The sequence below is a fragment of the Leucoraja erinacea genome, chromosome 37, assembly GCF_028641065.1.
Source record: "Leucoraja erinacea ecotype New England chromosome 37, Leri_hhj_1, whole genome shotgun sequence".
Taxonomy (NCBI): Eukaryota; Metazoa; Chordata; class Chondrichthyes; order Rajiformes; family Rajidae; genus Leucoraja; species Leucoraja erinaceus.
In genome coordinates this window covers 5,493,237-5,563,916 of record NC_073413.1, presented here as the reverse complement: position 1 = coordinate 5,563,916, position 70,680 = coordinate 5,493,237, and the positions used below count along the sequence as shown (strand labels likewise).

General features: G+C 48.3%; 5 protein-coding genes across 5 annotated transcripts; 1 reads left to right on the top strand and 4 right to left on the bottom strand.

Annotated features, from left to right (window-relative positions):
* The first annotated feature begins 16,984 nt into the window (after window positions 1–16,984).
* On the top strand, window positions 16,985–24,695 carry LOC129713823 (parvalbumin, thymic-like). Its single transcript, XM_055663142.1, has 5 exons — window positions 16,985–17,071; window positions 18,770–18,837; window positions 19,707–19,839; window positions 22,646–22,755; window positions 24,491–24,695. Exons 2-5 carry the CDS (start codon window positions 18,777–18,779, stop codon window positions 24,520–24,522), a joined length of 336 nt encoding a protein of 111 aa, XP_055519117.1. The 5' UTR covers window positions 16,985–17,071; window positions 18,770–18,776; the 3' UTR covers window positions 24,523–24,695.
* Window positions 24,696–24,838: 143 nt separating this feature from the next.
* Window positions 24,839–33,881, bottom strand: LOC129713822 (E3 ubiquitin-protein ligase TRIM56-like). Its single transcript, XM_055663141.1, has 2 exons — window positions 33,765–33,881; window positions 24,839–30,159 (listed from the first exon to the last, which is right to left on the bottom strand). The coding sequence occupies exon 2, from the start codon at window positions 30,143–30,145 to the stop codon at window positions 28,214–28,216; it is 1,932 nt and encodes a 643-aa protein (XP_055519116.1). The 5' UTR covers window positions 30,146–30,159; window positions 33,765–33,881; the 3' UTR covers window positions 24,839–28,213.
* Window positions 33,882–38,371: 4,490 nt separating this feature from the next.
* Window positions 38,372–45,347, bottom strand: LOC129713820 (E3 ubiquitin-protein ligase TRIM56-like). The gene is made up of 2 exons (XM_055663139.1): window positions 44,627–45,347; window positions 38,372–41,447 (listed from the first exon to the last, which is right to left on the bottom strand). Exon 2 carries the CDS (start codon window positions 41,431–41,433, stop codon window positions 39,460–39,462), a length of 1,974 nt encoding a protein of 657 aa, XP_055519114.1. The 5' UTR covers window positions 41,434–41,447; window positions 44,627–45,347; the 3' UTR covers window positions 38,372–39,459.
* A 121-nt stretch (window positions 45,348–45,468) lies between these two features.
* LOC129713819 (E3 ubiquitin-protein ligase TRIM56-like) lies at window positions 45,469–53,941 on the bottom strand. Its single transcript, XM_055663138.1, has 2 exons — window positions 53,185–53,941; window positions 45,469–50,118 (listed from the first exon to the last, which is right to left on the bottom strand). The coding sequence occupies exon 2, from the start codon at window positions 50,102–50,104 to the stop codon at window positions 48,128–48,130; it is 1,977 nt and encodes a 658-aa protein (XP_055519113.1). The 5' UTR covers window positions 50,105–50,118; window positions 53,185–53,941; the 3' UTR covers window positions 45,469–48,127.
* An 87-nt stretch (window positions 53,942–54,028) lies between these two features.
* Window positions 54,029–57,923, bottom strand: LOC129713821 (E3 ubiquitin-protein ligase TRIM56-like). The gene has a single exon (XM_055663140.1). The coding sequence runs from the start codon at window positions 57,525–57,527 to the stop codon at window positions 55,575–55,577; it is 1,953 nt and encodes a 650-aa protein (XP_055519115.1). The 5' UTR covers window positions 57,528–57,923; the 3' UTR covers window positions 54,029–55,574.
* Between the last annotated feature and the right edge of the window lie 12,757 nt (window positions 57,924–70,680).

Below are 70,680 nucleotides of genomic sequence, written 5' to 3'. Positions count from 1 at the left end.
AAATTCTGAAAATGAGGAGAAGATTTTTACCAAATAACTTTTATTTTTACGAGGATGTTTCTGTAACCGGCTTCCGTCTCCGCACTAGTATCTTTGCTCCGCTGCGGGATCTTTGGTGCGGAGACGGAAACCGGTTACTGAAATGGGGCCAAAAATTACCCATGAATCTGCCCATGACCCTACATGCAGAATAGTGAAAGGCTTGGATAGAGTGGATGTGGAGAGGATGTTTCCACTAAAGGGAGAGTACAGGACTCGAGGTCACAGCCTCAGATTTAAAGGAGGTTCTTTTAGGGAGGAAACAAGGAGAAATGTCTTTAGTCAGAGGGTGGTGAATCTGTGGGATTCTTTGCCACAGACGTCTGTCGAGGCCAAGTCAGTGGATATTTTTAAGGCAAAGATAGATAGATAGATTCTTGATTATGGGGAGAAGGGTAGTCAGAGGGTTGAATGGGGAGAGAGGGCCGAGGAAACATAGAAACATAGAAAATGGGGTTCGGAGGGAGAGCCTTCTCTCCATAGATCCCCTTAGCCACAAGGGCCACATCTGACTCCCTCTTAAATGGAACGGAGTAGACTCCAGATGGGAAAAAAGTTCTTCTCATCTCGAAAAGGTCTAATCCTTAAGCTGTGACCCCTTGGACTTCCCTACATCGGGAACATTCCTTTATGACCCCTTAAGAATTTTGTAAGTGACCCCTATTTTTTCTAGGGCAGTGAAGACAGTGTTCTCTACCAGATCGAGATGCAGAGGTGGGTCCAACATTGCATCCCTACACATGTTGCAACGCACGTCTAGAGACCAGAGTCAACAGTGTTTTATTGTCATAGGTTCAATGGAACAATGAAATTCTTACTTGCAGCAGCACAAAGGCTATGTACACATAGTGTGAAAAATGCACAAGAGTCAAGAGAGTTTATTTTTGTGTGTCCCAGATAGGATAATGAAATTCCTGCTTGCTGCAGCACAACAGATTATTGTCGGCCAAATACAGAACAGATCAGTGTGTCCATATACCATCAAATATATATACACACACATAAATATACAGATAAAGTGCAACAGGCTGTTATAGTTCAGAGTTTGTTTGAAGTTGTGTTTAATAGTCTGATGGCTGTGGGGAAGCAGCTATTCCTGAACCTGGATGTTGCAGAGTTCAGGCTCCTGTACCTTCTACCTGAAGGTAGCGGGGAGATGAGTGAGTGGCTAGGATGGCGTGGATCCTTGATGATGCTGGCAGTCTTTTTGAGGCAGCGACTGCGATAGATCCCCTCGATGGTAGGGAGGTCAGAGTCGATGATGGACTGGGCAGTGTTTACTACTTTTTGTAGTCTTTTCCTCTCCAGGGCGTTCAGGTTGCCGAACCAAGCCACGATGCAACCGGTCAGCATGCTCTCGACTGTGCACCTGTAGAAGTTGGAGAGAGTCCTCCTTGACATCCAGACTCTCCGTAATCTTCTCAGGAAGTAGAGGCGCTATGCTGGAGTAACAGAGGTGAGGTATAAATGGAATCAACGGAAGGGAGGTTGGTTTGTGTGATGGTCTGGGCTGCGTCCACAATTCTACACTGGGGTGTGTAAGAAGCAACTGCAAATGCTGGTTTAAACCGGATATAGACAGACACAAAAAGCTGGAGTAACTCAGCGGGACAGGCAGCATATCTGGAGAGAAGGAATGGGCGACGTTTTGGGTCGAGACCCTTCTTCACACAAGAAGGGTCCCGACCCAAAATGACACCCATCCTTCTCTCCAGAGATGCTGCCTGTCCCGCTGAGTTACTCCAGTTTTTTTGTGTCTATTCTACACTGGGGGATGGGTTATATATGGATCACCTTCTGCTTGCCCCATATACTCCGTGGGCACGAGGTTTGGCCATTGGCAGTTCCAACCAGGCGATTCCTTGCAACATCCATAGAAAAATAGTTTTAGGAGTAGGCCATTCGGCCCTTCGACCCAGCACCGCCATTCAATATGGTCATGGCTGATCATCGGAAATCAGTACCCCGTTCCTGCTTTTTCCGCATATCCCTTGATTCCTTCAGCCCTAGGAGCTAAATATAACTCTCTCTAGAGGTACAAGCTCCATGTCACTGGGACCGCTCATTGTTGCATTGTTCCTTTGCCCTACATATGACAATTGCACACTCATGACTCTTGACTCAACCCACTGGCTCCTCCACTTTACTATTTGTTTTACTCATTCACAGGATGTGGGTGCGGCTGGCTGGGCAAGAGGGTGGCACGGTGGCTCAGCGGTAGCGTTGCCTCCTTGTGACTTAAGACCCAGGTTCGATCCTGACTATGGGCGCTGTCTGTACGGAGCTTGTACCTTCTCCCAGTGACCCCTTGGGTTTTCTCCAGGTGCTCCGGTTTCCTCCCACACTCCAAAGACGTGCAGGTTTGTAGGTTAATTGGCTTTGGTAAAGTTATAAATTGTCCCTGGTGTGTAGGATAGCACCAGTATACGAGGTGATCGCTGGTCGGCGTGGACTCGACGGGCCGAAGGGCCTGTTTCCGAACTGTATCTATAAAGTCTAAAGTCTGAAGTACTTACAGTGTAATCTGCCCAGCCCCGATTTGAGGATAAGGGGAAAGTCTTTTAGGACCGAGATGAGAAAAACATTTTTCACACGTAGAGTGGTGAATCAGTGGAATTCTCTGCCATAGATGGTAATTGAGGCCAGTTCATTGGCTATATTTAAGAGGGAGTTAGATGTGGCCCTTGTGGCTAAAGTATGGGGAAAAGGCAGGGATGGGAGGTACAGGATACCGAGCTGATCATCCATGTACCTGTATGATCATATTGAATGGCGAATGGTGCAGGCTCGAAGGGCCGAATGGCCTACTCCTGCACCTATTTTCTATGTTTCTATGAACGTGGGAACAGAAGCTTCGGAAGAGCAGCACCCTGATAGTACTGTCCTCCCATTGACCCGGGTTCAATCCTGACCTGGGACGCTGTCTGCCTGGAGTCTGCACGTTCTCCCTGAAAGCACGAGGGTTTCCCCCTGGGTTCAACCAGTTTCCACTCTCATCAAAAAACCCCATGGAGGTGCAAGGAACCGCAGGTGCTGGAATCTAGAGGAAAACAGAAAGTGCTGGAGTAACTCAGCAGGTCAGGCAGTACCCTGTGGAACCTAAGGGGACACTTTTCCCACTCAGAGGGTGGTGGGCACATGGAATGAGCTGCCAGAGGAGGTAGTTGAGGCAGAAACTACAACAACATTTAAAAGACATTTGTCCACTAAGTACATGGATAGGAAAGGTTTAGAAGGATATGAGCCAAACGCGGGCAGGTGGGACTAGTGTAGATGGGGCATCTTGGTTGGCATGGACAAGCTGGGCCGAAGGGCCTGTTCTGTGCTGTATGACTCTATGATTCCATGACTATGATCTAATGCAGCCATTTTCCCGATGAGTCACTCTAGCACTTTTTCTGTAAACTAGCACCTGCAGTTCCTTGAGGCTGCAGCCATTTCTCTCATTAGTTCCTCATAGTACAAAACTAGAAAACCTTCAGTCAGGCGTTCCAAGAATTCCCTGTTCATTTTTCTTGCCACTAATTTGGCTTGTGCTGTCCGTGTGCAGATTGCAGTTGCCCATGGTTACGCTTGCAAAACCTCTAATTATCTATTCGAAGTCACACCCAACTGATTTGAAGCCTTTAAATAAACTCCTAACAATGTTGTCTATCCTCTTTCTTGGTTCCATCCAAAAAGATTATAAATTGTACATCAGTGAAATATTCTGTGGGACTTGGACCATTTCTCAAATTTTCCCTTCTCCCCAAGTGTGTAAATGCACCCCGGTCTTTCCCTCCTCTCCCCTCTCCCATCTGGCAAGAGGTATAGAAGTGTGAAAACGCACTCCTCCAGATTCAAGGACAGTTTCTTCCCAGCTGTTATCAGGCAACTGAACCATCCCACCACAAGCAGAGAGCAGCGCTGAACTACTAGTTCAAGATCAAGTTCAAGTGAGTTTATTGTCATGTGTCCCTGTATAGGACAATGAAATTCTTGCTTTGCTTCAGCACAACAGAACATAGTAGGTTTTTATTACAAAACAGATCAGTGTGTCCATATACTATAATATAAATATATACACACATGAATAAATAAAATGATAAAATGCAAATAACAGATAATGGGTTATTAATAATCAGTGTTTTGTCCGAGCCAAGGTTAATAGCCTGATGGCTGTGGGGAAGTAGATATTCCTGAACCTGGTTGTTGCAGTCTTCAGGCTCCTGTACCTTCTACCTGACGGTAGCAGGGAGATGAGTGTGTGGCCAGGATGGTGTGGGTCCTTGATGATAATGCCAGCCTTTGAGGCAGCGACTGCGATAAATCTCCTCGATGGAAGGAAGGTCAGAGCCGATGATGGACTGGGTAGTGTTTACTACTTTTTGTAGTCTTTTCCTTTCCAGGGCTATCAGGGCAGGGCGGGGGGGGGGGGGGGGGGGGGGGGGGGGGGGGGGGGGGGGGGGGGGGGGGGGGGGGGGGGGGGGGGGGGGGGGGGGGGGGTGGGGGGGGGGGGGGGGGGGGAGGGGGTCAGTCTACCCCACGACAGAAGGGGGAGGAGTTGTACAGTTTGATAGCCACAGGGAAGAAGGATCTCCTGTGGCATTCTGTGCAGCATCTTGGTGGAACCAGTCTGTTGCTGAAGGTGCCCCTCAGCGAGCAACAAAAGCTTTTCACTGTACCTCGGTACAAGTGACAATAAACTAAACTGAATTACTGAAGTACCTTCCTTCCAAAGTGTTAAATATCCCCAAATTTCCATCTATGTACACTCTATGGTTGCTATCCTGGAAATTAAACCAATCCCATTTATTTTTATTGATTTTGCTAAACCATCTAGTTACGAGCTTTTAGTTATAACCTGTTTAATTTTTTGCCTTTTTAACTTTTTTCCATACTTTTTTAGGCTGGCTTCTGTTTCTGCTGTTGTTTCGCTGGCCTTCCTTGAGTCAGGGATGCCTGATTTATGGACAGGAAGGTAGACACTGAAGATGGACCACGAAATGCTGGAGTAACTCAGCGGGATCAGGCAGCGTCTCTGGAGAGAAGGAACGGGCGATGTTTCGGGTCGAGACCCTTCTTCAAACGCCCCGGTACATGCGAGTGTGTGTTTGTCAGACGCGTGGGGTGGATGGGGATGGAGCAGTGGTCTTTATGCCATATAACCAAACAGCATGGAAACTGCGTAGGAAGGAACAGCAGATGCTGGTTTACACCGAAGATAGACACAAAATGCTGGAGTAACTCAGCGGGATCAGGCAGGGTCTCTGGAGGAATAGGTGGCATTTCGGGTCTGAAGAAGGGTCATGATTGAATGGCATAGATTAGATGGGCCGAATGGCCTAATTCTTCTCCTATCACTTATGGTGACATATCGAGCTTTATGTGTCGATCTATTTTTGGATTAAACCAGCATCTGCACTTCCTGTCGTAGTCTAAGGATGTCTCACCAATCTTACAATCTACCTCATTGCGTCACTCACACTTATTTTTTTTTATCTGCAGTTTCCTTATAACTGTAACATTACACTCTGTACTCTGTACTCTGTTTATTTTCTCTTTTGCACTGAAGCATGTTGTGATTCGCCTGATTAGCACGCAGACCCAAGCTTTTCACTGCAACGACACCAAAACCAATACCTAGCCTCCCCACCCTACACTATCTGCTGTAGTTCAGTTTAGAAAGACAGCACAGACACAGGCCCTTCAGCCCATCGAGTCTATGCCGACCACCGATCACCCGTTCACACTAGTTCTATGCTTTCCCACTTACTCATCCAATTTTGAAAAGACCCATTGACCAACAATTATGTGCAGTTTTGGTCTCCAAATTTATTGAGTGCAGTTTTGGTCTCCAAATTTGCAGAAGGACATTCTTGCTATTGAGGGAGTGCAGCGTAGGTTCACAAGGTTAATTCCCATGGTGGTGGGACTGTCATATGCTGAGAGAATGGAGCGGCTGGGCTTGTACACTCTAGAGTTTATATACTATTGTAAAAAATGTTTTTATGTCTGGCTGTGGCAGCTTTGACAGTCCGGAGTCGCCTTCCAGAGGGAAGTGATTCAAAGAGTTTGTGGCCAGGGTGAGAGGGGTCAGAGCTGATCTTGCCCGCTCGCTTCCTGGCCCTTGCAGTGTACAGTTCATCAATGGAGGGGAAGGTTGCAGCCAATAACCTTCTCAGCTGATCGGACGATTCACTGCAGCCTCTGGGTGTCGTGCTTGGTGGCTGAGCCAAACCAGACCATGATGGAGAAGGTGAGGACAGAATCTACAATGGCCGTATAGAATTGGACCATCATTACCTGTGGCAGATTGTGCTTCCTCAGCTGCCGTAGGAAGTACATCCTCTGTTGTGTCTTTTTGACTGTGGAGTCAATGGTAGCCCCCCACTTAAGGTCCTTGGAGATGATGGTTCCCAGGAACTTATAAGACTCCACAGATGTGACTGTGGTGTTGTTGATGGTGAGTGGGGTGAGGGGAGGGGGAGTTCTCCTAAAGTCTACAATCATTTCCACTGTCTCAAGAGCATTGAGCTCCAGGTTTGTGTCGTCCGCAAACTTGAGAAGCTTGACAGAGGAGTCAGTGGAGGTGCAGTCATTGGTGTAGAGAGAGAGTAAAGGAGAGGGGAGAGTACGCAGCCTTGCGGTGCTCCTATGCTGAGGTTTTGCGGGTCTGAGATGTGCTTTCCCAGCCTCACATGCTGCTTCCTGTCTGTCAGGAAGCTGGTGATCCACCGACAGAGGGGTTCAGGCACAGTCAACTCGGAAAGTTTGGAGTGTAGTAGCTCTGACACAATGGTGTTGAATGCAGAGCTAAAATCAACAAACAAAATCCTCGCATAGGTCCCCTGGCGGTCTAGGTGCTGGAGGATGAAGTGCAGGCCCAGGTTGACTGCGTCATCCACAGATCTATTGGCCCGATATGCAAACTGCGGAGGGTCCAGCAGAGGATCCGTATACACATCGAGGCTTGTGGTTGCTTCCTTGAACACATTCCAATCCGTGCAGTCAAAGCAGGATTGTAGGTTCTCAATCTTATTGAAACATATAAACTTATTAAGGGTTTGGACACGCTAGAGGCAGGAAACATGTTCCCAATGTTGGGGGAGTCCAGAACCAGGGGCCACAGTTTAAGAATATGGAGTAAGCCATTTAGAACTGAGATGAGGAAACACTTCAATTCAGATTCAATTCACAACACTTCAGATTCAATTATAATTGTCATTGTCAGTGTACAGTACAGAGACAACGAGAGCTAGAGACTTCAAGAGAGAGCTAGATAGGACAAAGATAGCGGAGTCAGGGGATATGGGGAGAAGGCAGGAACGGGGAACTGATTGGGGATGATCAGCCACAATCACATTGAATGGCGGTTCTGGCTTGAAGGGCCGAATGGCCTACTCCTGCACCTATTGTCTATCGTCTATTGACTATAAACCTACAAACCTCTCCACTTCCATCAGCCCTGTCCTATTTCTGTGCTTTTTTTACCACATGACATTGGGAGTAAACCTGAGAATTATTATTTGTGGCACAGTGGTGCAGAGCCAGACCCGGGTTCGATCCTGACTGTGATATTTTTCAGATTGACCAGCACAAGCCTTTCAAAGGTCTTCATGACTACAGAGGTCAGTGCGACAGGCCTGTAGTCATTAAGACCAGCAATCCTTGCCTTTTTGGGTACAGGGACAATAGTGGAGACTTTGAAGCAGGCAGGGACAGTACAGGTTTGCAGGGACTGGTTAAAAAATGTCTGTGTAGACCGGTGCCAGTTGCTCGGCACAGAGCTTGAGGGTAGAGGGGGAAACATTGGAGATTTCCAGCTTTTCTGTCTTCTGAAAAGCCTCTCCACCTCCTCTATTTTTATTGTTGATGATGGATAAGTGATGTTGTTCAGCACGGAGGGAGTGGGTAATTGGGTGTGAAGTGGTGATTGGAGAGGGGTGTAGGTGTAGAAGGGCCCAGTCTTTGCAGACTGAGGTCAGACTGTGAGTGGGTGTGAAGTGTTGGATGGGGTGGGAAAGGGTCCAGTCTTTTCCGACTGTAGTCTTGCTTTAAGTAGGTGTGAAGTGGTGAATGGGGAGGAGTGGGTGCAGAAGGGTCCATTCTTTGCAGACTGTGTTTGTTGGGGAGTGGGGGATGGAGGTACCAGGGTTACGTTTCTGCTTGTCAAACCTGCAGTAGAACTCATTCAGGTCGTTGGTCCAAATTGTCCATAGAGGGGGGGGGCTTTCGTCTTACAGCTGGTGATTTCTTGCAAGCCCATCCAAACTGAAGAGTCACTGGCTGAGAACTTGCTCCTCAACTTCTCCTTGGCAGCTCTGAATCCTCTTCTCAGCTTGTACTTGGCCTGCCTGTAGAAATCTGCATCCCCGCTCCTGTAGGCCTCCTCTTTAGACTGTCGGAGCTGTCTGAGTTCTGCAGTGAACCAGTGCTTATTGTTGTTTAAGAGGGAACTGCAGATGCTGGAGAATCGAAGGTTACACAAAAAAGCTGGAGAAACTCAGCGGGTGCTGCAGCATCTATGGAGCGAAGGAAATAGGCAACGTTTCGGGCCGAAACCCTTCTTCAGACTGATCGGGGGGGGGGGGGGGGGGGGGGGGATGGGCGGGGGACAAGAAAGACAAAAGGAGGAGGAGCCCGAAGGCTGGGGATGGAGGAGACAGCAGGGGGGGGGCTGAGGACTAACACAGCAAGGACTAACAAAATTGGGAGAATTCGATGTTCATGCCCCCGGGATGCAGACTCCCCCACACGGAACCTACAAACCTCACCTCCCATCCCCCAGCCTTCGGGCTCCTCCTCCTTTTCCCTTTCTTGTCCCCGCCCACCCCCCCCCCCCCCCCCCCCCCCCCCGATCAGTCTGAAAAAGGGTTTCAGCCTGAAACGTTGCCTATTTCCTTCGCTCCATAGATGCTGCTGCACCCGCTGAGTTTCTCCAGCTTTTTTGTGTAACCAGTGCTTATTGTTGTTGAACCAGGTCCGGTTCCTAGTTGGAATGCAACTAACAAAAGCTGACATATGATAATACAGTGTCCGTATACACATCGAGGCTTGTGGTTGCTTCCTTGAACACATTCCAATCCGTGCAGTCAAAGCAGGATTGTAGGTTCTCAATCTTATTGAAACATATAAACTTATTAAGGGTTTGGACACGCTAGAGGCAGGAAACATGTTCCCAATGTTGGGGGAGTCCAGAACCAGGGGCCACAGTTTAAGAATATGGAGTAAGCCATTTAGAACGGAGATGAGGAAACACTTTTTCACACAGAGAGTGGTGAGTCTGTGGAATTCTCTGCCTCAGAGGGCAGTTCTCTGGATACTTTCAGATTCAGATTCAGATTCAATTTTAATTGTCATTGTCAGTGTACAGTACAGAGACAACGAGAGCTAGAGACTTCAAGAGAGAGCTAGATAGGACAAAGATAGCGGAGTCAGGAGATATGGGGAGAAGGCAGGAACGGGGTACTGATTGGGGATGATCAGCCACGATCACATTGAATGGCGGTTCTGGTTGAAGGGCCGAATGGCCTACTCCTGCACCTATTGTCTATCGTCTATTGACTATAAATCTACAAACCTCTCCACTTTCATCAGCCCTGTCCTATTTCTGTGCTTTTTTTTTACCACATGACATTGGGAGTAAACCTGAGAATTATTATTTGTGGCACAGTGGTGCAGAGCCAGACCCGGGTTCGATCCTGACTGTGTGGAGTTTGCATGTATGTTTTTATAGGTTTTCAGGTCGAGACCCTTCTTCAGACTGTCTGACGAAAGGGTCTCGACCCCGAAACGTCACCCATTGCTTCTATCCAGAGATGCTGCCTGTCCCGCTGAGTTACTCCAGCATTTTGTGTCCACTGCCCATAATCAGCTCCCTTGTGCCCACCGGTGGTAAATGGTGGAATAGCATCTGTGCAAGGTGACTGGGATAAGCTTGGATCATAGTTTGCGTGTAGTTTAGAGATACAGCGTGGAAACAGGCCCTTCAGCCCACCGGGTCCGCATCGACCAGCCATCCCTGCACACTAACACTATTCTACACACACTAGGGATATTTTTTACATTCATACCAACCTACAAACCTGTAGGTCATCGGATATGTGGGAGAAAACCAAAGATCTCGGAGAAAACCCACGCGATACAAACACCGTACAGACAGCGCCCGTAGTCGGGATCGAACCCGGGCCTCTGCCGCTGTGAGGCAGCAACTCTACCGCTGCACCACCTGTAATCCGAGACTCGTGTCTAACGCCGACTATAATCAGCTCCATTGTCCCTTGTGGTGCCCACTGCTGGTGAATCTGTTCAGAATAACTGCATGCTGTTCCAGATGGCTGGAAAAAATAGACAAACTCAGCGGGTGCAGCACATCTATGGTGCGAGGAAATAGGCGGCCATTCGGCCCTTCGAGACCCAGCTGCACCCGCCAGTTTCAGCAATTTTGTGTACCTTGATCAGATGGCTGAAACATAGACCAGACTCGGCAGGAGTAGGCCATCCCTGCCTGCACCGCCATTCTCTCCCTGCCTTCTCTCCATGATCCCTTTTAGCCACAAGGGACACATCTAACTCCCTCTTAAATATAGCCAATGAACTGTGGCCTCAACTACCTTCTGTGGCAGAGAATTCCACAGATTCACCACTCTCTGTGTAAAAAATGATTTTCTCATCTCGGTCCTAAAAGATTTCCCTCTTATCCTTAAATTGTGACCCCTAGTTCTGGACTTCCCCAACATCGGGAACAATCTTCCTGCATCTAGCCTGTCCAACCCCTTTAAGAATTTTGTAAGTTTCTATAAGATCACCCCTCAATCTTCTAAATTCTAGCGTGTACAAGCCAAGTCTATCCAGTTGGAAAAAGGTTGGATCTGATGACTTAGAGCCCAAATGTATTTGACCTCATTTGGAAGGGGGGGGGGGGGGGGATTAGGAGGCACTCGGAAATTGCCTGTGCCCACCTGACAGAAGGTGCCTGCAGCAGGTCTCGGTGGAGCAGCGGGGGAACGGCTGTGAGGGAGGGGTGGGGGGAGGAAGAACTTTGGTCAGGACATAATGCAAGCGTTGCCTGAGAGTTTGGGCACATATTGGAAGATTCATGATCTGTTAGCCAGCAGAGATATCTGTATGAAGGAACTGCAGACGCTGGTTTAAACCAAAGACAGACACAAAATGCTGGAGTAACTCAGTGGGACAGGCAGCTTTTCTGGAGAGGAGGAATGGGTGACATTTCGGGTTGAGACCCTTCTTCACTGATTCCATCTCATTACTCCGTGCCGTAATGCTACCCATAGGTAACACAATCAACAAAGTAAAATTCAATAAATAACGAATATTTGTGCAAAACTGACTCTTGGTGCAATCAAGAGAGTGCAAAGGTTGTAGTTTAGTTGGTGTTTGTAGTGTTCAAGATCCTGATGGTTGTTGTGAAGAAGCTTTAGTTTAGTTTGGTTTGGTTTAGAGATACAGCGCAGAAACAGGCCCTTCGGCCCACCTAATGCGCGCCTACCAGCAATCCCTGTACATTAGCACTATCCTACACACTCTGGGGATAATTTACAGTTTAACCGGGCTAATTAACCTTCAAACCTGTACGTCTTTGGAGTGTGGGAGGAAACCAGAGCTCCCGGAGAAAACCCATGTTATCACGGGGATAACGTACAAACTCCGTACAGACAGCACCCGTAGACGGCATTAACTCCTGGTCTATGGCGCTGTGAGGCAGCAACTCTACCGCTGTGCCGCCCTCTGGCAGCACGTTGCACCATCCTTTATTCTTTCATTCTTTCTGTGATTTATTCTGGGAGTACCTTTGGCCCGCCTTGGTTTACCTTGCTGTAACTGACTAGAGATTCCCTTGCGCTCTCCTTACCTCCATCCCCTTCCTTATCTGTGTGTTCTACAGCTCACACACATGATCTGAACCTGACCACAGTGGGTACGGGGTGATTATAGGCGGTGCTCGTATGCTGTAGTGAATGATATCTCTGTTCCTACAAATACTCTCCAGTTACATCATCACTCAGGGGGCCTCCCTCTCCCTCCCCTGGTTTCTGTGAGATGACTAACCCAGTATCAGTCTGTCTCACCCCCACTCTTCAGCTCTGACTCCGCTCTGCATTCCAGTGGCCATAAAGATTGCATCAATTGCCAAGCTGGCCATCCGCGAGTCACGGTGCCCGAGCCGGCTGCCTGCCCCTCCCCTGGGGTTATGACTGCTCCCGGGTGGTACTGGAGATGGACTATGACCGCTCTGCCCTGGGGGGATTTCCCGGACCACTGGGCACCGCCGCTGGAGGGGGGGGGGGGGGGGGGGGGTTGGGTTGGAATGCATCCTAGCCCAAGATTATAATAAAGCTATTTAATATTTAGTTTAAGGATAATTGGTATTTTTTCATATTTGGTGGTGGGAGTGTTGGTATTGTAAAATATGATTATCGTTAATAATCGAATAACTTAATTTTATAATAGTGAAGGACCTAGGGTGGTGAGGAGAGGATGATAGATCTCTGGACGAAGTTGATCAAGGCGATGGCTGCATTAAGTCTTTATCCCCTGCTGCTGTTGGGACTGTGAAAATGATGATGGGTCTAGCATGTCCAATCCCTTAACAATCTTGTTCAAGAAGGAACTGCAGATGCTGGAAAATCGAAGGTACACAAAAATGCTGGAGAATCTCAGCGGGTGCAGCAGCATCTATGGAGCGAAGGAAATAGGTAACGTTTCGGGCCAAAACCATTCTTCATACTGATGGTCAGTGTGAAGAAGGGTTTCGGCCCGAAACGTTACCTATTTCCTTCGCTCCATAGATGCTGCTGCACCCGCTGAGATTCTCCAGCATTTTTGTGTACCCTTAACAATCTGATATGTTTCAATGAGATTCCCTCTCATCCTTCTAAACTCCAGAGTGTACAAACCCAGCCGCTCCATTCTCTCAGCTAAGAGGTCCTTCTGCAGTTGTACAGGGCCCAAGTGAGACCACATCTGGAGTATTGTGTGCAGCTTTGGTCCCCTAATTTAAGGAAGGACATTCTTGTTATTGAGGGAGTGCAGCGTAGGTTTACAAGGTTATATTGTCACTTGTACCTAGTTCGGTGCAGTGAAATTCTTAGTTTTTGCGTACCATGTACACAAAAGAGTTGCCACAAACATACCGACAAAAAAAGTGCTCACCCCTTTTTTCTTCCCCCCCCCCCCACCCCCCTTAGTCTAGAGTTTAGAGATACAGCGCGGAAATGAATGAATAAGTTTATTGGCCAAGTATTCCCATACAAGGAATTTGCTTTGGTGCTCTGCCCGCAAGTGGCAACATGACATACACTGACAGTTAGGAAAGACACATAAAACATAAAACATGCTCTTCGGACCACCGAGTCCGCGGCAACTAGCGATCCCCGCACACTGGCACTGCCCTACACACACTAGGGGCCAATTTACAATTTTTTACAGAAGCCAATTAACCTACAAACCTGCACTTCTTTGGAGTGTGGGAGGAAACCGCAGCTCCCGGAGAAAACCCTCGCAGGTCACGGGGAAGAATGTACAAACTCCGTACAGCCAGCGCCCGTGATCGGGATTAAGTCTCAAATTAAGCCTAAATTAAAAATAAAAACAGACAAGTGAACAAACAGGAATAGTGCAATGCCTAGACAATGCCCCCAAGTCTATGTAGCTCACAGAGGTTGTTGGGTAGAAGCTGTTCCTCAAGCTGGATGTCACAGTTTTCAGGCTCGTACACCTTCTTCCCGATAGCAGGAGTGAAATGGGAGCTTGGCCAGGGTGGAGATGGTCTCTGATGATGAATAGCCTACTGCCCAATAGGCTGGCTGCCCATTTTAGATGCAGCGACTCCTGTAGATGGCTGCGATGGGGGGTGGCCTGTGCGAGTCTCAATGGGCCAGTCAGTCTGCTGAGGGGCGCCTGTAGTGACCTTGCCCCAGGTGATACACAACAGGATCCCACCAGGTGTGATTATACGAATGACACACCTGTGTGGTCATATAACTCATTCATCTCCAGTCACGCAGCCAGTGAGCCAGGCAGCTGCACCTGCAATGTCACCCTACCCTTCACCACAGTGACCTTCATCACGCGATAAACCGTCTCCCCTCTCCGACAAACTCTCCAACTCCCTCACCATCCATTTCCTTCCCACTAACAGGCAGCACGGTGGCGCAGAGGTCGACCTACTGCCCTGCAGTGCCAGGGACCCGGGTTCGATCCTGACCACGGGTGCTTGTCTGCATGGAGTTTGTACGTTCTCCCTGTGACCCCGTGGGTTTTCTCCGGGTGCTCTGGTTTCCTCCCACACTTCAAAGACGTGCAGGTTTGTAGGTTAATAGGCTTGGGTTAGATTGTAAATTGTCCCTAGTGTGTGTAGGATAGTATTAGTGTGCGGGGATCGCTGGTCGGTGCGGACTCGGTGGGCCGAAGGCTCTGTTTCATTGCTGTATCTCTAAACCAAACCAAACTAAAATGTCCCCAATAAGGCACAGCGGAACACAGGGAACCATGTTCGATCCTGACCTCAGTGATACTTAGTATCTAGTTTTAGAGATACAACGTGGAAACAGGCCCTTCGGCCCACCAACTATCACCCTGTACACTGGTACTATCCTACACACTCGGGGCAATTTGCAGAAGCCAATTAACCTGTAAACCTGCGCGTCTTTGGAGTGTGGGAGGAAACCGGAGCACCCAGAGAAAACCCACGCGGGTCACGGAGAGAACATACAAACTCAGTACAGACAACAGCTGTAGTCAGGATCAAACCCAGGTCTCTGGCGTTTTTGGACATCAACTCTACCACTGCGCCACCCTGTGCTGTCCACGTCGAGTTACCAGGTTCTCCCCGTGACCACTTGCGCTTCTCCCGGGCAATACTGGGCAGTCATTGTACAACAGGAAGCTCGAAGGGCTGAATGGCCTCCTATTTTTCTATGTTTCTAGGAGGAACCTTCATGTAATGCAGGTCTTTCCTCTCGTCCCGGATATACTGAAGGATGGATCCCACTGTAATAAAAACAGTATATGAAATCACGAGAGGAATAGATCGGGCAGAGTCTGTTGCCCAGAGTAGGGGAATCGAGGACCAGACGACATGGGTTTAAGGTAAAGGGGAAAAGATTTAATAGGAATCCGCGGGATTCCTATTAAATCTTTTCACACCAAGGGTGGTGGGTGTATGGAACAAGTGCCAGCGGAGGTAGTCGAGGCTGGGACTATCACAATATTTAAGAAACAGTTAAACAGGGAAGGATAGGTTTGGAGGGATATGGACCAAATGTGGGCAAGTGTGACTAGCGTACCTGAGACATTTTGGGCGTTGTCGGCAAGTTGGGCCGAAGGGCAGATTGCTCAGTTTGGCCGGGCGGCCAGCTCTATGAAGAGTCCTGGTGGTTCCAAAGTTCTTCCATTTAAGAATGACGGAGGCCACTGTGCTCTTCGGGACCTGCAATGCTGCAGAAATTGTTTTATACCCTTCCCCAGATCTGCGTTTCGACACAATCCTGTCTCGGAGATCTTCGAACAATGTCCTCGTCTTCATGGCTTGGTTTTTGCTCTGACATGCACTGTCAACTGTGGGACCTTATATAGACAGGTGTGTGCCTTTCCAAATCATGTCCAATTAATTTAATTTATCACTGGTGGACTCCAATCAAGTTGTGGAAACATCTCAAGGATAATCAATGGAAACAGGATGAGCCTAAATTAAATTTTGAGTGTCATAGCAAAGGGTCCGAATTTTTATGTAAATATGATATTTCAGTTATTTTTACAAAAATCTTCTTTTACAAAAATATCTAAACCTGTTTTCGCTTCTTCATTCTGAGGTATTGTGTGTAGATTGATGATAACAAAAATGAATATAATCCATTTTAAAATTAGGCTGTAAGGTAACAAAATGTGGAAAAAGTGAAGGGGTTTGTATACTTTCTGAATGCACTGTAGATGGGAGGTCAGGACCGCTCTCTAGTTGGTGAGAGGACGGTTCATTTGCCTGATAACGACATATCTATTTTTGTTACAGGCTTTATGAACATAAAACATAGAACACTACAGCGCAGTAACAAGTCCTTCGACCCATAATTTCTGTGCCGAACATGATACATATACTAACCTCATCCCTCTGCACACGATCCATATCCCTGAATATACACGTGCAGTCACTTAAAGTACCGAGTCCACACTGACCATCGATGTTGAAAATTTTGGCGACCTATCAGGTGTGCCGGAAATCGCCTGAAAAGGTTGCGTAAGTGGGACAGGCCCTTAAGCTCGCTTGTGGTGGGTTACGGTCCCGCGCAAACGACTTCCTGCCGGGTAGTTGACAAAATGTGTGGGAAGGAACTGCAAATGCTGGTTTAAACCGTAGGTACGAACACAAAAAGCTGGAGTAACTCAGTGGGACGGGCAGCATCTCTGGAGAGAAGGGATGTCTGAAGAAGGGTCTCGACCCGAAACGCCACCCATTTCTTGATGCTGCCTCTCCCGCTGAGTTAAGGGCCTGTCCCACTTACGCGACCTTTACAGACAACTGCCGACACCTTTGATAGGTCGCCGAAATTTTCAGCATGTTGAAAATTCAGCGGCGACCAGAAATACGGTACGAATCTTTGGAGACCTTTCACGACCATAGGAGACCTCTCACAACCATAGGGGACCTCTCACAACCATAGGGGACCTCTCACGCCCTATCACGGGTGCCGGCAGTCGCCTGTAAAGGTCACGTAAGTGGGACAGGCCCTTCACTCCAGCTTTTCTGTGCCTATCTCCTGCTTGGTAGTATAATCCATAAAGCTGTCGGTGGAAGCAGGGAACTCCCTCCCATTCAAGTTCCCTCAAAACTCAATCCCGTTCAGCTTTGTCTTCAGTGTAAACAGAGTGGTCTAATCTCGGTCTCAATTGTTGACATGGTTCTGGACTCCTCCTGCTTATAATTGCCATTAAAAACAGTGGCAGCCCCTTCGAGATATAAAAGGCAACGGAGTGAACAGAGGAGACACAAGTCCCGGCCAACTAACCTCAGTCACACAGTTCTAGCGGGAGAGTGAGTACTATTCAAACTGCTTTTTGTTTCACCGGCTGAAAAATGTACCATTTCGCTGTTTGCTGTTGATGGTCTGAATGAACGAACGGGATTACTGTGGGGTTATTAACAATGGAAGGCAGTGTGAGTTTTGTGTGGGGGAAAAACACATTGTTTGTTTGAAGGTAGACAAAAATGCTGGAGGAACGCAGCGGGTGAGGCAGCATCTATGGAGCAAAGGAATGGGTGTTCCATTCGAAGAATGAAGAAGGGTCAGTCTAAGTCTGAAGAAGGGTCTCGACCTGAATGGAGTACCTATTTCCTTCGCTCCACAGATACTGCCTCACCCCCTGAGTTTCTCCAGCATTTTTGTCTACCTTCAACTGTTCCAGCATCTGCAGTTCCTTCTTAAACACTTGTATGTTTGAAGATTTACTTTGTCTTCAGGTTCATTTGCTGATTTTTCAAAGAAAGACAAGGTCGCTCAAAGTTTCCACCGTCATCCTTACAGGCGAGAGAGGTTTTTTTTTTTTACAAATGGTGAACTCTGACGGGGAAAACATCAGAGAGGGAGAGTTAAACCGGTCGTCGATCCAAAAGCTTAGCCCTTTCTCTTTCCATGGATGCTGCCCGACCTGCTGAGTATTTCTCAGCATTTTCAGATCTTGTTTCAAGATTACCCAGCGTCTGATTTTCAATGAACCAGGGGATGTTCGTTGGGGAGTAGCGGAGAGATCTTGATGTGGGAGTCAGTAACTGATTCGAGTCATTGAGTCACACAGTGTCTGGTATCAGGCCCTTTGGCACATCTCGACATGCCCCATCTACGCTAGTCCCTCTTGCCCACGTTTGACCCAAATGCCTCTAAACCTTTCCAATCCATGTCCAACCGTTTATATGCTGTTCTAGTATCTGCCTCTATAACCTCCTCTGGCAGCTCGTTCCATACACCCACCCTCTGAGGGATTGTCAGGAGTTTAGAGAAATGTATTCAATGGATATGCTGGGAATGAGGAGGGGTCTCATTGAAACTTACCGAATAGTGAAAGGCTTGGATATAGTCGATGTGGAGAAGATGTTTCCAATGGTGGGAGAGTCTAGGACCAGAGGCACAGCCTCAAAATTAAAGGACATTCCTTTAGGAAGGAGACGAGGAGGAATTTCTTTAGTCAGAGGGTGGTGAACCTGTGGATCTGCAGAAGGCTATGGAGGCCAAGTCAACGGATATTTTTAAGGCAGAGATAGATTCTTGATTAGTATGGGGAGAAGGCAGGAGAATGGGGTTAGGAGGGAGAGATAGATCAGCCATGATTGAATGGCGGAGTAGACTTGACGGGCCGAATGGTCTAATTCTGCTCCTATCACTTATGAACTTACGAATGGAGGGATATGGATCAGGTGTGGGCAGTGGAGGTTAGTTGAACTTGGCATCATGCTCGGCAGGATATTGTGGGCTAAAGGACCTGACCCCATGCTGTGCTATCCTGCCACCTTTGTTTTCAAGAGAGAGTTAGATTTAGCTCTTAGGGCTAACGGAATCAAAGGACATGGGGAGAAAGCAGGAACGGGCTGATTCTGGATGATCAGCCATGATCACATTGATCGAAGGGCCGAATGGCCTATTTTCTATGTTTTGTAAATGATATATATATATTAAATAAATTAAATGTTGCGGAGTTCATTCCAGACACACTGAGCCTGATCACTGCTTTTCAACAGGTTTACGATGAAGATCACGGACTTCCTCGTCGCAGGAGATGTGGCTGCTGCCCTCGCCGAGTGCAACGGTAATCTCACTCTCCACACAATCCTCCCTCCTCCGCTCTCGTTCCTGCCCTTGGTTTCACGGAGTCCTGGTGCCATCTGTGCGTAACCCCAAGTCACTGATCCTCGTTAGGCATTGCTTCCACAAGTCCCCTTATCCGCACGGTGGCGGCGCAGCGGTAGAGTTGCTGCCTCGTTGCGCCAGATACCCGGGTTCGATCCTGACCTCGGGCGCTGTCCGTACGGAGTTTGTACGTTCTTCCCGTGACCGCGTGTGGGAATGTCAGTTAATTGGCTTGTTGTGCAGCAAATGCAAATTGTCCCTAGTGTGTGTGTGTGTGTGTGTGTAGGATAGTGTTAATGTGCGGGTGATCGCTGGTTGGCACCCGGCCCAATCCTCGCGTCCGTCATATATATAACCATATAACAATTACAGCACGGAAACAGGGCATCTCGGCCCTTCTAGTCCGTGCCGAACACTTATTCTCACCTAGTCCCATCTACCTGCACTCAGACCATAACCTTCCATTCCTTTCCCGTCCATATACCTATCCAATTGATTTTTAAATGATAAAATCGAACCTGCCTCCACCACTTCCACTGGGAGCTCATTCCACACAGCTACCACTCTCTGAGTAAAGACGTCCCCCCTCATATTACCCCTAAACTTCTGTCCCTTACCTAAACTCTGTCATCACCAGCGACTCCCTCCCTTGATCTTCAGGGCCAAGCGCGGCGGCTTCCCAGCTCCCCACCACCACTTCTTCGTTCTGTTCCACGGTGCATCCTTGGAGCACTAAGCTCTGCGCCACCATTACTAAACTCCGAGCCCCCCTCCCCTCGCCCACATTTGGCCAATATTTCTTCCGCTGACAACTCTTCCCTGTTCCAGCTCCAGGGTCCTTCCACCTCAAGAAATTTTCCCAGACCTCTGGTCTCGCCAAGAAATCTTCGGAAGAGATGGGGAAAATTTTCGGCATTATCGACGAGGACGGGAGTGGCTTCATTGAGAAGAGTGAGCTCAAGTAAGCAACTCCTCATTGCTCTCTAAACCTCCGCGGGCGTTATCTCTGGAGCTTGAGTTTGAGTTTAAAGTGAATATTCAGATTCAGATTCAATTTAATTGTCATTGTCAGTGTACAGTACAGAGACAACGAAATGCATTTAGCATCTCCCTGGAAGAGCGACATAGCAAACGATTTGAATAAAAAATAATAAATAAGTGTCCGGAGGGGGGGAGGTGATTGGCAGTCACCGAGGTACGTTGTTGAGTAGAGTGACAGCCACCGGAAAGAAGCTGTTCCTCGACCTGCTGGTTCGGCAACGGAGAGACCTGTAGCGCCTCCCGGATGGTAGGAGGGTAAACAGTCCATGGTTGGGGTGAGAGCAGTCCTTGGCGATGCTGAGCGCCCTCCGCAGACAGCGCTTGCTTTGGACAGACTCAATGGAGGGGAGCGTGGAACCGGTGATGCGTTGGGCAATTTTCACCAGCCTCTGCAATGCCTTCTGGTCGGAGACAGAGCAGTTGCCATACCATACTGTGATGCAGTTGGTAAGGATGCTCTCGATGGTGCAGCGGTAGAAGTTCACCCGGATCTGAGGAGACAGATGGACCTCTTCAGTCTCCTCAGGAAGAAGAGACGCTGATGAGCCTTCTTGATCAGAGTAGAGGTATTGTGGGTCCAAGAGAGGTCATCGGAGATGTTGACTCCCAGGAACCTGAAGCTAGAAACACGTTCCACCTCCGTCCCGTTAATGTGGATGGGGGTGTGCGTGCCGCCTCTGGACTTCCTGAAGTCTACAATGAGCTCCTTGGTCTTCTTGGAGTTAAGGGCCAGGTTGTTGTCAGCGCACCATGCTGCTAAGTGCTGGACCTCCTCCCTGTAGGCCAGCTCATCGTTGTTGCTGATGAGGCCAATCACCGTTGTATCATCTGCATACTTGATGATGGTGTTAGTACCATGTACAGGTGTGCAGTCATAGGTGAAGAGGGAGTAGAGGAGGGGGCTCAGCACACAGCCCTGAGGAACGCCGGTGTTCAGGGTGAGGGTTGAAGAGGTGTGCTTGTCTAACCTCACAGACTGGGGTCTGTTGGTTAGAAAGTCCAGTATCCAGTTGCAGAGGGAGGGGTCGATGCCCAGGTTACCGAGTTTGGTGATCAGTTTTGATGGAATAATGGTGTTGAATGCTGAGCTGTAATCGATGAACAGCATTCTTACATAAGTGTCTCTGTTGTCGAGGTGGGAGAGGGTGCAGTGAAGTGCCGTTGAGATGGCATCCTCCGTACTCCTGTTCTTGCGGTAGGCAAACTGATAGGGATCCAGTGTGGGGGGTAGGCAGCTTTTGAGGTGTGCCAGGACCAGCCTCTCGAAGCACTTGGTGATGATGGGGGTAAGTGCAACTGGGCGGAAGTCGTTGAGGCTTGCCGCAGTGTAGTGTTTTGGCACTGGCACGATGGAGGTGGCTTTAAGGCAAGTGGGGACAACTGCTTGGGCAAGTGACAGGTTGAAGATGTCAGTCCAGACGTCTGTCAGCTGCGCAGCACAGGCCCTGAGCACGCGCCCGGGGATGCGTCAGGGCCAGAAGGAGGCGTCGCTGGATGTGGGGGTGATGTTGGAGGGTCTGTAGTCCGTGATGGCCTGGATGCCTTGCCACATGCGTCGGGGGTCGGAGTTGTTGTTGAAGTGCTCCTCAATCCTGAGCTTATGGCAGTGCTTGGCCTTCCTGATGCCCCTCTTCAGGTTAGCCCTGGATGAACTGTAGGCTCGAGCATCGCCTGACCTGAAAGCGGTGTCCCATGCTTTCAGCAGAATATATATATATTGAATGGTATATGGACACACTGATCTGTTCTGTATTTATGCCTACAATGTTCTGTTGTGCTGAAGCAAAGCAAGAATTTCATTGTCCTATCTGGGACACATGACAATAAACTATCTTGAATCTTGAATCTTGAGAGAGAGAAAGTTTAAAGAAGATTTGCAAGGCAAATATTTGTCGCAGAGAGAGGTTGGTACCTGGAATACGCTGCCAGGTTAGTTGGTAGAAGCAGACAAGATATCAATGTTAGGAGGACAGATGTCTGAACAGGCTGAACCAGTAGAGGGATAAGGACCATCCAACTCTTGATTAGTACAAGTGTCAGAGGGAGAGATAGATCAGCCATGATTGTATGGCAGAGTACACTTGATGGGCCGAATGGTCTAATTCTACTCCTATTTCTTATGACCTTATGCAGGCAGATGGGATTAGTAAGATTTACATCATGGTCAGTGCATATATGATGGGCCGATGGGCCTATTTCTGTATTGCGTGTTCTGTTACGATAAGATTAGCAGCTTGAAAACTTTACGGCGCGGGAACAGGCCCTTCGGCCCACACAGCCTGCGCCGACCATTGACCCCCACACATTAATACTATCCTTCACACACTAGAAACAATTTACAATTATACCAAGCCAGTTAGCCTTCACACCTGCACGTCCTTGTAGTGTGGGAGGAAACCGGAGGTCTCGGAGAAAACTCACACAGGTCACGGGGAGAAAGTACAAACTCCGTACAGACAGCACCCGTAGTCGGGATCGAACCCGGGTCTCTGGCGCTGTAAAGCAGCAACTCTACCGCTGCACTATTGTGCCGCCCTGTGCAGGGAAAAGGTTACAGAGAACATTCACCTGCATTACCCAGTAACTGTACACTGTGGACAGCTTGGTTGTAATCATGTACAGTCCTTTCTCTGACTGGATAGCACACAACGAAAGAGCAGTTCACTGCACCTTGGTACACGTGGCAATAGACGGAACTAAAGTTTAGACTCCTCTTTACTTTAAAGGCTGTTCCTACGGTACTTCTGTCCAGAAGCCCGAGAGTTGAGTGACACTGAGATGGACAGTTTCGTCTCCGCTGGAGATGTAGATGGAGACGGCAGGATTGATTGCGGTGGTAAGTTTACACACATTTAAAAATGCCTCACTGTATTTGGGCAGCACAGTGGCGCATCGGTAGAGCTGCTGCCTCCCAGCGCCAGAGACCCAAGTTTAAACCTGACTATGGGTGTTTGTCTGTTTGTACGTTCTCCCCATGACCTGTGCGGGTTTTCTCCGAGATCTTCGGTTTCCTCCCAAAGTCGTGCAGGTTTGTAGGTTAATTGGCTTGATATAAATGTAAATTGTGCCTTGTGTGTGATGGATAGTGTTAGTGTGTGGGGATCGCAGGTCGCGCAGACACGGTGGGCCGAAGGGCCGGTTTCCGTGCTGTATCTCTAAGTAAAGACTATTTCCCTTACTCCCAATTCCTCGTCTAAGCCATATCTGCGCCCAAAATGAGGTGTTCCATACCAGGACTTTCGTAATGTCCTCATTCTTTAGGGAAATGGGGTTACCTACTACCATCATTGAAGAGGCCCTCACACGTGTCTCCTCTGTACTCCGCAGCTCCGACCTTGCTCCCCCTCCCCCAGTCACAAAGACAGTCTCCCTTGTTCTTACCTTTCATCCCATCAGCCGTCGCATACAACACATAATCCTCTGACAATTTCACCAGTCACATCTTTCCGCCTTCCACAGAGACCTTCTCACCGCAACTCCCTGGTTAACTCATCCTTTCCCACCTAAACTACCTCCTCCCCAGGTACCTTCCCTCTGCAACTGTAGGAGATGCAAAACGTTTCCCTATACCTCCTCCCTCGATTCTGTCCTGGGACCCCGGCAGACCTTTCAGATTAGACAGAAGTTCACTTGGACCTCCTCCAACCTCATCTACTGTATCTGTTGTTCAAGATGCGGACTCTTATACATTGGCGAGACCAAACGTAGACTGGGCGATCGTTTCGCTGAACACCTTCGCTCAGTCCGCCTGAACCTACCTGATCTCCCGGTTGCCAAACACTTTAATTCCCCCTCCCATTCCCACTGACCTTTCTGTCCTAGGCCTCCTCCATTGTCAGAGTGAAGGAACAGCATCACTTATTTCGCTTGGGCAGCTTTCAACCCAGTGATATTAATCTTGATTTCTTTGAATTCGAATAACCCTGGCATTCTCTCTCTCTCTACCCCCCTACCCCCACCCAAGTCACGTCATAGTCTAGGAGTCTCAGTGTGGAAACAGGCCATTTGGTCCAACTTGCCCTCACCTGCCAACATGTTCCAGGACAAAGGGGTCACAGCTTAAGGATAAGGGGGAAATCCTTTAAAACCGAGATGAGAAGAACTTTTTTTCACACAGAGAGTGGTGAATCTCTGGAACTCTCTGCCGCAGAGGGTAGTCGAGGCCAGTTCATTGGCTATATTTAAGAGGGAGTTAGATGTGGCCCTTGTGGCTAAGGGGATCAGAGGGTATGGAGAGAAGGCAGGCACGGGATACTGAGTTGGATGATCAGCCATGATCATATTGAATGGCGGTGCAGGCTCGAAGGGCCGAATGGCCTACTCCTGCACCTAATTTCTATGTTTCTATGTCCCACCTATACTAGTTTCACCTGCCTGCATTTGGCCCATACCCCTCTAAACCTGTACCTGCCTGTTTCTTAAACATTGCGATAGTACCTGCCTAGACTACATCCTCCGGCAGCTCGTTCCATACACCCACCACCCTTTTTGTGAAAATGTTACCAGCAGATTATTTGTGTAGGATGGAAAGTAACCTCATAATGCCGACATCAGCTGTTCTGAACCTGCAGAATTCCTGAGTCTGATAAGTACGCAAGGATAAATCGGATGGAGATTCCCTTCAAGTTGCCGCTCCCAAACCCACCTCTGGAAACAATGGAAAATACCCGGAATTCTTCAAATCGATCAGCGTCAACTCCTGTGTCGTCGAGTTGCACCCGATGGATTGTCACTGCTGGATTTAGTCAAGTAACAGCAATAAAATCTCTTTGTGAACCACTGTCTGCTTTTGTTTTAGAACATAGAAGAGTATTCCACTCCTTCCTTAAAGGACGTTCTTTTAGAAAGGAGACGAGGAGAAATTTCATTACTCCTGTGAAGTGCACAGAAAACGGGCATTTCACAGGCAATAAAACTTACCCCACACATCCCCATTAAACTCCCTCTCTGCTCTCAAGTGTTAGCCATTTCTACCCTGGGAAAAAAAGGTACTGACTGTCTCCCCTATCTGTGCCTCTCAGAATTTTTCTAACTTCTATCAAGTCTCCCCACACTATCTGCGTTCCAGAGAAAACAATGCAAGTCTGTCCAACCTCACCCTGTAGCTGAAGTCCTCTAATCCAGACAGCCTTCTGGAAAACCTCCTCTGCACCATCTCCAAAGCCTTCACTTCCAGAATTGCACGCAGTACTCCTAATGCGGCCTGACCAAAGAGCTGCATCATGACTTTGGTCCTTGAGAATAAGGGGTGGGATGTCTTTGGCTGCTTGTAATGAGTCAGTGATACACCGTGGAAACAGGTCCTTCGGCCCAACTTGCCCACACCGGTCAACATGCCCCCACTTCACTCGTTAATATCCCTCCAAACCTGTCCTATCCATATAACTGAAGAAGGGGTTCAGCCCAAAACGTGGCTTATTTCCTTCGCTCCATAGATGCTGCTGCACCCGCTGAGTTTCTCCAGCATTTTTGTGTACCTATCCATATAACTAACTGTTTCTTAAACGGTGGGAAAGTCCCTGCCTCAACTACCTCCTCCAGCAGCTCGTTCCATACAACCACAACCCTTTGTGTGAAAAAGTAACCCCTCGGATTCCTATTAAATAATTTTCCATTCACCTTAAACCTATGCCCCTTGGTCCTCAATTCCCCCCATACTCTGGGCAAGAGACCCTGTGCGTCTACCAGATCCATTCCTCTCATGATTTTGTACACCTCTTATAAGATCACCCCTCATCCTCTAGTGCTCCAGGTAATAAAGTCCGAGCCTGTCCAACGTCTCCCTGTAGCTCAGGCACCTCGAGTCCTGGTAACGTCCTCGTACGACCTCAGCACCTTTTCCAGTTAACGATTTTGCAGAGATGTTGCCTGACCCAGAGATCAGCCATCCATGTCCTCCAGAAATGTTGTCTGAAGAGTAACGATTCTGCCCAATGTTACTTGAAGATGCTTTTGACCAAATGTAGCAGCCCGAGGCAGATGGACACAGCCAGTGTAGAAATGTCACCACTCTATACAAACTCACAGGAAACACACTGATGTTAACGAACTTTATAAAAGACTATTTATTTTTTTAATTACAGCAACGAAAGAGCACATTGAGGCAAACGAGAGATTGGATCGAATGGAATGATTAGTTTTTTTTAGCTTGTATGAAAACAACATTTTGATAAGCTCTTGTACTCACACTATAAACATAAATCACAAATATGATTAGATTAATCGGTAACTGCCATGCTTGAGAACTAATCAAATATCAAAGAGAGACACACAAAAAGCTGGAGTAACAGCGGGTCAGACAACATCTCTGGAGAAAAGGAATTGGTGACTTTTCGGGTTGAGACTTAATCATAGTGCAATGTGGACTTTAACCAAGACGGTCAATAATCGCTAATATTGCGTTTAGTTTAGAGATACAGTGTGCAAACAGGCCCTTCAGTCCATCAAGTCCCCTATAGTTCAATGTTATCCCAGTTTCGCATCCTACACACTGGAGGCAATTCACAAAAGCAGATTAACCGACAAACCTACACGTCTTTGGAATGTGGGAGGAAACCGGAGCACCCTGGGAAAACCCACGCGGTCACAGGGAGAACGTACAAACTCCGCATAGGCAGCACCCGTCATTGGGATCGAACCCGGGTCTCTGGCACTGTGAGGCAGCTGCTCTACATCTCTTTACAATGCTTATTAAATGATTTACATCTTTTAACCGTGTTATCATTATTGTTGGTAATGTTGGTCCTCAGGAATCCTAAGTGGACGAATAATGCCTATGAATGATCTCTCCAGCAATCCCATGGTGAACGCCAAACTACCTGCGGTGAACCCTCAGCTCTTTAGTACAATGGTGGGATGGCGAAGAGTAAGGAGATAGCCACCGCCATCAAAAACACAGGAGAAATGCAGTTTTAAGCTGATTTTAAACTAATTACAAAAACTGGATTGCTGGAATGTTTAAAGTTTAGAGATACAGCAAGGAAACAGGTCCATCATTCCACCGAGACCGCGTCGATACTAGTTCTATGTCCCACACTCTAGGGGCAATATACAGCAGCCAATTAGCCCACAAACCCGTACGTCACATCTTTGGCATATGGGAGGAAACACCCGGAGAAAACCCACGCGGTCACAGGGAGATGGTGCAAATTCCGCATAGGCAGCACCCTCAGTTTATCGCTGCGCTGGAGCAGAATTAGGCTATTCTGCCCATCGAGTCTACTCCCTCTCATCCCCATTCTCCTGCTTTCTCGACACCCGTACTACTCGAGAACTGTCTATCTTAAAACCTGCCGTAAAAATATCCTGTGCACAGGTAGACTGCTAGAGTCAAGAGTCAGAATACAGCCTGGATGTCAAGGACCGTTCCCCAACATAGCACAGTTACTGACTAGGTAATGCCGAGGCTCTAGAAGGCGCGGGTCGGGCCGCATTTGGATTATTGTGAGCAGTTCTGTACCCCACATCCAAGGAGGGATGTGGAGGCGTTGGAGGGTCCAGAGGAGGATTACAAGAATAATCCCAGAAATGAGTGGGTTCACGTATGATGAGCGTCTGATGGCAATGAGCCTGTGCTCGCTGGAGTTTAGAATGACGTGGGTGGGACGGGGGGGGACTTCATTGAAACTTTCCAAATAGTGAAAGGCCTGGACAGAGTGGATGTTTCCACTAGTGGGAGTATCAAGGAGCAGAGCCCACAGCCTCCAAATAAAAGGAAGGAGATGAGGATGAATTTCTTTAGTCAGAGGGTGGCAAATCTGTGGAATTCATTGCCATGGAAGGCAGGGTTGATGGCCGAAATATATAATGCCAAAATATACTAATCTACCTGTACATGGTCTATATATCTAATCTACCTGTACATGGTCCATATCCCTCAATTTCCAGCATATCCACATGCCTGCCCATGTCACTGAAAGCACTGAGTCCACGTTGACCATCGATCACATGTTCACACTAGTTCTATGTTATCCCAAATTCTCATCCACTCCCGACACTAGGGGCGATCTACAGAGGGCCGATTAACCCTCAAACCCGCACGTCTTTGGGATGTGGGAAGAAATCCTCGCGGTCGCAGGAAGAACGTGCAAACTCCATACCCGCTGCAGCACAGGAGGCAGGAGGCTACGTCAAATGTTATTTTCAAGGCAGAGACAGACACTGTAGATTCCTGTTTAGTACCGATGTCTGGGGTGATGGGGAGAGGTTAGAAGGGGGTTGGGAGTGAATGAGAGATCAAAGGGCGGAGTGGACGATGGGCTGATTGGCCTAGTAGTGCTCCTGTCACCGATGCACTAAGAGAGGTCCAGCTGGTACACGGTGATGAACCCGTTGCCTTGGGTGACGACCAGGTTGTTGCAATTGTCGATGGTGATTACGCGTGGTTTGTGAAGGCCGTTGGCAGTGGTCAGCAGCTCCTCCCTGAAGTCTCCATCGGGCCAAAACAAGAGGATCCGGTTCCGCTCGGTGACCAGAATGTTATCGGCTTCATCCGTGCAGATGCTGTAGGGATAGAACGCCCGGCCCACTCCGTTCATGGTGACCTGGTCCCAGTTGGCCAAGACGCAGCCATCTCTGTCGAAGATCAGGATGCACTTTGTGCCGCAGTCGGCCACGATGAACCGCTCTTCGCTGTTGATGGCGAGGAAGAGGAAGCGCCCCCCCTCATAGCCGTACGGCTGCACTCTGTCAACCACCTGCCCGTTGATGTCGTACAGGGAGAGGGAGCACATGGACCCCTCACTCACAGCCACGTATTCATCCCTGTAGGCGGCAATGTGGTAGACGGACTCGGAGCCGCGAAGGAAAAGCTTCCTCAGCAAAGTCCCGTCCATGTCCAACATGTACAGCTGGTTCCGAGACGAGCAGACGATGGTGTCATCAAAGATGGCAACACTGCATGGTTTATCATCATCATCCGGCAGTGAGATGGTCGCAGTGAGGTGCCCGTAGTTGGTGAAGCATTTCAGAAGGGAATTGTCCTCGTCCGCCACCACAATTATGCCGTTGCTGGAGATGCTGACGCCAGTCAGCTTCGGATCACACACGTCACCACCCAGCTCCGTTTCGAAGCAATGTAGATTCCACGCCCTCTGCTTAAGTTGGGGAAGTGGCGCGAAGGCCGACGGGCTCTTGGGGGCTGGGTCTTTGCCAAAGGTGACGCTGAAAAGGTTGGAGTGAGACAGTATGCTCTTGAGCGACTCGTTGACGGTCAGGCTGGGGCGGGTCTTCTTGTCATCCGGGACCCTCGGTGCTTGGAGTCCATCGATCTGGTCTTCCACGATGGACCGCAGGCAGACTATTTCCCTCATTTTACCGGAATCCAGGACCCCCTGGGAAAATTCCCTGGTGTCCTTCGCCTTCTTGATCTTGAGCTGCAGATCGTCTCGTGCGACCTTGTACAACTCTTCCTGCTCCCTGACGTAATTGGAGAGCGTGTCCTTGATGGTGTCGCCCTGTTTTATCAAGTTGTTTATGACCTCGGCCAGGGTGGACTCTATCATAGACATCAGAGATCTTTCCGTCGCCTTCATCCCCCCCATTTCCTGGATGATGTCGTCTTCTTGTTGGACCAGCGACTGCGTGTCAGTCTTCAGTCTCTCCATGAGATTCATCACCGTGGGTTTCTCTGTGGTCCCTGCGTTGGCCAGGGACACCTTCAAGTGCTTGTCGTGGGCGTGCGAGGAACAACTGCTGCAGATCACGCTGTTGCAGGTGTTGCAGAGATGGTCCACCAGGTTTCCTGGGTGGCCCTGGCAGTAGATCATCTTCTGCATCTTTGTCTCTGCCTCGCAAGGGCCGGCGACGTGACCGGGCAGATCCTCCAGCACGTGGCGTGGGTTGGCAGTCCCATGGGTGAGCTTGCAAGGCGGGCAGAAGCATTTGAGGCAGGTTTTACACCGAGCCATGGCGGCAATCTCACTGAGACCAGCTGTCGCGCACCAACTGCAGACCATCTTCTCGTTCTCCTTGCTCTTGAAGATATCCATCAGACTGTTAATGTAAAAGTTGGTCTTGAGTTTGCTGATGCCACCACCAACGTCAAACTCTTCCCTGCACTCCGGGCACTGAACCTTCTGGTCTGGCCTAACCATCTTCTCCAGGCACCCCTGGCAGTAGGTGTGAGCACAAGGCAGCATCTTGGGCTGTGTGAACCAACTGAGGCAGATCTTGCAGTTTAATAGATCGTTTTGTATCTGATCCGTAATATCCCCCGACTTGGTCATGATGTGGACACAACCTGCAACAAATCAGAGGACACAATGAGATAGTTGAGGCTGGGATTATCCCAATATTTTAAGAAACAGTTAGACAGGTACATGAATAGGGCAGGTTTGGAGGGATATGGACAAAGCACAGGCAGGAGGGAAACAGCTGTTTCCACACTGACTATGAGAAGTTTGCTCACAGAAAGTTTGGGTCTTAAAATACAGGTCCGTGAATCAACAGTGTTTTATTTTCACACCAGATGCCCCGTGGACCTGTTGGATCCCTGTTGTGATGCTGGACAAGTACACACGGAAGTATTTTGGCGATCTGAACCCCATCAGCCGCACCCGCAGAGTTGGGGGAGAGTTGCCGGGCATCTTAATCTAGAAGATTTAAAGACATCCATTTGTATCATTAGAAAATAGACTTCCTAATTGGCCTGTCCATCCAGAAATGCTGGCTGAAGAGTAAAGATTCTGCCCAACGTTACCTGAAGATGCTTTTGGCCAAATGTAGCAGCCTGAGGCAGCTGGACACAGGACAGTGTAGATATGTCACCACTCTATAGGGAGGTTTTCACGGCAGTCGGGTCACGACCCATAACCCGTATTGTTGCTAGGCTACTCCAAATACACATGGTGAACTGCAGGTAGGCACTTACCATTGTTTCCACCGTAGCGGGCCCGTTAAAACCCGCTGAAATTGTCAATTTTTGCGCTGTAAATAATTATGGAAATCGGGATAAGCGTGTGAGACATTTAGCCTACTTCAGAATTCCAAAAGTGAGGAGAAATGTCGGTAGAAGAAGCAAGAGCTCAAGGGACAACAGACAGAGTGCTTGGCGAACATTGGCCGTTTGCTCACCGCATTTCATCAACAGTAAGGCATTATTTGTGTTTTTTCTTGATTCCTTTGGCATCTAAAAAGTTTCAGAAGTGATAAATCTGCCTGTAATTTTTTTAAATCGCCCATGGTTCTTGTGGGTTTTTACATACAAAATGAAAACGCATCTGAAGAAAAATTTACAGCCAGATTTATCACTTTTGAGAATTTTTAGATACCAAAAGGAATCAAGAAAAACACAAATAATGCCTTGATGAAATGCAGCGAGCAAACGCGATAATTCCCAATATTGTCAATGTTTACCAAACATTTTAGCTGCAGTAGTCCCTTCAATTCTCGCTTCTTAATACCTTTATTTCGCTTCACGTTTGGAATTCTGAAGTTGGGTAAATGTCTCTCACACTTACCCCAACTTTTCCACCATTTTTTTCAGCGCAATCAGGTAGGAAAGTACGCGTTTCTAGCATTAATAACATATACCGGAAGTGACGTATGTCTTCCAGTTGGATTTAGCGGCGCCGTGCGTCGAGCCCTCTGACCCAGTGACCTTTCGTGCAACCTCCCTATACAAACTCACAGGAGAAACTCACCGATGTTTAAGAAATCATAAAGGTTTAGTTAATTTTTTAACTACAGCAACGAAAGAGCACATTGAGGCAAACGAGAGATTGGGTCGAATGGAATGATTAGTTATTTTATTAGCTTGTAGGAAAACAACATTTTGATAAGCTTTTGTACTCACACTATAAACATAAATCACAAATAGATTAATTGGCGACTGCCATGCTTGAGAACTATTCAAAGACCAAAGAGAGACACAAAAAGCTGGAGTAACTCAGCGGGTCAGACAGCATCTCTGGAGAAAAGGAATTTGTGACTTTTGGGGTCGAGACTCTTAATCAAAGTGCAATGTGGACTTCAACCAAGGCTTGGTTAGTAATCACTAACATTGCGTTTAGTTTAGAGAATTAACCGACCACTGGAAATGTGGGCATGTGCTTTTGAGAGTGGTTCGCTGGCAGGGTCAGTTTTCTCTCAAAAGCGCCCAGAGCTCCTTGGTTCTTGGTTACTTGGTCCTCCAAAATATTCCAACTGCAATTTAAACTGGAGGTGGTGAAGTGAGGGATTAAGCCAGAAAGGGTTATTGGGAAGAAAGTGCTACTTTAAATTTAGTTGCATCTGGTTGGGTAACTATAGTTTGGTGGAGATTATTCCATGCTTTAATTGTGCGTGGGAAGAACGAATTGCTGTACACATCTGTCTTTGTAGCACAGTTAAACATGCTGATCTCTAACTTCACCCAAACATCTAACACGACCCCGACTTCAGCTTCACCCACACACCTAAACATACTGCAAAGCATTGGCATCTGCTGGATTACATCTAACAACTAGGCACAAAGTGCTGGTGGGCAGTGGGTCAGGCAGCATCTCTGGAGAATACACCCGTTCGTTGGGTCCCCGTTGTGACGCGGGAAGAACTACAGATGCTGGTTTAAATCGGCGAGAGACACACAAAAAATGTGGAGTAACTCAGCATCTCTGGAGTCAGAGCAGGAATATTCACGACGACCCGTGGTGACGCCAGATGAACTGCAGACCTCAGATTCAATTTTAATTGTCATTGTCAGTGCACAGTACAGAGACAACGAAATGCATTAACGCTGGTTTAAATCGAAGGAAGTCCACGGGCCGTCTGGTATTCATTAAAAATCACTGCCCATTGTTTGAGTTCAAATTCCTCAGGTGGTGGAGACGGCGGACGTGAGGAGCAAGTAGGTATGTTACAAAACCTACCTGAATCGTCATTAGGAATCTGCCCTCAGCCATGTCGGCGATTTTGGTGCTGTTTGGAGGGGGCGGGTTTAAAACGCGATTTTTACTAGGCTGTACTAATCGCACATGTTCAGCCTAGTAAATCATTAACGAAAAATCGCTGCAAGACCCGGTCGCAAAAGGTATTATTAGTTTTATAGGCCTCGATAATATAGTTCTAATAGTTTTAAAATTACTGTCTCATTCCGCAACCTCTCGCAGCCCCAGGGTTTTATAAAGCAAACAATTAAAGGTATGTACCTTATTTTTACATTAAATGGGGCATATATATAACCCTGTATATCAAGTTATCTATAGCGAGTAGTTCATTTTGGGCTTTTTATATCCCGCAGTATTTTTCTCGGCATTTGAGGGCACTAATCCAGCGCTATGTCAACGTTCTAAACCAGCACGTTCACATGAACCCACTAGAAAGCCGATTTAAATGGGCATTTATTTACAGCAATTGAACACTAAATTCCTTCCATTTGGCCTATAAATTAATGTAAATTAGATATAAAAATCATGTTATATCGTGAATTATTTGTGAATAATCTTTGGACACTTAGGCTATTTAAAAATGTTAATCTTTCCTTAAGAAATGGGCGTTTGACTATCCAAGATCACAGCTTTTTTGTAATGTCCATTGAAAATCAATAGGGAACAAGATGCTAATTTCCGAGTATGAAAATTGTCATGACTTTTTTAATACTTGAGATATGAAAGTGAATTTGGTGTCAAATTAAACATTGTTATGCTTTATCTGATGGGATAAATTGCAGACTTGATTTTTAAAATCTCAAAATTTTGTAACATTGCTAGGAGAGGCGAGGAGGGGAACGTCGTTTCGCGGGAACTATAATATTGACTTAAATCGAAAATAGACACAACGGGTTCACGGGCCGTCTACTCACTGGCGTTTGCATGGGTTCAAATACCTCAGGTAGACGACTGCCGCGCTCAATATTCGACCACTCACCTGTGCACGAGGCAATCCTCAGCGAAAATGGCGGTCCCGGGCGGGCAACCCTCTCCCCAACTGCGCAGGCGCGGCTGGCGGGGCCCGCACTGCGCCGGCGCGCGGCCGCGTTCAAACTTGGGCCGTTGACGGTGACCCCTCCCCCCAACCGCTGAGTGACGGCGGCCGGCAAGTGGGAGCGCACTACGCAGGCGTGGCTGACGGCGGCCGGCAAAGTTGGAGCGCGCTGAGCGCACTACGCAGGCGCGGCTGACGGCGGCCGGCAAGTGGGAGCGCACTGCGCAGGCGCGGCTGCCGGCGGCCGGCAAATGGGAGCGCACTGCGCAGGCGCGGCTGCCGCGAGCGTTCAAACTTTTGTGCCGTCGAGTCGACGGCAAAATGTAAATTAAAGTTTATGAAGGGAATAGACGACCTGTGGGGTCGTTGGTAAATTAGAAGGAAACTTACCCCTGGACCCGTTGTAAGGCCAGTCAAGTGGACAGGTTAATATGAGGTAAACAAAAGGCGATCTGGCAATCACCAAAAGTGACCCTCAAATGGAGACGGTTAGATGGAGCATGGCAAGTAGGCCCCTGTGGGACCCCTATATCAAGTGGCCCCCTTTGTCTCCTGGCAACCAATATTTTTAGACCCAGTCCGCCACTGCACAGTAACTGTACACGATAAGCAGATCTACATCGGTGAGACCAAGCGGAGGCTTGGCGATCGTTTAGCCGAACACCTCCGCTCGGTCCGCAATAACCAACCTGACCTCCCGGTGGCTCAGCACTTCAACTCCCCCTCCCACTCCGTCTCCGACCTCTCTGTCCTGGGTCTCCTCCATGGCCAGAGCGAGCAACACCGGAAATTGGAGGAACAGCACCTCATATTCCGCTTGGGGAGTCTGCATCCTGGGGGCTTGAACATTGAATTCTCCCAATATTGTTAGTCCTTGCTGTCTCCTCCCCTTCCTCAGCCCTCCTGCTCTCCTCCCATCCCCCAGCCTTCAAGCTCCTCCTCCTTTTTCCTTTCTTCTCCTAGCCCCCCCCACCTCCGATCAGTCTGAAGCAAAGATCCTATAGCAGAGCTCCGCTATAGGATCTTTGGTCTGAAGAAGGGTTTCGGCCCGAAACGTTGCCTTTTTCCTTCGCTCCATAGATGCTGCTGCACCCACTGAGTTTCTCCAGCTTTTTTGTATACCTTCGATTTTCCAGCATCTGCAGTTCCTTCTTAAACACTGTACACTGTGAACAGCTTGATTGTAATCATGTAGTCTTTTCTCTGACTGGATAGCACACAACAAAAGAGCAATTCACTACAACTTGGTGATGGACTCCTCTTTACTTTAAAGGCTGTTCCTACCGTACTTCTGTCTAGAAACCCGAGAGTTGAGTGACGCTGAGATGGACGGTTTCGTCCCCACTGGAGATGTAGATGGAGACGGCAGGATTAGACAATAGGTGCAGGAGTAGGCCATTCGGCCCTTCAAGCCATTTACTGTGATCATGGCTGATCATCCCCACACTCAGTGCCCCGTTCCTGCCTTCTCCCCATATCCCCTGACTCCGCTATCTTTAAGGGCTCTATCCAATTCTCTTTTGAAAGCAGAGGATTGACCTCCACTGCCTTCCGAGGCAGAGAATTCCACAGATTCACGACCCTCTGAGTGAAAACGTTTTTCCTCATTTCCGTTCTAAATGGCTTACCCCTTATTCTTAAACTGCGGCCCCTGGTTCTGGACTCCCCCAACATCGGGACCATGTTTCTTGCGTCTAGTGTGTCCAACCCCTTAATAATCTTATATGTTTCAATAAGATCCCCTCTCAACCTAAATTTTTAGAGTGTACAAGCCCAGCCGCTTCATTCTATCAACATATGACAGTCCCGCCATCCCGGGAATTAACCTCATGAACCTACGCTGCACCCCCTCTCATACTTCGCTTGGGCAGCTTTCAACCCAGCGGTATGAAGGTTGATTTCTTTGAATTCAAGTAACCCCGGCATTCCCCCTCTCTCTCTCTATCCCCCTCCCCACCCAAGCCATGCCAGTTTCGCCTTCTCACCTAACAATGACCTGTTTCCTTTATCATTGTTACTTCTTTGCATATCTTTCATTCATTTGTTCTATATCTGTCTACATCATCGTCTATATCTTACGTTTCCCTTTCCTGTGACTTTCAGTCTACCTCCTCCGGCGCCTCGTTCCATACACCCACCACCCTTTGTGCGAAAGAGTTACCCCTCAGATTCCTATTAAATAATTTCCCCTTCACCTTAAACCTATGCCCCCTGGTCTCAATTTCCCCATACTCTGGGCAAGAGACCCTGTGCGTCTACCCGATCTGTTCCTCGCATGATTTTGTACACCTCTTATAAGATCACCCCTCATCCGCCTGTGCTCCAGGGAATAAAGTCCTAGCCTGTCCAACCTCTTCCTGTAGCTCAGACATCTCGAGTCCTGGCAACGTCCTTGTAAATCTTCTCAGCACCCTTTCCAGCTTAATGTTTTCGCAGAGATGCTGCCTGACCCATAGATCAGCCATCCATGTCTTCCAGAAATGTTGTTTGAAGAGTAAAGATTCTGCCCAATGTTACTTGAAGTTGCTTTTGACCAAATGTAGCAGCCTGACGCAGCTGGACACAGCCAGTGTAGAATGTCATCACTCTATACAAACTCGCAGGAGAAACTCACGGATGTTAAACAATTTCATAAAAGTTTATTTAAATTTCTAATTACAGCAACGAAAGAGCACATTGAGGCAAACGAGAGATTGGATAGAATGGAATGATTAGGTTTTTTTTAGCTTGTATGAAAATGACATTTTGATAAGCTCTTGTACTCACACTATAAACATAAATCACAAATATGATTAGATTAATTGGTGACTGTCATGCTTTGGAGAGCTAATCAAAGGTCTCTGGTGTAAAGGAATTGGTGACTTTTTGGGTCGATACTCTTAATCAAAGTGCAATGTGGACTTTAACCAAGACTTGTTCAGTAATATTTGGTGATGTTACAAAACCTACCTTCAGCGGCGCTGCAGTTCTGCCACTGGCCGACTTTAGCGCCTTTGAGAGGGGGGGGGGGGGGGAGGCGGAATTAAAATGCAGTTTTGTACTGTTTGTCGGAGAGGGATTTCTTCGGGCAGCTAGCTGATGAAGAAAAATCGATTGGACTTCCACTGCTGTTTTTTTTTGAATCGCTGGACAATTTAATAATTGGATTAAAGTAAAATGCGACTTTGAACGCCTACAACGTGACGGATCGTAATGACAGGACAAATCAAAGGGTAAGATGTCAATTTTACATATAATCTTGGGATGGCTTTAATCTAATTTTACGTTGCGAAAATGTTATTTGGGCTCCATAGGAACCGGCCATGTCTTTCCTGCAGATATGGGGTTCAAATTCACCGCAAGCGCAAAGTTCCAATCGATCGCGTTCAAGAAACACCCACTCGCATGATGATTGAAATGCTTTTTTTTGGACAATCATGTCATAAGAGCATCTAAATTGTCTATATTTTGTGTTATTGTCTATCCATAGTCAATATTTTTATATTAAATATACACAATAGTTTTAGCCACATCTATTGCGCAAAAATTAATAATTTTGATTATTTTGAGTGGATGTTTCTAGATTAATTTATGGGACTTAAACATTACATTTCTTCCATCTGGCATATAAATTAATGACAGTGAGATTTAAAAATCATGTTATATTGTAAATTCTTGTGTGAATGGGATTAATTTGTTATTTGGATATTTAGGCTATTTTAAAACAAAATATCCTTTTCTTAAGAAATTGAATCTACAGGACATTCTAAATGGGGAAAGTAGTAGGCAGAAAGGGATGTTCTGTATGGTTTGAAGAGCAAAAACCTGTAGGTTACAATGCCAAAATGTTGCTTATTGGTTACAATCTGAGGAGTATGATGATGCTATTGATTATGATATGCCAATGTACCAGCTAGCGACTGATCGTCTCCATAAAGACTTGGTCTATTGCTAGAAATTGTAATTTATTTACCTATCTGTTACGGACTTACAGCATATAATACAATAATATTAATGTTCTGATCTTGAGAATATCACATTTTTGAATTTTCAAGGCAGTCTGGGTGTTGATTACTATTTCCGTCACAACGGTCAATTTTGTAATTAGCTACAATTAGGTAATTAGCTAATTATATGCTTTAATTTCAGTTCATCCAAGTAAGCTGTTTTATATTTGTTTCAGAATGCTTCAATCTATAATAACTGAAAATTTCATTCAGTTCTCTTAATTTTTAAGAAAGTCATGGGCTTTTGACTGTCCTCGATCACAGCTTTTGCGTTAAGTCAGTGGAAAAGCAATAGGGAACAAGTTGCTAATTTCTGAGTATGAAAATGGCCATAACATTTTTAATACTGAAGATATGAAAGTAAATTAGGTGTCAAATTAAACTTCTTTTTATGCTTTATCTGATGGGATAAATTGCAGACTTAATTTTTTAAATCTCAAAATTTTATAACATTGCTAAAAATATTGCATTTTGTATAGAGATAGTGTGCAACACGGAAACAGGCCCTTCGGCCCACCAATTCCGTGCCAACCAGCGATCACCAGGATTACAATCCTACACTAGGATTATCCTACACACTAGGACCTTTAGAGTTTTGGAGGAAACCAGAGAAAACCCACGTGATCACAGGGAGAACTTGCAAACTCCGTAGACAACGCCCATAGACAGGATCAAACCTGGGTCTCTGACGCTGTAGGGAAGCAAGTCTATCACTGCATTGGCTATTCTGCCCATCGAGTCTACTCCGCCATTAAATCAGGGCTGTTACATCTTTCCCTCTCATCCCCTTTCTCCTGCTTTCTCGACACCGATACTAATCGAGAATCTGTCGATCTTAAAATCTGCCTTAAAAATATCCTGTGCACAGATAGACTGCTCTGAGCTCGACTCAAAATACAGCCTGGATGTCAAGGACAGGTCCCTAACATAGCACAGTCACTGACATACTCAGCGCCACGTGTGAAATTTCAGTAGGGTAATGCGGAGGCTCTAGAAGGCGTGGGTCAGACCGCATTTGGAGTATTGAGAGCAGTTCTTTGCCTCACATCCAAGACGGGAGAGGGTCCAGAGGAGGATTATGAGAATGATCCCAGGAATGAATGGGTTCACGTATGATGAGTGTCTGATGGCACTGGGCCTGTACTTGCTCGAGTTTATAAGGAGGGGGGGGAACAGGACCTCATTGAAAGTTACCAACTAGTGAAAGAGTGGATGTGGAGAGGATGTTTCCACTAGTGGGTGAGTCAAGGACCAGAGTCCACAGCCTCTGAATAGTTCCATGTTATCCCATGTTACCTAGTTCCATGTTTTTCCCAAATTCTCATCCACTCCCTATACACTGGGGGGCAATCTACAGAGGGCCGATGAACCTACAAACCTGTACATCTTCGGGATGTGGAGGAAATCTTCACGTTCGTAGGGAGCACGTGCAAACTTCATACCCGCTGCGCCACAGAAGACTGTGGAGGCCAAGTCAATGGGTATTTTCAAGGCATAGACAGATAGATTCCTGATTAGTACAGGTGTCAGGGGTGATGGGGAGAGGTTAGGAGAAGGGGGTTAGATTGGAATGAGAGATCAGCCATGATTGAATGGCGGAGTGGACTTGATGGGCTGAGTGGTCTAGTTGTGCTCCTGTCACCGATGCACTACTAGAGGTCCAGCTGGTACACGGTGATGAACCCGTTGCCTTGGGTGACGACCAGGTTGTTGCAATTGTCGACGGTGATGACGCGTGGTTTGTGAAGGCCGTTGGCGACAGTCAGCAGCTCCTCCCTGAAGTCCCCGCTGGGCCAAAACAAGAGGATCCGGTTTCGCTCGGTGACCAGAATATTGTCGTCTTTGTCCGTGCAGATGCTGTAGGGATTGATCGCCTGAACCACCCTGTTCATGCTGACCTGGTCGCAGGTGGTTAAGACGTAGCCATCCCTGTCAAAGATCAGGATGCATTTCTTGCCACAATCGGTCACAATGAACCGCTCGTCGCTGTTGACGGCGAGGAAGAGGAAGCGTCCCCCCTCGTAGCCGCACGGCTTCACCCTGTCGACCACCTGCCCGTTGATGTTGTACAGGGAGAGGGAGCACATGGACCCCTCACTCACAGCCACATATTCATCCTGGTAGGCGGCGAGAGGGTAGACGGACTCGGAGCCTCGGAGGAAGAGCTTCTTCTGCATGGTCCCGTCCATGTCCAGCATGTACAGCTGGTTCCCAGACGAGCAGGCGATGGTGTCATCAAAGATGGCAACACTGCATGGTTCGTCATCGTCCGGCAGTGAGATACTTATGGTATGGTCCCCGCGGTCGATGAAGCATTTCAGAAGGGAATTGTCTTCGTCCGCCACCACGATGATGCCGTCGTCGGAGACGCTGACGCCCGTCAGCTTCGGATCGTACTCGTCACCATCCAGCTCCGTGTCGAAGCAATGTAGATTCCACGCCATCCTTCTGGGTTGGGGGGGAGGAGTGTAGGCCAGTGGGCTTTTCTCCGGGCTCTTGCGCGGCTTGCTTTTCGCTGGAGCGGCCAGTGCCTTGGCGGCCGATTCTTCACCGAAGGTGAGGCTGAAAAGGTTGGAGTGAGACAGCATGCTCTTTAGCGACTCGTTGACGGTCAGGCTGGGGCGGGTCTTCTTGTCGTCCGGGACCCTCGGCGCTTGGAGTCCATCGATCTGTTCTTCCATGACGGACCGCAGGCAGACTATTTCCCTCATTTTACTGGAACCCAGGACCCCCTGGGAAAATTCCCTGGTGTCCTTCGCCTTCTTGATCTTGAGCTGAATATCATCCCGCGCGACCTTGTACAATTCTTCCTGCTCCCTGACGTAACTGGAGAGCGTGTCCTTGATGGTGTCGCCCTGTTTTATCAAGTTGTTTATGACCTCGGCCAGGGTGGACTCTATCATAGACATCAGAGATCTTTCCGTCGCCTTCATCCCCTCCATTGCCTGGACGATGTCGTCTTCCTGTTGGACCAGCGACTGCGTGTCAGTCTTCAGTCTCTCCATGAGATTCATCACCGTGGGTCTAGCTGTGGCCCCTGCGTTGGCCAGGGACACCTTCGAGTGCCTGGCGTGGGCATGCGAGGAACAACTGCTGCAGATCACGCTGTTGCAAGTGTTGCAGAGATAGTCCACCAGGGTTCCTGGGTGGCCCTGGCAGTAGATCATCTTCTGCATCTTTGTCTCTGCCTCGCAAGGGCCGGCGATGTAACCGGGCAGATCCTCCAGCACGTGGCGTGGGTTGGCAGTCCCATGGGTGAGCTTGCAAGGTGGGCAGAGGCACTTGAGGCAGGTTTTACACCGAGCCACGGCGGCAATCTCGCTGAGACCAGCTGTCGCGCACCAACTGCAGACCACCTTCTCGTTCTCCTTGCTCTTGATGATATCCATCAGACTGTTAATGTGAAAGTTGGTCTTGAGTTTGCTGACGCCACCTCTCAAGTCAAACTCTTCCCTGCACTCCGGGCACTGCACCTTCCGGTCTGACCTAACCATCTTCTCCAGGCACCCCTGGCAGTAGGTGTGAGCACAAGGCAGCATCTTGGGCTGTATGAACCTACTGAGGCAGATCTTGCAGTTTAATAGATCATTTTGTATCTGATCCGTAATATCCCCCGACATGGCCATGATGTGGACACAACCTGCAATAAATCAGAGGACACAATGAGGTAGTTGAGGCTGGGACTATCCCAATGTTTTAAGAAACAGTTAGAGGGACTAATTTTGTTGGGACATATTGGCTGGTGTGGGCAAGTTGAGCCGAATGGACTGTTTCCACACCATGAGAAGATTGGTCACAGAAAGTTTGGGTTTTAAAATACAAGTCTGAGAATCAAGAGTGTTTTATTGTCATATGTCCCAGATAGAATCGTGAGTTTCTTACTTGTTTTTACACGCACACACACATACACAGAAAAACCCCCCAATAATACTCCACCACCGATTTTCTGGCAACTGGTGATCCAGCACCGCCTTTAATCCGGACAAAATGACCAGAGGGCACTTGAAACCTCCTCCTGGAAGTCCCCCCCGAAAATTAAGCGCCCTTGCTGAGTGAGGCGGCCGATATCGACCTCATTGGGACTCTCACGGCCGATCAAACTTGCCCTCCTGCGACCAGGTTTTTTCTCATATAGAGATACATTGTGGAAACACGGCCCTTCGGTCAACTGTGCTGACTGACGTTCCCAGCTATCCAAGCCAATTAACCTACAAACATGTACGTCTTTGGAGTGTGGGAGGAAACCGGAGCACCCGGAGTAGGTATGTTACAAAACCTACCTGAATCGTCATTAGGAATCTGCCCTCAGGCAGGCCCGCGATTTTGGCGCTGTTTGGAGGGGGCGGGTTTAAAACGCGATTTTTACTAGGCTGTACTAATCGCACATGTTCAGCCTAGTAAATCATTAACGAAAAATCGCTGCAAGACCCGGTCGCAAAAGGTATTATTAGTTTTATAGGCCTCGATAATATAGTTATAATAGATTTAAATTTACTGTTTCATTCCGCAATATCTCGCAGCCCCAGGGTTTTATAGAGCAAACAATTAAAGGTATGTACCTTATTTTTACATTAAATGGGGCATATATATAACCCTGAATATCAAGTTATCTATAGCGAATAGCTCATTTTGGGCTTTTTATATCCCTCAGTATTTTTCTCGGCATTTGAGGGCACTAATCTAGCGCTATGTCAACATTCTAAACCGGCGCATTCCACATGAACCCACTAGAAAGCAGATTTAAATGGGCATTTATTTACAGCAATTGAACACTAAATTCCTTCCATTTGGCCTATAAATTAATGTAAATTAGATATAAAAATCATGTTATATTGTGAATAATCTTTGGACACTTAGGCTATTTAAAAATGTTAATCTTTCCTTAAGAAATGGCCTGTTGACTATCCAAGATCACAGCTTTTTTGTAATGTCCATTGAAAATCAATAGGGAACAAGATGCTAATTTCCGAGTATGAAAATGGCCATAACTTTTTTAATACTTGAGATATGAAAGTGAATTTGGTGTCAAATTAAACTTATTGTTATGCTTTATCTGATGGGATAAATTGCAGACTTGAGTTTTTAAATCTCAAAATTTTGTAACATTGCTACCCGGAGGAAACCCACGGGGAGAACGTACAAACTCTGTACAGACTGCACCTGTGGTCAGGATGGAACCCGGGTCTCTGGGGCTGTGAGGCAGCAACTCTACCGCTGTGCCACCGTGCCGCCACTTACTCCAGCCCAGTCAGAGCCGGCAGACCCGTTCCCATAGATGGCTTCCAAGGCAGACTTTGCGGACCCCCGGCGGCCTAGGCGGAATGTTCCAAGACCGTTAGACTCCTCTGTTGGACTGGCAAAACGGATCATCCGGCAAGGCTCTGGAACCAAGAGTGCTGGGAAATCGGTGGTTGACCTGTAATTGTTTAGATCAGAGCCCATCCATTCCATACAACTAGGCAGCACCGAGGTGCAGCTGCCTCACAGTGCCAGTCCCTGGCTTCCATCCCAACCACGGGCGATCTCTGTGTGGAGTTACATGTTCTCCCTAGGACCACGTAGTCAGGATCGAACCTGGAGAACCGGGTGCACCACTGTTAAAATATTTGAAAAGATTTTTCTTTAGTATTCAGAGTAATTTCTTCAGAGATTATAATGTACAAAGGCCAGCACGGTGGCGCAGCGCTGTTCTGCCTCACAGCGGCAGAGACCCAGGTTCAATCCTGACGATGAGTGCTATCTGTGTGGAGTTGGCAAGTGCTCCCTGTGACCGCGTGGGTTTCCACCAGGTATTCCGGATTCCTCCAGCATCCCAAAGACATGTGGGTTTGTGGGTTAATTGGCCCTCTGTAAAATTGCCCCCAGTGTGTAGGGAGTGGATGAGAAATTGGGATAACATAGAACTATTGTTCAGTTCAGTCAGTTTAGTGTTCATGTACAGTAAAGGCTTTTGTGTGCTTATCAGTTAGGGAAAGACGATACATGATTGCAATCGATACATGATAAGTGAATAACGTTTAATGCAAGGTAAAGCCAGTAAAGTCCGATCAAAGATAGTTCGAGGGTCACTAAAGAGGTAGATAGTAGTTCAGGACTGCTCTCGATTTGTGGTAAGGTGATTCAGTTGCTTGATAACAGCTGGGATGAAACTGTCCCTGAATCTGGAGGTGTGTGCGAATGAGTGATCGATTGTTAGCATGGACTCGGTGGGCCGAAGGGGCAATTTCTATGCTGTATCTCCAACCCAAACTGCATGAGCTGTGATTCATCCCAGCTAGAAATGAAACTTAAAGAGTGAGAGAGATTCCAGAATGGAAAGTGAAAGTAATGACACGGCGACATTGTTGTTGAACAGCCCCTTTAAATATACAGTGGTTTAAAACGCTTCCACCAGCGAACAGCCGAGGACCAGGTGGGAATGAGTGTCATTGCCCAGGAGAGGTGACACTTGGTTCCCAATGTAAGTTACGCAAAGACCCCGTTTCATCTATGAACCTTGTGTGTTAACATACTCCCATCCCTGCTCTCTCCTCTCTTCTTATCCCCTCCCCTCCTCTCTCTTCTTCTCCCCTACCCTACCATTTCCTGCTCGCCCCTCCCATCTCCAACCCGCCCTTCCCTTTCCGTCCTCTCCTCTTCCCTCTCGCCCCAACCCGAGACGGGGCAACATCACAGCGCCGTGTGATGGGCCCGATTGCCTAGCCCACAGCAGTGAGGCGGATGTCCCAACGCCTGGAGATTTAAAAAAAAACACGCTTTTATATCCTATCTCAACCTCACTCCCCCCCCAACAGCCGCCCTTTGCAGCATCTCACTCACCTGAGCTGGGGTGGTGGTGAGCAAAGAAGATCTTTGGTGGTGAGTGTGTGTGGAGGTCCACGTCTCTGCTGCGAGGCGAGAAAATGAACAGCGAACTGAGAGACAGAGGCGGGGCAGCCGGTCTCTCCGCCCCGCTGCCCTGTTATGTCTCACTTAGTGTGTTTGTGTGCGTGTGTGTGCGTGTTACTCGGTGAGAACCCGGCTTGTTTACGCTGGAGAGCAAGGAACTGCAGGTGGTTGACGCCGTAGATAGACACAACGTGCTGGAGGAACTCGGCGGCTCTGGCAGCATCTCTGGAGAGAAGGAATGGGTGACGTTACATGGTCGAGCCCCTTCAACTACCTCCTCCGGCAGCTCGTTCCCTACACCCAGCACCCCTTGTGTGAAAACGTTACCCCTCAGATTCCTATTAAATAATTTCCCCTTCACCATAAACCGATGCCTCCCGGTCCTCAATTCCCCCATACTCTGGGCAAGAGACCCTCTACGACCAGATCTATTCCTCATGATTTTGTACACCTCTTATAAGATCACCCCTCATCCTACTGTGTTCCAGGTAATATAGTCCTAGCCTGTCCAACCTCTTCCTGTAGCTCAGGCACCTCGAGTCCTGGTAACGTCCCTGTAAATCTTCTCAGCACCCTTTCCAGTTAACGATTTCGCAGAGATGCTGCCTGACCCAGAGATCAGCCATCCATGTCTTCCAGAAATGTCTGAAGAGTAAAAATTCTGCCCAATGTTACTTGAAGATGCTTTTGACCAAATGCAGCAGCCTGACACAGATGGACACAGCCAGTGTAGATATGTCACCACTCTATACAAAGACACAGGAAACACACTGTTGTTAAAGAACTTCATAAAAGTTTATTTAATTTTCTAATTACAACAACGAAAGAGCACATTGAGGCAAACAAGAGATTGGATCGAATGGAATGATTAGTTTTTTTAGCTTGTATGAAAACGACATTTTGATAAGCTCCTGTACTCATACTATAAACATAAATCACAAATAGATTAGATTAATTGGTAACTGCCATGCTTGAGAGCTAATCAAATATCAAAGAGAGACACAAGAAGCTGGAATAACTGCGGCTCAGACAATATCTCTGGAGAAAAGGAATTGGTGACTTTTCGGGTTGAGACTCTTAATCATAGTGCAATGTGGACTTTAACCAAGACTTGGTCCATAATATTGCGTTCAGTTTAGAGATACAGTGTGCAAACTGGCGCTTCAGCCCATCAAGTCCACGCTGACCATCAATTACTCGTCCACTCGAGTTCAATGTTATCCCAGTTTCGCATCTTATAATTCACAAAAGCCAATTAACCGACAACCCTGCATATCTTTAGAATGTGGCAGAAAATCCACGCGGTCAAAGGGAGAACATGCAAACTCCGCACAGGCAGCACCCGTCAGCGGGATCAAACCCGGGTCTCTGGCGCTGTGAGGCAGCTGCTTTACATCTCTTTGCAAAGCTTATTTGATTTAATAATCAAAAGCTTTCCCTATATCCTCAATGATCCTTACTGAAGTAAACTTGTATTATATGAGTGCATTTGTTTACATCTCATCATTATCGTTGGTAGTGTTGGTCCACAGGAATCCTAAATGGATGAGTAATGCCTATGAATGATCTCTCCAGCAATCCCATGGTGAAATCCAAACTACCTGTGCTGAACCCTCAGCTCTTTAGTGCAATGGTGGGATATTTAGAATTTGGAGATACAGCATGGAAACAGGTCCGTCATCCCACCGAGACTGCGTTGACCATCGATCGACCCGTTGACACCAGATCTATGTCCCACACTCTAGGGGCAATATACAGCAGCCAATTAGCCTACAAACCCGTACGTCTTTGGGATGTGGGAGCACCCGGAGAAAACCCACACGGTCACAGGGAGAAGGTACAAACTCCACATAGGCGGCTCCGCAGTTGGGACCGAACCCGGGTCTCTGGAGCTGTCAGATAGCAGCTTTACAGCTGCGTCATTGTGCCGCACTTTCAAACAGATGGTGGAATATGAATCAATTACAGCATCTAAATGTGGACAGCAAAGAAACACCGTCAGATGTACCATGATAAAAAGTGAAGCTTGCTCACCTCTAACCAAACCCAGAACCCAAAGAACATCTCCATGTTGTTGGACCACACAATTTTAGACCTCAGAGGTATAGTGCGGAAACTGGCCCTTCGGCCCACCAAGTCTGTGCCGACCAGCGATCACCCCGTACAGTAGGAGTATCCTACACACTAGTGACGATTATTTTCTCCCTGTACGTCTTTAGTTTTGGAGGAAACCAGAGCACCTGGAAAAAACCCACGTGATCACGGGGAGAACTTGCAAACTCCATAGACAGCGCCCATAGACAGGATCAAACCTGGGTCTCTGACGCTGTCGGGAAGCAAGTCTATCACTGCGCTGGCTATTCTGCCCATCGAGTCTGCTCCGCCGTTCAAACAAGGCTGATTCATCTTTCCCTCTCATCCACTTTCGCCTGCTTTCTCGACACCCGTACTAATCGAGAATCTGTCGATCTAAAAATCTGCCTTAAAAATATCCTGTGCACAGGTCGACTGCTCTGAGCTCGACTCAAAATACAGCCTGGATGTCAAGGACCGCTCCCTAACATAGCACAGTCACTGACATACTCAGCGCCACATGCGTGAAACTTCAGAAGGTGGTCCACTCTGAGGTAATGCTGAGAATCTAGAAGGCGCGGGTCGGGCCGCATTTGGAGTATTGTGAGCAGTGGATGGATGTGGAGGCGTTGGAGAGGGTCCAGAGGAGGATTACGAGAATGATCTCAGGAATGAATAGGTTCACGTATGATGAGCGTCTGATGGCACTTGGCCTGTACTCGCTGGAGGCCGGAATTCAGTGTATGTGGAGAGGACATTTCCACTAGTGGTGGAGTCCAAGACCAGAGGCCACGGGCTCCGAATAAAAGGATGAGGATGAATTTCTTTATTTAGAGGGTGGTGAATCTGTGTAATTAATTGCCACAGAAAACAGGGTTAATGGCCGAAATATATAATGCCAAAATATACTAATCTAATTACCTGTACGTGGCCCATATCCCTCAATTTCCAGCATATCCACATGCCTGCCCATGTCACTTAAAGCACTGAGTCCACGCTGACCATCGATCACATGTTCTCACTAGTTCTATGTTATCCTAAATTCTCATTCACTCCCTACACACTGGGGGCAATCTACAGAGGGCCGATTAACCTACAAACCCGCACGTCTTTGGGATGTGGGAGGAAAACCTCGTGGTTGCAGGGAGAACGTGCAAACTCCATACCCGCTGCGCCACAGGAGGCCGCCAATAGGTAGTTTCAAGGCAGAGGCAGATAGATTCCTGATTAGTACGGGTGTCAGGGGTGATGGGGAGAAGGCAGAAGGGGGTTGGGAGGGAATGAGAGATCAGCCATGACTGAATCGTGGAGTGGACTAGATGGGCCGAGTGGCTTAGTTGTGCTCCTGTCACCGATGCACTAAGAGAGGTCCAGCTGGTACACGGTGATGCATCCGTTGCCTTGGGTGACGACCAGGTTGTTGCAATTGTCGACGGTGATGACGCGTGGTTTGTGAAGGCCGTTGGCGACGGTCAGCAGCTCCTCCCTGAAGTTCCCGCTGGGCCAAAACAAGAGGATCCGGTTCCACTCGGTGACCATAATATTGTCGTCTTTGTCCGTGCAGATGCTGTAGGGACAGATCGCCTGACCCATCCCGTTCATGGTGACCTGGTTACAGGTGGTGAAGACGCAGCCATCCCTGTCGAAGATCAGGATGCACTTCTTGCCGTAGTCGGCCACGATGAACTGCTCGTCGCTGTTGATGGCGAGGAAGAGGAAGCGCGCCCCCTCGTAGCCGCACGGCTTCACTCTTTTGACCATCTTCCCGTTGATGTCGTACAGGGAGAGGGAGCACATGGAGCCCTCGCTCACCGCCACGTATTCATCCCTGTAGGCGGCGAGGTGGTAGATGGATTCGGAGCCACGGAGCAAGAGCTTCTTCTGCTTGGTCCCGTCCATGTCCAACATGTACAACCGGTTTCCAGACGAGCAGGCGATGGTGCCATCAAAGATGGCAACACTGCATGGTTCGTCATCGTCCGGCAGTGAGATGGTCGCGGTGATGTGCCCGTCGTCGGTGAAGCATTTCAGAAGGGAATTTTCTTGGTCTGCCACCACGATGATGCCGTCGCTGGAGACGCTGACGCCCGTCAGGTTCGGATCACACAATTCACCACCCAGCAACGTGTTGAAGCAATGTAGATTCCACGTCCTCTGCCTGGGTTGGGGGTGGGGAGTGTAGGCCAGTGGGCTTTTCGTCGGGCTCTTGCGCGGCTTGCTTTTCGCTGGAGCGGCCAGTGCCTTGGCGGCCGATTCTTCACCGAAGGTGATGCTGAAAAGGTTGGAATGAGACAGCATGCTCTTGAGCGACTCGTTGACGGTCAGGCTGGGGCGGGTCTTCTTGTCGTCCGGGACCCTCGGTGCTTGGAGTCCATCGATCTGTTCTTCCACGACGGACCGCAGGCAGACTATTTCCCTCATTTTACTGGAACCCAGGACCCCCTGGGAAAATTCCCTGGTGTCCTTCGCCTTCTTGATCTTGAGCTGAATATCATCCCGCGCGACCTTGTACAATTCTTCCTGCTCCCTGACGTAACTGGAGAGCGTTTCCTTGATGGTGTCGCCCTGTTTTATCAAGTTGTTTATGACCTCGGCCAGGGTGGACTCTATCATAGACATCAGAGATCTTTCCGTCGCCTTCATCCCCTCCATTGCCTGGACGATGTCGTCTTCCTGTTGGACCAGCGACTGCGTGTCAGTCTTCAGTCTCTCCATGAGATTCATCACCGTGGGTCTAGCTGTGGCCCCTGCCTTGGCCAGGGACACCTTCGAGTGCCTGGCGTGGGCGTGTGAGGAACAACTGCTGCAGATCACGCTGTTGCAAGTGTTGCAGAGATGGTCCACCAGGTTTCCTGGGTGGCCCTGGCAGTAGATCATCTTCTGCATCTTTGTCTCTGCCTCGCAAGGGCCGGCGATGTGACCGGGCAGATCCTCCAGCACGTGGCGTGGGTTGGCAGTCCCGTGGGTGAGCTTGCAAGGCGGGCAGAGGCACTTGAGGCAGGTTTTACACCGAGCCACGGCGGGAGTCTCACGGCGACCAGTAGTTGCGCACCAACTGCAGACCACCTTCTCATTCTCCTTGCTCTTGATGATATCCATCAGACTGTTGATGTGAAAGTTGGTCTTGAGTTTGCTGACGCCACCTCTCACGTCAAACACTTCCCTGCACTCCGGGCACTGCACCTTCCGGTCTGACCTAACCATCTTCTCCAGGCACCCCTGGCAGTAGGTGTGGGCACAAGGCAGCATCTTGGGCTGTATGAACCTACTGAGGCAGATCTTGCAGTTTAATAGATCGTTTTGTATCTGATCCGTAATATCCCCCGACATGGCCATGATGTGGACACAACCTGCAATAGATCAGAGGACACAACAAGGTAGTTGAGGCTGGGACTATCCCAACGTTTTAAGAAACAGTCAGAGGGACTAGTGTAGTTGGGACATATTGGCTGGTGTGGGCAAGTTGAGTCAAAGGGCCTGTTTCCACACCATGAGAATTTTGGTCACAGAAAGTTTGGGTTTTAAAATACAAGTCTGAGAATCAAGATTGTTTTATTGTTCTACTAGACCAAGTGAAGACCCGTTGGGTCTGGTTTCCGAATGTGCTTCCGACCCCGAGAACGGGGGGGGGGGGGGGGGGGGGGGGGGGGGGGGGGGGGGGGGGGGGGGGGGGGGGGGGGGGGGGAGGATTTTATTAAAAAACGTATAAAAACATGTCCAAATGTTTTGGGGAGTGCATGAGTGAATGTAAAAGTGAATTAGCTAGCGAAATGGAAAAGAGTTTCAGCGTGTGGTGCTGGCAAACCAAGGAATCAAAGGCCGAACCTGACAGACAACCACACACACACACACACACACACACACACACACAGAGTTTTAATAGTATAAGATAGATGTCCCAGATAGAATAGTAAGATTCTTACTTGTTTTACACTCACAGATACATACACAGAAAAAACAAACAATAATACTCCGCCACCGATTTTCTGGCAACTGGTGATCCAGCACCTCCTTTAATCCGGACAAAATGACCAGAGCGCACTTGAAACCTCCTCCTGGAAGTCCCCCCAAAAATGAAGCGCCCTGGCTGGGTGAGGCGGCCGATATCGACCTCATTGGGACTTTAAACTTGCCCTCCTGCGGCTGAGTTTTTTCTCATATAGAGATACATTCCGGAAACACGGCCCTTCGGCCCACCGCCCCGACTGGCGATCCCAGCTATCCTATCCCTTCACACACTAGGGATAATTTACAATTATACCAAGCCAATTAACCTACAAACATATACGTCTTTAGAGTGTGGGAGGAAACCGGAGCACCCAGAAGAAACTCACGGGGAGAACGTACAAACTCTGTACAGACTGCACCTGTGGTCAGGATGGAACCCGGGTCTCTGGGGCTGTGAGGCAGCAACTCTACCGCTGTGCCACCGTGCCGCCACTTACTCCAGTCCAGTCAGAACCGGCAGACCCGTTCCCATAGATGGCTTCCAAGGCAGACTTTGCGGACCCTCGGCGGCCTAGGCGGAATGTTCCAAGACCGTTAGACTCCTCTCGGAGGCCGTGACCTCTGTTGGTCTGGCAAAACGGATCATCCGGCAAGGCTCCGGAACCAAGAGTGCCGAGAAATTGGTGGTGGACCTGTAATTGTTTAGATCAGAGCTCTATTTTAACAGGTGCAGCTGCCGCACAGTGCCAGAGTCCCTGGGTTCCATCCCGACCACGGGCGATCTCTGTGTGGAGTTTGCATGTTCTCCCTATGACCACGTAGTCAGGATCAAACCTGGAGAACCAGGTGCACCACTGTTAAAATATTCTAAAAGAGCGGTCTTTGCGGAAGGCGGACATAGGGGGAGATGGGAAGATGTGCCGAGTGGTGGGGTCACGTTGGAGGTGGCGGAAATGGCGGAGGATTATTTGTTGTATTTGCCGGCTGGTTGCGTGAAAGGTGAGGACTAGGGGGACTCTGCCCTTGTTGCGAGTGCGGGGATGGGGAGAGAGAGCAGTGTTGCAGGGTATGGATGAGAACCCTGGTGCGAGCCTCATCTATGGTGGCTGAGGGGAATCACCGTTCCCTGAAGAACGAGGACATTTCCGATGCCCTGGTGTGGAACGTCTGGCTGACTTCATCCACTTGAACCTGGGAACAGATGCGGCGTAGGCAGAGGAATTGGGAGTTGGGGATGGAGTCTTTACAGGGGTCAGGGTGGGAAGACGTGTAGTCCAGATAGCCATGTGAGTCAGTTGGTTTGTAGTGTATGTCGGTCAGAAGCCTGTCCCCTGCGATGGAGATGGTGAGGTCAAGGAATGGTACGGAAGTGTCGGAAATGGTCCAGGTGTATTGGAGTGCCGGATGGAAGTTGATGGCGAAGTGGATGAAGTCAGTCAGTTGTGTGTGGGTGCAGGAGGTGGCCCCAAAGCAGTCGTCAATGTAACGGAGGTAGAGCTCGGGGATGGGGCCCTGGTAAGTATTGAACAAGGATTGTTCAACGTACCCGACAAAGAGGCAGGCGTAGCTGGGGCCCATGCGTGTGCCCATAGCTACGCCTTGTGTTTGGAGGAAATGGGAGGAGTCAAAAGTAAAGTTGTTGAGGGTGAGAACCAACTCCGCTAGGCGGAGGAGAGTGTCAGTGGCTGGGTATAGGTCGCTCCTCTGGTCGAGGAAGAACCGGAGGGCTTTGAGGCCATCCTGGTGGGGGATGGAGGTGCAGAGTGAACTGAGAGATAGTAGTTCAGGTCTGCTCTCGAGTTGTGGTAAGGTGATTCAGTTGCTTGATAACAGCTGGGAAGAAACTGTCCCTGAATCTGGAGGTGTGCGTGAATGAGTGATCGATTGTTAGCATGGATTCGGTGGGCCGAAGGGGCTATTTCCATGCTGTGATTCACCCCAGCTAGAAACGAAACTTAAAGAGTGAGTGAGATTCCAGAATGGAAAGTGAAAGTAAAGACACGGCGACATTGTTGTTGAACAGCCCCTTTAAATTTACAGTGGCTTAAAACGCTTCCACCAGCGAACAGCCGAGTAAGTCACGCAAAGACCCCGTTTCATCTATGAACCTTGTTTGTTAACATACTCCCATCCCTGCTCTCTCCTCTCTTCTTCTTCCCTCCCCGCCTCTATTTTCTTCTCCCCTACCCTAACCCTACCATTTCCTGCTCTTCCATCCCTTCTCCTCCCCTCCCATCTCCACCACGTCGTTCCCTTTCCCTCCTCTCCTCTTCCCTCCCGCCCCAACCAGAGACGGGGCAACATCACAGCGCCGTGTGATGGGCCAGATTTCCTAGCCCACCGCAGTGAGGCGGATGTCCCGGCGCCTCGAGATTAAAAAACAACCCGCTCTTACATCCTATCTCAACCTCACTCCCTTCCTCCCCCTGACCCCACCCGCCAGCCGCCCTCTGCAGCATCTCACTCACCTGAACTGGGGTGGTAGTGACCAAAGACGATCTTTGGTGGTGAGTGTGTGTGTGGAGGTTCACGTCTCTGCTGCGAGGCGAGAAAATAACCAGCGAACTGAGAGACAGAGGCGGGGCAGCCGGTCTCTCCGCCCCGCTGCCCTTTACCTTTATGTCTCACTTAGTGTGTTTGTGTGCGTGTGTACTCAGTGAGAACCCGGCTTGTTTACGCTGGAGAGCAAGGAACTGCAGGTGGTTGACGCCGTAGATAGACACATCGTGCTGGAGGAACTCAGCGGCTCTGGCAGCATCTCTGGAGAGTAGGTATGGGTGACGTTACGTGGTCGAGACCCTTTAACTACCTCCTCCGGCAGCTCGTTCCATGCACCTAGCACCCTTTGTGTGAAAAGGTTACCCCTCAGATTCCTATTAAATAATTCCCCCTTCACCTTAAACCTATGCCCCCTGGTCCTCAATTCCCCCATACTCTGGGCAAGAGACCCTGTGCGTCTACCAGTTCTATTCCTCATGATTTTGTACACCTCTTATAAGATCACCCCTCATCCTCCTGTGTTCTAGGTAATAAAGTCCTAGCCTGTCCAACCTCTCCCTGTATCTCAGGCACCTCGAGTCCTGGTAACGTCCTCGTAATTCTTCTCAGCACCCTTTCCAGTTAACGATTTCGCAGAGATGCTGCCTGACCCAGAGATCAGCCATCCATGTCCTCCAGAAATGTTGTCTGAAGAGTAAAGATTCTGCCCAATGTTACTTGAAGTTGCTTTTGACCAAATGTAGCAGCCTGACACAGATGGACACAGCCAGTGTAGATATGTCACCACTCTATACAAACTCACAGGAGAAACACTGATGTTAAAGAACTTCATAAATGTTTATTTAATTTTCTAATTACAGCAACGAAAGAGCACATTGAGGCAAACAAGAGATTGGATCGAATGGAATGATTAGTTATGTTTTTTGCTTGTATGAAAACAACATTTTGATAAGCTCTTCTATTCACTATAAACATAAATCAGAAATATGACTAGATTAATTGGTAACTGCCATGCTTGAGAGAGCTAATCAAATACAGAGAGACACAAAAATCTGGAGTAACTCAGCGGGTCAGAGAGCATCTCTGGTGAAAAGGAATTGGTGACTTTTCGGGTCGAGACTTAATCAAAGTTCAATGTGGACTTTAACCAAGACTTGGTCAGTAATCACTAACATTGCATTTGGTTTAGAGATACAGTGTGGAAACAGACCCTTCGGCCCAACGGGTCTGTGCTAACCATTCGTGACCCGTACACTAGTTCTATCCTACACATACTAGGGACAATTTACAGAAGTCAATTAACCTGCAAACTCGTGCATCTTTGGTGTGTGGGAGGAATCTGGAGGAGCAGGTGAAAACCCACGCAGGTCAGGGAGAGAACGTGCAAACTCTGTACAGACAGCACCCGAGGTCAGGATTGAATCCCGGTCTCTGGCGCTGTGAGGCAGCAACTCTACCGTTGCACCTTTTGTCATGTGCTGTAGCCACGATCGAGATGGTGGAATGATGGTGGTGGCTCGTCGTAGTTCTGGGCCCCACATCCAAGGTGGGATGTGGATGCGTTGGAGAGGGTCCAGTGGATGATTATAAGAATGATCCCAGGAATGAATGGGTTCACGTATGATGAGCATCTGATGGCACTGGGCCTGTACTCGCTGGAGTTTACAAGGATGTTGGGGGGGGGGGGGGGCTCATTGAAACTTACCAAATAGTGAAAGGCCTGGAGAGAGTGGATGTGGAGAGGACGTTTCCATGAGTGGGGGAGTCAAAGACCAGAGGCCACAGCCTCCGATAAAAAGGAAGGAGATGAGGATCAATTTCTTTAGTCAGAGGGTGGTGAATCTGTGGAATTCATTGCCACAGAAGGCAGGGTTGATGTTGAAATATATGATGCCAAAATATAGTAATCTAATCTATCTGTACATGGCCCATATCCCTCAATTTCCAGCATATCCACATGCCTGCCCATGTCACTAAAAGCACTAAGTCCATGCTGACCATCGATCACATGTTCACACCAGTTCTATGTAATCCCAAATTCTCATCCACTTCCTATACACTAGGGGCAATCTCCAGTGGGCCGATCATCCTACAAACCCGCACGTCTTTGGGATGTGGGAGGAAATCCTCACGGTCGCAGGGAGAACCTGCAAACTCCATACCCGCTGCGCCATAGAAGGCTGTGGAGGCCAAGTCAATGGGTATTTTCAAGGCAGAAACAGATAGATTCCTGATTAGTACGGGTGCCAGGGGTGATGGGGAGAGGTTAGGAGAAGGGGGTTGGGAGGGAATGAGAGATCAAAGGGCGGAGTGGACTAGATGGGCCGAGTGGTCTAGTTGTGCTCCTGTCACCGATGCACTAAGAGAGGTCCAGCTGGTATATGGTGATGAACCCGTTGCCTTGGGTGACGACCAGGTTGTTGTAATTGTCGACGGTGATGACACGTGGTTTGTGAAGGCCGTTGGCGACGGTCAGCAGCTCCTCCCTGAAGTTCCCGTTGGGCCAAAACAAGAGGATCCGGTTCCACTCGGTGACCATAATATTGTCGTCTTTGTCCGTGCAGATGCTGTAGGGACAGATCGCCTGACCCACCCCGTTCATGGTGACCTGGTCACAGGTGGTGAAGATGTAGCCATCCCTGTCGAAGATCAGGATGCACTTCTTGCCGCAGTCGACCACGATGAACTGCTCGTCGCTGTTGATGGCGAGGAAGAGGAACCGCCCCCCCTCGTAGCCGTACGGCTTCACCCTGTCGACCACCTGCCCGTTGCTGTTGTACAGGGAGAGGGAGCACATGGACCCCTCACTCACAGCCACGTATTCATCCCTGTAGGCGGCGAGGGGGTAGACGGACTCGTAGCCGCGGAGGAAAAGCTTCCTCAGCAAAGTCCCGTCCATGTCCAGCATGTACAGCCGGTTCCCAGACGAGCAGGCGATGGTGTCGTCAAAGATGGCAACACTGCATGGATGTGCGTTATTGTCCGGCAGTGAGATGGTCGCAGTGAGGTGCCCGTCGTCGGTGAAGCATTTCAGAAGGGAATTGTCTTCGTCCGCCACCACGATGATGCCGTCGTTGGAGACGCTAACGCCCGTCAGCGCCGGATCGTACTGGTCACCACCCAGCTCTGTGTTGAACCAATGTAGATTCCACGCCCTCTGCCTGGGTTGGGGGAGGGGAGTGTAGGCCTGCGGGCTTTTTGCTGGAACGGCCACTGCCTTGGCGGCCGATTCTTCACCGAAGGTGAGGCTGAAAAGGTTGGAGTGAGACAGCATGCTCTTGAGCGACTCGTTGACGGTCAGGCTGGGGCGGGTCTTCTTGTCGTCCGGGACCCTCGGCGCTTGGAGTCCATCGATCTGTTCTTCCACGACGGACCGCAGGCAGACTATTTCCCTCATTTTACCGGAACCCAGGACCCCCTGGGAAAATTCCCTGGTGTCCTTCGCCTTCTTGATCTTGAGCTGAATATCATCCCGCGCGACCTTGTACAATTCTTCCTGCTCCCTGACGTAACTGGAGAGCGTGTCCTTGATGGTGTCGCCATGTTTTATCAAGTTGTTTATGACCTCGGCCAGGGTGGACTCTATCATAGACATCAGTGATCTTTCCGTCGCCTTCATCCCCTCCATTGCCTGGACGATGTCGTCTTCCTGTTGGACCAGCGACTGCATGTCAGTCTTCAGTCTCTCCATGAGATTCATCACCGTGGGTCTAGCTGTGGCCCCTGCGTTGGCCAGGGACACCTTCGAGTGCCTGGCGTGGGCATGCGAGGAACAACTGCTGCAGATCACGCTGTTGCAGGTGTTGCAGAGATGGTCCACCAGGGTTCCTGGGTGGCCCTGGCAGTAGATCATCTTCTGCATCTTTGTCTCTGCCTCGCAAGGGCCGGCGACGTAACCGGGCAGATCCTCCAGCACGTGGCGCGGGTTGGCAGTCCCATGGGTGAGCTTGCAAGGCGGGCAGAGGCACTTGAGGCAGGTTTTACACCGAGCCACGGCGGCAATCTCGCTGAGACCAGCTGTCGCGCACCAACTGCAGACCACCTTCTCATTCTCCTTGCTCTTGATGATATCCATCAGACTGTTAATGTGAAAGTTGGTCTTGAGTTTGCTGACCCCACCTCTCACGTCAAACTCTTCCCTGCACTCCGGGCACTGCACCTTCCGGTCTGACCTAACCATCTTCTCCAGGCACCCCTGGCAGTAGGTGTGAGCACAAGGCAGCATCTTGGGCTGTATGAACCTACTGAGGCAGATCTTGCAGTTTAATAGATCATTTTGTATCTGATCCGTAATATCCCCCGACATGGCCATGATGTGGACACAACCTGCAATAGATCAGAGGACACAATGAGGTAGTTGAGGCTGGGATTATCCCAACGTTTTAAGAAACAGTTAGACAGGTACATGAATTGGACCAGTTTGGCGGGATATGGACCAAGCGCAGGCAGGTGGGACTAATGTGGCTGGGACATTGGCCGGTGTGGGCAAGTTGAGCCGAAGGGCCTGTTTCCACACTGACTCGATGAGAAGTTTGCTCACGGAAAGTTTTTGTTTTTAAATACGTCTGAGAATCAAGAGTGTTTTATTGTCATATGTCCCAGATAAAACAATGAGATTCTTATTTGCAGCAGCACAACAGAATGTGTAAAGATAGTAGGCTGGAAACAATATAATAAATGAAAGCCCACGTTGCACAGCCAGCTCCAACTACTTCCCCTCTGGTCCCCCTCATTAGCTCCTGCCCCCCTCCTCCATGATACCCCCTTCTCCCCCATGGCTCTTCCCCGTCTTTTCTCTGAGCTCTCTCCCCCCCACACCCCCCCTCAACCCCCCCCCACCTGCACACCCCCCCCTCCCCCCATCGGCCCCCAAATCCCTCCCCCACCCAGTACACCACTCCCCCCCGTCCACACACCCCTCTCCCCGCCCGCACACACCCCACTCCCCCCCACCCACACACCTCCCGCCCATATACACACCTCTCCTCCCACCCACCCCCCCCCCCCCCATACAGCAACCTCCCCCCCCTCCTACACCTCCCCGCCCACACACACACCACCTCTCCTCCCCTCCCGCACCCCCTCTCCGCCACACACCCGACTTCCCTCCCTCCCCTCCCACACATGAAGAGGAGGGGGAGGGAGTGCTGAGAGATGAGCTGAAATGAGCCGCATTATGGGTGAGTGGTGGAATATTGTGTTGGGGAATGGGTTGTGTTGGGGGACCAAGCCTCCCGTATGACTGAGACACAACGGGTCCCACTTAGTCTAGTCTCATCTTGTGTGTGTGTTGTATGTGTGTCTGTATTCTTTGTTTCTTCCTCAAAACACTACATGACAGGGCTTAAACATTTACACATTCTGACACATTTTCCCCCTCCAGGTTCACTTAAGATTTCATCCTATATGTCACGTTATTGGTGATTCAAATGAAAAAAAAATGGCAATAAAACGGTTCTCACACACAGCCTTTTTCCAGGAGCTTCCAGTGATGATGTCACAATGCCAATCACAGTGCACCAATCACCATGGGCTCTCAGGCTGCCGAGTGCCACAATGGCATCACAACCAATGGCATCACAACTTTGATCACAATCTCTCCCCCCTCCTACACCTCCCCGGTAACTGCCGCAGAAGGAGAGGTTGCCAAAGGCAGGGGGGGGGGGGGGGGGGGGGGCAACGAGCCTCATGCCTGTCTGCTTCAAAGGGATCTTGATTTGGGGTCCTCTAAAATTGAGGGGCCTCTGCTTGGTCTTGGTTTGGGGGCCTCTTATATTGAAATTGGCCTGGGCCTCTGTTCATCTATGAGAGGGCCTGGCCAAAGCTGCCATCGAGGGAGAGAGAAAGATTGCCCGCAACCCCCTTCCCCTACGCATCCACGCTGCCCGCTCCCCCCCAACGTGGGGACGATTGATTGCCTCCATAAATTCCATAATTTTCCTTGTGGGAGGTGATGGGGAGATTTGCTCCGAGGGACGCCAACGCACCCCCCCCCCCCCCCTGCCCGCACGGGGCGCAACGGGTCCCACTTGGTCTAGTAGTATATATATGCATGCATGTGTGTGTATACATGAACTATAGCCCAAAGATACTAGAGGAGCATATATCTGGGACTGGATGTCAAGTATCCCGACAGGCTTTGGGAGGATGCTGCTAGCCGGAGACAGACAGAGCTAAATGCTGGAGCCAAGAGAAAAAAGCGCAGTGAAAATGGTCATGTCATTGACATCTGGTGGAAGCAGAGCTGAAGGTAACTTCACGGCTAAGGCAGGACGGCCTTGAGAAGATAAGGTGCCTGGAACGCACATACTGCAAAATAACTCTCTAATGTGAAGGAGGTATGAACAGGCAACATAATTGAGAACTCCCTCGCCTGATAAGGAATGAAGATGTGTTTTGTTTATTCAGCCACTTAAGAGTAGTGACAGCTTGAAATGATTGATGTAAAGCCATGGGAGTCTTGGGTTAGGACAAAGGCTTCCTTTAGGAGATTGAAGGAAAATTAGTATAAAAGACGTAGGCAGCAACAACCCGGGAACAACCACCGCAAGAATACCCCCTACCAACAGAGTGAATCTGGCCAATTCGTTCACACGGGTAATATCTAACTCCAAGTGTTTAAGAAGGAACTGCAGATGCTGGAAAATCGAAGGTAGACAAAAATACTGGAGAAACTCAGCGGGTGAGGCAGCATCTATGGAACGAAGGAAATAGGCGACGTTTCCTTCGTTCCATAGATGCTGCCTCACCTGCTGAGTTTCTCCAGCACTTTTGTCTAACATAGAACTATTGTTCAGTTTAGTGTCATCTACTGTAAAAAGCTTTTGTGTGCTAACCAGTCAGCGGAAAGACAATACATGATTACAATCGAGCCATTTACAGTGTATGTGGGATACCTGATAAGGGAATAACAATTTAGTGCAAGGTAAAGCCAGTAAAGTCCGATCAAAGATAGTTTGAGAGTCTCTGAAGAGGCAGATAGTAGACTGCTCTCGAGTTGTGGTGAGATGATTCAGTTGCCTGATAACAGCTGGGAAGAAACCAGTGACCAACCGAGGACCAGGTGGGAATGAGAGTCATTGCCTGGGAGAGGTGACACTTGGTTCCCAAAGTAACGCAAAGACCCCGTTTCATTTCTGAACCTTGTGTTTTAACATACTCCCCTCCCATCCCTGCTCTCTCCTCTCTTCTTCTCCCCTCCCCTCCTCTCCCTTCTTCCCCCCTCCCCTCTCTTCTCCCCTCCGCTCCTCTCATTTCTTCTTCCCTCCCCATCATAGAAACATAAAAAATAGGTGCAGGAGTAGGCCATTCAGCCCTTCGAGCCTGCACCCCCATTCAATATGATCATGGCTGATCATCCAACTCAGTATCCTGTACCTGCCTTCTCTCCATACCCCCGATCCCTTTAGCCACAAGGGCCACATCTAACTCCCTCTTAAATATAGCCAATGAACTGGCCTCGACTACCTTCTGTGGCAGAGAATAAGTGAAATGGGGAGAAGGCAGGAACGGGGGAGGGGGGGGGGGGGGGGTACTGATTGTGGATGATCAGCCACGATCACATTGAATGGCGGTGCTGGCTCGAAGGGCCGAATGGCCTACTCCTACACCTATTGTCTCTGTGTCTGTCTCTTCCCCTCACACTCTTCCACACTCTTTCTCTCGCTCCCACTTGCTCTCTCTCCCGCTCACACGTTCATACTCTCATACACTCTTCTGGGACGTTCTGGAGAGAAGGTCCACCGGACTTTCGAGCCCACCACAGTGGAGCGGTCGACAGGAGATATTAAACAAAAACCACACTCCTACATCCTATCTCAACCTCCCTCCCACTGAGGTCGCCCGGGCCGCCCTCTGCAGCATCTCACTCACCTGAGCTGGGTTGGTGGTGAGCAGAGACGATCTTTGGTGGTGAGTGTGGAGGTCCACGTCTCTGCTGCGAGGCGAGAAAATGACCAGCGAACTGAGAGACAGAGGCGGGGCAGCCGGTCTCTCCGCCCCGCTGCCCTTTTATGTCTCACTTAGTGTGTGTGTGTGTACTCAGTGAGAACCAATGATCTTTGGTGAGAATTCTACTTGTTTACGCTGGGGGGGGAGGGGGGGGGGGGGGGACTGCAGGTGCTGGTTTACGACGAAGATAGACACAAAGCGCTGGAGGAACTCAGCGGATCTGGCAGCGTATCTGGAGAGAAGGAATGGGTGACGTTTCGGGGTCGAGACCCTTCTGCAGACCTATGTCCATGTGATATGAGAGGAATTAGGCCATTCTGCCCATCAAGTCTACTCCCCAATCAATCATGGCTAATCTATCTTCCCCTCTTCACCCAATTCTCCTGCCTTCTCCCCATAACCCTTGACAGCCCTACTAAACAAAAATATATCTATCTCTGCCTTAAAAATATCCATTGACCTGACCTCCATAGACCTCTGAATTCCACACATTCACCAACCATTAACTAAATAAATGTCTACTAATCTCCATTCTGAAGGTACATCCTTTTATTCTGAGGCTATGACCTCTGGTTCTAGACTGTCCCACCAGTGGAAACTTCCTCTCCACATCCACCCCATCCAAGCCTTTCACTATTCGGTAAGCTTTTAATGAGGTGTGTGTGTCCCATCCTTCTAAACTCCAGCATAGACATAATATGCGTCCTGTCAAACACATACGCATTATTTACCATCCTATCGACTTGTGAAGGAAAATAATAGAGCAGAGAATTAATAGGGTTAGTTTGGTTTGAAAAAGTTATCTGCTTGAAAACAAGTCTGAACACAAAGGACAGCTTGTGCACTCAAGGTTACAACTGATAAGAACCTAGACAGAACTATGAAAAGTAATCCTTTGACATTCTGACCAAAGATCTTATAGCGAAGATCTTTGATTCTGACTCTCTCTCTTTGACCCTGACTAGGAAGGAAACTGCGTTCACTTTGCGGCCCCGTTTCCACCAATTTGTCCACCGCCACGCACAAGAAGCGCAAGACAGACACCACAGGCCCGAACAAAGCTTTTCAAAAAGGGGGGTGGTATGACAGGATTACAAACATTTTAATGTTAAATTATGTGCCCGCTGCACACATCACGAGCACGAAGCGTGAAGTCCCTCGATGCCGGGGTTCAGGGTTTTTGGATCTGGGGTTTTAGATGGTTTCTGAAGCATTCTGAGCCTTATTTTGGAGCATTTTTGCCCCAAATTTATGCCCAATATTTCAGAAATTAACAGGAATCTGAGAGGTAGCTTTATCACCAAAGGGTGCTGCCAGAGGAGGAAGTTAAGGCTGGGACTATCCTAATGTTTAAGAGACATTTGGACACGTACATGGATAGGACATGTTTAGATGGATAGGGGCCAAACGCGTGTGAGTGGGAGTAGTTTAGATGGGACATGATGGTCGGTGTGGACAAGTTGGGCTGAAGGGCCTGTTTTCACACTGCATCATTCTATGACTAAAAAGTTAAGAAAAATGCATGTAGATAAGTAGAGCAGATTTGAAAGATTAGTGAAATGTAAAGGTAGAGAGGTTTATGGGTGGAAAGGAACATAGGAAAATAGGGGGGGAGAGTGGGCTTGGGCAGATGGGTGATGGGAAAATAGACACAAAGTGATGGAGTAACCCAGTGGGTCAGGCAGCATCTGTGGAGAACATGGATGGGTGACGTTTCACAGAGTGCTGGAGTAACTCAGTGGGTCAGGCAGCATCTCTGGAGAATATGGATGGGTGACATTTTAGAGTGCTGGAGTAACTCAGCGGGTAAGGCAGCATCTCTGGAGAAAAGGTATAGATTATATTTCGGGTCAAGACCCTTCTTCAGTAATATTCATGATGTGACATGCATAGACATTCCTGAATGTTACCCAAACCATCGTGAGCTACTTTGTGACGGTGCTTGCCCTCTGCTATAACGTCTCTGCTGCCTTGGGTGATGCAGGACAGGACACAAGCTTTAGGACATGGTGTGAAGCTGTTGCAGTCTGTCCCAGCCTGGTAAAAGCCAGGGTGGAGTGGATGTGGAGGATGTTTCCACTAGTGGGAGAGTCTAGGACCAGTGGCCACAACCTCAAAATTAAAAGATGTTCCTTTAGGAAGGAGATGAGCAGGAATTTCTTAAGTCAGAGGGTGGTGAACTGTGGAATTCATTGCCACAGACAGCTGTGGAGGCCAAGTCAATGGACATTTTTCAAGAGGAGATTGATAAATTCTTGATTGATACGAGTGTCAGAGGTAATGGGAAGAAGGCAGGAGAATGGGTTTGAAAGGGAAAGATAGAGTCATAGAATGATACACTGTGGAAACAGGCCCTTCGGCCCAGCATGTTCCATCTACACTAGTCCCACCTGCCCACGTTTGATCCATAAGTCTCCAAACCATTCCTATCCATGTATCTGTATAACTGTTTCTTAAATGTTGCAATAGTCCCTGCCTCAACTACCTCCTCTGGCATCTTGTTCCATACACCTACCACCCTTTGTGTAGGTTGGAAAAGATTTAATAGGAATCCGAGGGGTAACTTTTGTCACACAATGGGTGGTGGGTGTATGGAACGAGCTACCAGAGGAGGTAGTTGAGGTTGGGACTATCCCATCGTTTAAGAAACAGTTAGGCAGGTACATAGATAGGACAGGTTTGGAAGGATGTGGACCAAAAGCAGGCAAGTGGAACTAGTGTAGCTGGACATTGTTAGCCGGTGTTGAAAAAGCTACTTATCTTAACTACTAAACCAGGTTCGCTTCTTAATAAACAGACACCACACAAACTGTTTGGTAGACCAGTTCAAAACTTTACTTAACATCGGCCGATGGAAGGGAGGGAGAACTCCAGTCAAGTGACCAACACAGACACTTGACTGTCCTCAGCCACCTTCTCTGAACAACAGAATTACATTGCTTTAAATAGGGTTTTTTTCCCCTTAGCACATTCCACAGACATTAATCATGTCAGAGGTACAGGAAAAGGTTTCCACAGATTGCATCACATCAAAGGCCTTTTGTTTACATGGTACAAGATATACTAAAAACATTGACCATCTGCTTTATCATTTTATTTCCACTCCCCTGGTTTTCTTTTGTCACTTGGTCCCTCTTAAACATAGGACATCTGGTTTATTGCCTCTTGCTTCAAAGATGTGACCACCTATGTCTTTCTTCCTCTATCACCTCCTCCCCCATAAACATTGGTCATTTGATCTCCACTTTCCTGGTTTTCCCTTGTCACTTGGTCCCTCCTAAACATAGGCCATCTGTTTACAAAGATGTGACTGGCTATTCCGCTCTTCCTTTATTGCCTCCTCCCCATAAACATTGGTCATTTGATCTCTACTTCAAAGATATCTTTAGCTCCTTCTCTCTGCCTGTCACTTGGAAGACAATGTTATAGGATTTATTATCTCCCACACCCCGCAACCTTAGACAAGCCTAATTTGACACTAAATGTAAACTGTAAGCTAGCCCTGAAACCTATTTTAATTTTTTCTTATTTTTGTAACTTTATTTGGCTTCATCAGTGTAGGCAAGTTGGGCCAAAGGGCCTGTTCCCACACTGTGTCACTCCCAGAGTTGCTGCCTGACCCGCTGTGGCAGATTGTGCTTCCTCAGCTGCCATAGGGAGTACATCCTCTGTGGTGCCTTTTTGACTGTGGAGTCGATGGTAGCACCCCCAGTTAAGGTCATTGGAGATGATTGTTCCCAGGAACTTAAAAGACTCCACTGATGTGACTGTGGTGTTGTTGATGGTGAGTGGGGTGAAGGGAGGGGGAGCTCTCCTAAAGTCCACAATCAATTCCGCTGTCTTAGAAACATAGAAAATAGGTGCAGGAGTAGGCCATTCGGCCCTTCGAGCCTGCACCTGTATTTTGTTGGTTCGCATGCTTGATCAATGGTGTTTTATCTTTAATATTTTATTATTATTAATGTTTAGTGTTTTCTGAGTCATTCGTAACTGTCACTGTATGTCATGTTGTTACTTGTGGGCGGAGCACCAAGGCAAATTCCTTGTATGTGAATACTTGGCCAATAAACTTACTTACTTCCCTTTCCCTTGACTGTCAGTCTGAAGACTAGGCAAGAATATCAAAATGATCACCTTCAGCTGAGAAACAAAAAGATGATTTGTGTATGAAGACGCCATGACCAAAGCCGGTTACGGGAATGGTGCTGAAGATTACCCATGACCCTACTACGGTTTTTTCGTCCAGTGGACTATCTTGCTTATATGATTTTTGATTGTGATATTTTTCAGCTTGGCGAGCACAAGCCTTATAAGGGTCTTCATGATGCAGAGATCAGTGTGATAGGCCTGTAGTCATTAAGACAACTAATCCTGTCTTCTGAAAAGCCTCTCCACCTCCTCTATTTTTATTGTTGATGAAGTGATGTTGTTCAACAAGGAGGGAGTGGGTAATTGGGTGTGAAGTGGTGATTGGAGGGGGGTGGGTGTAGAATGGCCCAGACTTTGCAGACTTGCAGAGGTTGGGCTCTGAGTGGGTGTGAAGTGTTGGTTGGGGTGGGAAAGATTCCAGTCTTTTCAAACTGGAGTCTTGCCTTAACTAGGTGTGAAGTGGTGAATGGGAAGGAGAGGGTGCCGGATCCATTCTTTGTCTGGCTGTGATTGTTGGGGAGGGGGTACTAGAATTAGAAACATAGAAACATAGAAATTAGGTGCAGGAGTAGGCCATTCGGTCCTTCGAGCCTGCACCGCCATTCAATATGATCATGGCTGATCATCCAACTCAGTATCCCGTACCTGCTTTCTCTCCATACCCCCTGATCCCCTTAGCCACAAGGGCCACATCTAACTCCCTCTTAAATATAGCCAATGGACTGGCCTCAACTACCCTCTGTGGCAGAGAGTTCCAGAGATTCACCACTCTCTGCGTGAAAAAAGTTACGTTTCTGATTTTCAAGCCCGCAGTAAAACACATTCAGCTGGTCAGCTGACGATTGTCCAAAGAGCAGGGGGCTTTCCTCTTATAGCTGGTAATTTCTTGCATGCCCTTCCAAACTAGCTGAGAACTTGCTCCTCAACTTCTCAGAGTACCTTCCTTGGCAGCTCTGATTCCTCTTCTCAGCTCTTTATCGATTAGGCTATCTTTTAACCCTTTAACGATTGACGCATATTTGCCTCCTTGATCTTGAAATGGAAATGTTACATCTGTATATAATGATCCCATTAAAATGTATATTTTATAAATTTCCAATATTTTATACTAAGTTTATTAAAATTGGTTGAGTACTTTTGTTATAAGATGGAAGGTGTAGATCCGCAAATGTCGTAATTTGAACGTGAATTAAAATAATTATCGACAATCCACAACTCTGTAACTTAGTTTTAAGGGGGGGATACTGTACAGTGCAGATTTTGGTAAAGCAATTCGCACTTCAATTACACAAAAACGTTAGAAATGCACGTGTCAATTTTTTAAAAGTTTTTAACCATAAAGATTCACACGTTAGCTCCGAATAAAATTGGTGATAATATTTTCCCTCTCCTAACCGTTGCTTTTCACTGCGCCAAGGAGATCTTCCAACTCCATCTTCTCCCTATCTTCTTCAGCTGCAACATCATCAATGGACTGCTACATTACTGCAGACAGATCCACGATGACCCTGAAAACATGCAGATTTTGTAATATTCAAATATTATTAAAAATTATGCAAAAAGAAAGTCACAAACTATGGAATTCATATTTTTCTGTATTGTTATCAAGGAAAAGAAAGCAGTTCCAATTGTTTGATATTATTTGATATTGTTTAATATTATTCATATGGAGGAGAAAATATAATAGCTCTAAAACCTACCTTAATTTTGCAATCTCACCAAAGATAATCTCCCTTTCCCTCTCCCCTCCATCTCTCTCTCCCTCCCCATCTCTCTCTCCCCTCCCCTTCTTCCCCTCTCTCTCTCCACCTCCCATCTTACATTCTCCCCACTTTCTCCTTTAGAAACATAGAAAATAGGTGCAAGCGCACCCAACACACCCCCCCCCCCCCCCCTTCGGACGGCCATGAGTTAGACACAAAAAGCTGGAGTAACTCAGCGGGTCAGGCAGCATCTCTAGAAAAGGATAGGCGATGTTTCTGGTTGAGACCCTCCTTCAGACTGAAAGTCATGAACAAGGGATACTGGAGGTATGAAAAGGTACAAAGAACAAATGAATGGAAGGTCATGTGATAGTAGTAGAATTAGGCCATTCGGCCCATTTGACCCTATCTCTCCCTCCTAACCCCATTCTCCTGCTTTCTCCCCATAACCTCTGACACCTGTACTAATCAAACATCTATCTAACTTAAAAATATCCACTGACTTGGCCTCAATAGCAGTCTGTGGCAAAGAATTCCACAGGTTCAACACCCTCTGACGAAATAAATTTCTCCTCATCTCCCTCCTAAAAGAACATCCTTTAATTCTGAGGCTATGACCTCTAGTCCTAGATTCTTCCACTAGTGGAAACATCCTTCCCACATCCACTCTACCCAAGCCTTTCACTGTTCTGTATGTTTCAATGAGATTACCCCCCCCCCCCCCATTCTTCTAAACTCCAGCGGGTACAGGCACAGTGCTGACAAACGGTCTGCAAAAGGACAAATCGTAGCCTCTTTGCAAGCCGTGCCAAGTTCCTGCAATGAGGTTAATCATGGCTCAGCACTGAGATTCAGGGCACTGAAGTTGCACCTTGCTCCAGCGTGCGTGACACAATCTGTCCCGACTGTTATCATTGCCTTGATTCAGGAGAGGTTGCAGTGATATCTCAACATTGTGAATGATTGATCTCATCTCAAGCACTCGCATGACCCAGGGATAGCAAGGCTAGGTTGCAGGTATTCACTGCTACACTAGATGGCACCCTTTCCATTTGGCTGAGCTGCAAGGAAAACCAGCCATGCACAAAATCAGTTGCGAACCAGCTCGGACTTTAACGAGTAGCTACAATACTGGTTTAGTTCTGTTTAGTTTAGAGATACAGTGTGGAAACAGGCCCTTCGGTGATGTTGGAGTTACTCCAGCACTTTGTGTCCATTTTTGTAAACCAGCATCTGCAGTACCTTGCGTCTACTGAGCCACTAAAGCCTTTCTCACCAATCAGTTCAATCTCGGCTGATTTGTGATCACACTCCCTATACAATACAATACAATACAATACAATACAATACAATACAATTTATTTGTCATTTGGACCCCTTGAGGTCCAAACGAAATGTCGTTTCTGCAGCCATACATTACAAAACAAAAGACCCGAGACACAACACAATTTACACAAACATCCATCACAGCGCTGTGATGGAAGGCAAAAATACTTATCTCCACTATACCCACTATCACCTGCATCCCTTGCCCTCTGTTTAACATAAATCCCTCAACCTTCAATCGTAAGGTGGCCAAAATAAACCAGTACCTGTACCAATACCATTGACCCAGCATTGAAATTCCACAAGAGGGAGTACATTCCAACATTAGACTTTAGACTTTAGAGATACAGCGCGGAAACAGGCCTTTTGGCCCACAGTGTCTACACCAACCTGCGATCCCCGCACATTTACTCTATCCTCTACACACTAGGGACAATCTCACATATGTACAATTATACCAAGCTGATTAATCTTCAAACAAACCTGTAAGTCTTTGGAGTGTGGGAGGAAACCGAAGATCTCGAAGAAAACCCAGGCAGGTCACGGGGACAATGTACAAACTCTGCACAGACAAGCACCCATAGTCAGGATCAAACCCAGGTCTCTGGCGCTGTAAGGCAGCAACTCCACCACTATTTACTCCGGATACTCCGGTTTCCCCCCACACTCCAAAGACGTACAAGTTTGCAGATTAATTGGCTTGGTACAATTGTAAATTGTCCCTAGTGTGTGCAGAATAGTGTAAGTGTGCGTGGATCGCTGGTCGGCACGGACTTGATGGGCCAAAAGAGCTGTTTTCGAACTACATCTCCAAACTAAACTAAACTAGTCCTTCAATAGACACCAAAAGCTGGAGTAACTCAGCGGGTCAGGCAGCATCTCTGGAGAAAAGGAATAGGTGACGTTTCGGGTCGAGACCCGTCTTCAGACTGAGAGTCAGGGGAGAGGGAAACGAGAGATAAAGAACAGTGAGAGAGGGTGTTGCAGAACTCTCATCGGAGAGATGAGGAGAACGTCTTCAGAGTAGGCATGCCTTGAGGAGATTTCACAGTGGAGCCATCCTCAGATACAGGGCCCAAAACTGCTCACAATACTCTGAATATGGAGTATTTGTCACATCACGTATTTGTTAGTGTAATGCCCTGAGTCTTCACTAGCCGTTGGATCTTTGCCACAGGGCCAGGGTTTTGGCATGAGGGTGTAAATGGAAACATCATCTGTACGCTGATAACTATCGACAGCGTGATAAGCTGCACAAGAAGCTGCCCATTGAGGAACCCCTCGTCTTTTAGGACTTGTGTGAAAATTGCAATTAACCAGCAAATCCAATAAATCTACTGGCTTTGCTGTGAAGTGCTTCCTCCCTCGACATTTCAAGGTACAAGGAGGAATCTTGAATTTACTTGGAAGATTCTTATTCTCTCCACACTTGGCTGTGAGCTCAGGGCATTGTCACCTCTGAATAACGCTGACGTTAGCTTTAGTTTAGTTTGGAGATACAGCGCGGAAACAGGCCCTTCGGCCCACAGCGTCCAAGGCCACCTATGATCCCCTTGCGCTAGCACTAGAGGTGTACGTTTTCACACTTTGCCTGATGGGAGAGGGGAGAAGAGAGAGTAACTGGGGTGAGACTGTTCCTTGATTATGCTGCTGGCCTAGACGAGGCAGCGTGTGGTGTAGATGGGAGATACTGTTATCAGCAGAGGCTGCCACAGGGTAAGGTGCAAGGGTGGGCTTAAGGGAAAGGTGAGGGGGGAAGGGAGTAAAAGGAAAGGGGTAATGGTGCAAAATGATGGGGTATTCTTAAGGGGTTGGACAGGCTAGATGCAGGAAGATTGCTCCCGATGTTGGGGAAGTCCAGGACAAGGGGTCACAGCTTAAGGATAAGGGGGAAATCCTTTAAAACCGAGATGAGAAGAACCTTTTTCACACAGAGAGTGGTGAATCTCTGGAACTCTCTGCCGCAGAGGGTAGTCGAGGCCAGTTCATTGGCTATATTTAAGAGGGAGTTAGATGTGGCCCTTGTGGCTAAGGGGATCAGAGGGTATGGAGAGAAGGCAGGTACGGGATACTGAGTTGGATGATCAGCCATGATCATATTGAATGGCGGTGCAGGCTCGAAGGGCCGAATGGCCTACTCCTGCACCTAATTTCTATGTTTCTATGTACAGTTTCAGAATAAACCATTTGGTGGAGTGACATGACACGTTGTGTAATCCTGCAGTTTAGTTTAGAGATACAGCACGGAAACAGGCCCTTCGGCCCACCGGGTGTAGTATACGGGTTAAACAGGCAATTCCAGCCAAAATATAAAATGGAGTTATCAGCGAAATTAGC

What these genes read in the sequence shown, in the direction of transcription:
- LOC129713823 (XM_055663142.1), top strand. Translation starts at nt 18,777, where the DNA reads ATGAAGATCACGGACTTCCTCGTCGCAGGAGATGTGGCTGCTGCCCTC. An exon ending in TGCCCTCGCCGAGTGCAACG is followed by an intron (nt 18,838 to 19,706) that starts GTAATCTCACTC and finishes TCCCTGTTCCAG; the next exon opens with CTCCAGGGTCCTTCCACCTC. An exon ending in CGGCAGGATTGATTGCGGTG is followed by an intron (nt 22,756 to 24,490) that starts GTAAGTTTACAC and finishes CTGAACCTGCAG; the next exon opens with AATTCCTGAGTCTGATAAGT.
- LOC129713820 (XM_055663139.1), bottom strand. Translation starts at nt 41,433, where the DNA reads ATGGCCATGTCGGGGGATATTACGGATCAGATACAAAATGATCTATTA.
- LOC129713819 (XM_055663138.1), bottom strand. Translation starts at nt 50,104, where the DNA reads ATGGCCATGTCGGGGGATATTACGGATCAGATACAAAACGATCTATTA.
- LOC129713822 (XM_055663141.1), bottom strand. Translation starts at nt 30,145, where the DNA reads ATGACCAAGTCGGGGGATATTACGGATCAGATACAAAACGATCTATTA.
- LOC129713821 (XM_055663140.1), bottom strand. Translation starts at nt 57,527, where the DNA reads ATGGCCATGTCGGGGGATATTACGGATCAGATACAAAATGATCTATTA.